Below are 72,089 nucleotides of genomic sequence, written 5' to 3'. Positions count from 1 at the left end.
TGTATGAATGCAGCTCCAACTCATGTGCAGCCCATTGTGATTCACTAGTTTCTACTACTTTGCAGTCTGCTTCTACGTAACACTTCTTCCATGAAAATCTGTGCCACATAGCTTTCCTCTGTGGCTTCCTTCAGCACACTAGTGGCTCAGGAGGTGTTTACAACAACAAAAACCTACATTTATATAGTTTGATTTGATTTGATTTATTATTATTGTCACATGTATTAGTATACAGCGAAAAATATTGCTTCTTGTGCACTATACAGACAAAGCATACCATACACAGAGAAGGAAAGGAGAGAGTGCAGAATATGGTGTTACAGTCACAGCTAAGAGAAAGATCAACTTAATGCGAGGTAGTTCCATTCAAAAGTCTGATGGCAGCAGGGAAGAAGCTGTTTTTGAGTCAGTTGACACGTGATCTCAGACGTTTGTACCTTTTTCCTGATGGAAGAAGGTGGAAGAGATTATGTCTTGGGCGCATGGGGTCCTTAATTATGCTGGTTGCTTTTCTGAGACAGCAGAAAGTGTCAATGGGTGGTAGGCTGGTTTAAATGATGGACTGGACTTCATTCTTCCTCACCAAGCAATATTTGATTTGATTTGATTTGATTTGATTTATTGTTATTGTCGCGTGTATTAGTGTACAGTGAAAAGTATTGTTGCGCGCTATACAGACAAAGCACACTATACATGTAGAAGGAAAGGAGAGGGTGCAGAATGTTACATAGGCAGAGTTTAAGAGTTAGAGCAGAGTTTTAAAAGAGTAGAATGAGAGTAGAAGATAGAGTTAGAGGGTATGCTGGAGACATCTTGCAAGAAGCTGCCACGCTCTGGCAACATCTTGGAATTGAAAGTGTTTTTCACATAACAGAATGTCCCAAGACATTTCACAGGAGCACTATCAAACAACACTTGACACCAAGCCAAATGAGGGGATATTAGGGTAGATGACCCTCAAAGTCATGTGCTTTAACATATGTCTTAAAGAAAGACAAAGAGGATTAGGGAGGGAATTCTCGGATTTAAGTCTTTGGCAGCTAAAGGCATAGTAAGTAGAGCTGTGCGATTTCAAGTTATATCATATGTTTACCAACATGCCCAGAGAAAACAAAATGCATGGTTCTTTTTAATACGCAATGATTTTTCTACTGTGGTGCATTTAACCCTGCCCTGAGGAGTACTCTTAAATTCCTGGAGACTCTTGGAGACCATCCTATCCACTTACCGGGGTGCTTAGCTTCTTCCTGGCCTGTCAAGTTCACTGGGCCCATTGAACCAAACTACTTTCCAGTGGCCAGTGCAGTAGAGGGGTGTGGCCTCGCTGAGTTCACTGGAGTTGCACTGTCCTGGAACTTTCAGGGATTATCTCGCTGCAGACTCCAATTAGCTCCAGGCAGCAGAGCTTTAAACAAGACGTTGTAGAGAGGCTTAGCGTGTGTTTTAAATTCCAGGGGGAGATCACTTTACATTGCTGAGTGGGAATTATGGCCCAATGTTGGGAGAGATTCTCCCAGTCTGCTGTGCTGCCAGAGCAGTGCAGAGGGTTGGGAGACAGAAGCGGAGTCCATTTAGCGGGCTTGTTGCTGGGCGCCATGGCCTCTGTGCATCATCGGCCACTGGATTTCCGATGTTATCAGCTCCACGCGAAATATCAGTGCGAAACTGATTAAAATATTTAAATTCTAATTTAAATCCTATTAACAGTCCAGGGACTGAAATCTCCAGGCCTTTCTAGCCTCTGACCCCCTACCCCACTGCCCCCCCACCGCCAGGAGTATTTTACTCCTCTTTATCGTTTACGACAACTCCCCGCTAATTGGGAGCTGGTAGCCCCACCCCATCAGAGTGAAGCAGGGCCATGGAAGCCTCCCAGGAAGTCAGGGGTCAGGGGAAGTTGGGGACACTTTCTTTATTATGAAAGAAACAATGGCCTGTAACTTACAGTGCATCGGTTTTGGGCCGTACCGCTGAGATGCACTGGGGAATCGATCTTGGATGTTCCAAGGTAAGTCCAGAGGAGGTGGGGCATAGTGGGGTGGGACTTACAGAGGGCCAGTCAGTGGAGAGCGGGTGGGGTGGGGATCTCGCTGCCACTCTGCACTTTGGATCAGTGACAGAAAGAGGCAAGGGTTAATCGAGGCTGGACATCGGGAAGGGGGGTGAGGGGCATTGGCCCACCAGGAGTTGGAGAGATCAGGACTGCCAAGGGTGGGATGGGGTACAGAGATCGAGACGGCCTGTGATCAGGAGGCCGGCAGTGTGGGCTACTGCGCATGCGCCGATCTCCACACTGAGAGATAAGTGCATGTGCAGTGGCCCGCTCAGTGTTATGATGCCGACCTCTCTAGTGGGAATAAGCCCTGTCCCCTAATATTCAGCATGATTCACACTAGGGAACAGAGTGTGGGAGATTCATTTTGAAAATCCTGCTGAGAAAAGCAGTGGGATTTGCTCTGGTGTTTACGTGAATTTGGCAATTAGAATTTTTTTGGGAGAATCCCAGCTCCCCTGTTTGTTCCTTTGTTCACTCTTTATTGAATTTTCATATCAGAGTCCATTGTTTGACTCACTGCTCTGTGGGACATGGCTAAATTTTGCAAGCTGAGCTAATTCAGGAATATCCTGGGGGTTGATTAGTTAGGGGGGTTGAAATGTCAGTGCTGTCCTACACAATACCCACTCTGGGTGTTTACCAGAAATAATTTTATTTCTTCTAAATCTTTCAGAATAACACTGGCATAACACTGGCAGACCCATCTGTGGTTAATGATTTAAATCACTTTGTCAAATGGTTACCAGAGCAACTGGTATTGCCTATGGGAAGTGTAGACTGTGTCAATGGATGGGAGACTAGTTTGAGTGATGGACTGAGCATTGTTCATGACGCTTTGTTGTTTCTTTCAGTTTTGTACAATGCAGGAGCCATACCAAGCTGTGATACAACAGGAAAGAATGCTTTCTATGTTGCATCTATAAAAGTTGGTGAGAGTTGTAGTGGACATGCCAAATTTCCTTAATCTCCTGACAAAGTAGAGACGTTAGTGGACTTTCTTAACTATACTGTCAGCATGGGCAAGTGGACAAGTTCACATTTTTCCACATTATATTCCACCTATTAATTTGTTTATCCACTCACTTAACCTATCTACATGCATCATCGACTTTACAGTGTTAGAGTTACAATCAACGTTATGATGTTTATAAATTGACATCCTGTTTCAACCTTACAATGTGGAGATGCCGGCGTTGGACCTGTTGGACTTTAATCTGGTGTTGTGAGACTTCTTACTCAACTTTACAATGCCAGTTTTGACTTGAAAGTGACACATTTATCCTGACTCTCTGTTCCATGTAAATTAACCAATCCCATCTCTCCCAACACCACGAACTCCTACCACGCATTTGGCACCTTATCAAATGTCTGAGTTCTGATTGAGCTCAAATTAAAAAAAAAGCACTTTAATCACTGGAGATTAAGGGATGGCATAACCCTTGATTGCTGAGTTTCATATTCTTGTTGAGTAACAGTGAGGAGCAGAGCCTGGTAAAATTGACCCCTGTGGCGCAGCGATTGTTGAATTGCCAGCCACTGTGATTATTAGGTCTGCCTTTGCTTTGCTGAATAGTAGATTCATATTCACTGAGTAAGGCAGCCAGAAAGTAAATTGTAATTTGTGGCCAACATGTTATCAGACAACCAGGGGCGTGTGCTATTCTGTATTACTTCCAAGTTCCCAGCAGATGCAAATTATCAACTGTGGTGAAAATGTGATTATAGGGGCTGTTTATCAAAACTGCCATTGATCTGGAACCAGGAAACTGAATTGACCACAGCAGGAATGGGGTTAGTTTCTTTAAAAAGAAAACAATGGGAGTTATTTTCCAAGATTTGCAACGCCAGTAGGGAGTTGGTTCCCTCACTGATTGGGAAATCGTGGCAGTTTCCTGGTATATGTGATGAGTAGGCAAAACTGTTCTCATCAGCTCAAAAGATCCAACTACGTTTCAATTCTGTCAACGTGAGCCACAATGGATTGGAAAAACAGCATGTGAAGCTAGTATTGTAAAGCTCTAACGAAATAGTATTTACAAATATTCGCAGTAATTTTAAAATGACAGCCGTGGCAAGACGTTTTACCTCTGAGCACCACGCATCAGGAACTTGGGTGGAACTTTCACTCTGAGGCAGTCGACACTCTGGCCTCGTGGCATGCTGCTTTCCCATTCTAGTCTCATCACCCAACGATTTGGTGGTGGCAGCTGATCAGAGACTCAGTAACCCACCTGAAAGTGGTGGGTCATAATTGAAGAACTAATGCCCCACTTGTGTGTCCATTACAGGAATGTTTGAGATTTTCCAGGCAATGAAGAGGAAACCAGCACATCCAAGGAGAAGGGATGGCTGCTTGACTAGGAGCCAGTCATAGGAGCAATTCCTTGTGCTGCATCAATGGTGGAAGGAGCAAAGAGGAACTCATGCATTGGTATATAGTGGTCATTATTTGAGTAAGGCCTGCAGAGAGATTAGGTGGAGGTCATGGGGCGTTGCAGGGGAATGCACTTTGAAGGATCAGTGAGGTACTGTAGGGAGGTTTAGGGAGCCTTTCTATGCAGCTGATGGCAAGTGAAGCCATCCCAGAGTGTGGAGCTATTCTGACGAGTAGTGAGGAAGAGCAATAGCAGCAACAACAAACTCAACCTGCAGGGCGATTGTGTGGTGATACCCAAGGGTAGGAAGGTCACAAAGGTGCTTCTCTCATAATCAGATTGATACCTAAGTATCAACTTCCTGAGGCTGCACCAATGAGAGAGCTAGTTGCTGACTTTTTGCCTTCGTGAAGGAAGGCCTCAGCCCTAACCAGTCACATAGGAATGCCCTCCTAGTAGTCATGAAAGTGACAGCGATGCTGAACATCTTTACCTCTGGGTTATTTTTAGGGGTGGCGGGTGATCTGTATGGGCACATCACAAACAGCCACCCATTATAACATCAGGCAGGAGAAGGAAGCCTCCCTCTGGGAGGGCATTGGATTACAGCAGGTTCCAAACTCATAGGCTCACAGAGGTTTCCTGATGGTCATCATGACACCTTCATCCTGAAGCAATTGCAGATGTCGCATCTCTTCATGCCACCAGAGAGATGGTTTTGATGATTGCTAGGGGACAAGAACTATTCATTGAAGAATGAGGTGGCACAGTGGCACAGCGGTTAGCTCTGCTGCCTTGGAGCGCCAGGGACCTGGGTTCAATTCTGGCCTTGGGTGACTGTGTGGAGTTTGCACATTCTCCCCGGGTCTGCGTAGGTTTCCTTCGGGTGCTCTGCTTTCCTCCCACAATCCAAAATGAGCGGGTTAGGTTGATTGGCCATATTAAATTATCCCTTAGGGCCCAACTTTACCATTTTGATTCTAAGTGCTGGGCGGACTTGAAACTGGGAGTGTTTCAGAGCTGAATTCTAGACCTGTTCTGAGGCGCCCCCATACGCACTCTGCCTGAAAAAGTATCAGCGATTCCGAATCACATTGCACAAGCCTGTGGGCAGGGCTTATCGCATCCAAAACCCTGCAGTTCTGATCGGCGCCTCCAATTGCTCATGCACAGGAAAAAGTGATAGAATGCTGCTCCCCTGCTACATCGTTTCCTGGCCGGGTAATGCACAGACACCCCCAACAACATTACTGACCCCTTTCGCCCCCACCCACCACCCATACCGATCATGGGCCCCTCTCCTCCCTTCACCCCACTGATCTCAGGCAGAGTGGCAGTGGATTCTACTTCCTCCCACTGATCTCAAGCAGAGAGCTGTCAGGTGCTAAGTACTTATCTTCTCTCTAACCCTCACTGATGGAGCGCCTGAATCGGACTTGTGTGGAGGGAGTCTGTTTCGCACCGATTCTGGATGGGCAAACACAGTGGTAAAGGAGGAAGTGCTGGTAAAATTGTGCTTGCAGCCAATTAAGTCGATTTAAATGTATGCAAATGCATTTAAATAGCCATCATGCCTGTTTCGGGAGCAGTCCCGATCGTGGCCATTTTCGGGCCTTGGTAAAGGGGGAACTGGCACGGAGGTGGGAGCGAATCGCATTACTTGCCTCAATCCTGACTTTACCAAGTTTTTGCACCCAAAAATGGGTGCAACATGGTGGTAAAATTGGGCCCTTGGTGTCAGGAGGATTAGTAGCATAAATATGTGGGGATACAGGAATAAGGCCTGGATGGGATTGTGGTCTTTACAGGCTCAATGGACTGAATGGCCTCCTTTTTCACTGTAGGGCAGGGCTTATCACATCACTCCTTTTACATGATCCCTACGGATGTCCATTCTGTGCCATAACAATTCTGTGATCTCAGTGTAAGGGCTGCCATATGGCTGGAGTCCTGAGGATGTGGCTGGGGTCCCTTCACCAGTCCCAGGTACCCTCCAGCACATTCCCTCAAGGGTTTCCTGCATGATGGTGGGCTATACTCCATGTTGCTCCCAAGGGATGTCAACCTTGAGAATGGAGGTATGGAGGAGTGACATCCATTTTCTGAGAAGAAGGAGCAAGGTGATTCTGCGCTGCAAGGTCTTCTGAGGATCCATCTGAAGTACCAAGCCATTGACCAGCAAGACAGAGAAGCTCAGGCCATACTAATCCGGGCATGCTTTTCCAAGGAAGCCTCATCCTGGGTCAGATTTGATCCAATACTGTACCTTTCCCACAAGGAATTGTTGCATCCAAAATGGTTGAATGCAGAATCATCTCCTATTCCACCACAGTGCCTGGAGGACATGCCAACAATGTCCCCAACCAGCCACCTTTGTGTTACACATAGACTACACTGTACTGGTGCCTTCAAAACAGTGGGATTACAAATCAGGGTGTGAACATTAACAGTTTCATAAATCAATGGTGTTAACAAAAACATGACAAAATTCACCCAGGAAGGAAACCTATTGACAAAGAATCATCAGCACATGCTTCCTTGTGTGAAAGTGGAAGCAGACTGCTCACTCTGCTTGTCTCTGAGATACTCAAAGCTCTGATTTTTGACATTGCTTTGCCAGCCTTGATCACAGGAAGCTTCAGCCAGCGCGACTAATGATCAATGATGAAGGTGGGGGATGGTCCCTATGATATCATCCTTGCCTGTCCCAGTCTTTTCACAGCCCGCATAAACATCCATGGGAAACAGCAGCTACATGCTTCTGGTTGCTTGGTAGATTCAGTAAAGATATTTCTGCTGGCTCAGGGGTTGGGATGGGTTGAGAACCAGAGGACACAGTCAGAGAACAAGATTTAAGTCTGAGGTGAGGAAATCTTAAGACCATAAGACCAAGAGCAGAAGTAGGTCATTCAGCCCATTGAGTCTGTTCTGCTATTCAATGTGATCATGGCTGACCTCAACTCTTACCTTACTGTTTAAAAATCTGTCTACCTCAGCCTTGAAAATACTTAACAACCCAACCTCTATAACCCTCTATGATAAAGAATTCCTCAGATTCATAGAATTCCTACAATACAGAAGGAGACCATTTAGTCCATTGAGTCTGCATTGACCACAATCCCATTCAGGCCCTATTCCCATAACCCTCATTTATTCTGCTAATCCCCTGACACCAGGTTCAATTTAACATGGCCAATCCAACTCGCTGCACATCTTTGGACTGTGGGAGGAAACTGGAGCACACAGAGGAAACCCACACAGACATGGGGAGAAAGTGCAAACTCCACATAGACAGTGACCCAAGGATAGGATTGAAGCTGGGTCCCTGGCACTGTGAAGCAGCAGCGATAACAACTGTGCCACCATTCTGCCTTCACTAGATTAGATTTACTACCCTTAGAGGAAATTCTTCCTCATCTCTGTCTTAAAGGGCTGACTTCTTACTCGGAAATTATATCTTTTTGTCCTAGACACTCCAACAAGGGGGTGGGGGGGAACAGCCTCTCAGCATCTACCGTGTCCAACACCTTGAGAATCCTATATGTTTCAATAAGATCCTGTCTCATTCTTCTAAACTCCAATGAGACCCTCTCCTCAAAAGAAAATCCCTCCATACCTGGGGTCAACGAAGCAAACCTTCTCTTGACTGCCTCTAATGCCAGTATGTCTTTCCTTAGATAAGGGGAACAAACTGTTCACAGATTTCCAGGTGTGCTTTAACTAGTGCCTTTAATAGTTTTAGAAAGATTTCCCTACTTTTATACTCCTTTCTCTTTGAATTAAGACCAACATTTCATTTGCCTTCCTGATTACATCTAACATGCTGAACTTGCAGGTTGTATTTTTGTGATTTATGCATGAGGATTCCGAAAATCCTCTGTGCTCCAACTTTCTACAGTCTTCCTACCTTTAATTCTCAACTCATCTTCTCTTCCAATTAAAGTGCAAAACTTCACATTTTCTTACACTATATTCCATCTACCAAGTTCTTGCCCACTCCTTTAACCTGTTTGTATCCTTCTGTAGACTGTGTCATCCTCACCATTTGCCTTCCCACCTATTTTTGTATAATTTGGCACAAGTACATTAATTTCCCCCGTTCAAGTCATTAATGTATATTGTAAATAATTGTGGCCCCAGCGCTGACCCCTGTGGTACTCCACTAGTTATAGGTTGCCATCCTGAAAATACCCTCCTTACCCCAACTACAGAATGTGGAATTCTGAGCAAGCTAGTGTGATGTTCCTGCATCCACTCATGTGATGCAGTGTGTCGCTCTCCAAGGGGTTGGTCATTCTTTCAGGAGTGCACTCAACTGACTGAGACATGTCACAACACATCTCATGGATGGACTCCTCCATGGCTTCTCACTGCCTCAGGGAACTCCAACATCTCCCATTGTTTCTCCAGAAAGATCTGCCTTGTATGCGACCTCTGGGGTTCTGCAACGTTACTGAGCTGAGTTTGGCTGTGTCTGTCCTACATGCTGAGAGTGACTGCCCAGAGCTGCCTCCGTCACTCTTTCTGTTCACATGGGAAGTGCAAGTGATTGTGTGCTACCAATTGTCAACTCGTGTGCTGAGGTATCTGCGCTAGTGGAAGGTGATCTTGACTGCTGTAATGATGCTGCCTCAGATGCATAGCAATACATCTGTTATAACTGGCCCTGCTGGAAACGAATGACTCTGATTAGGTCAATAGCTGCTTATGCAGAACTGCCTATAACAGCTTTTGGAGGCTTGGAGTCAGCAAATGAGGACAGAGCCTCAATGCCCAAGACTTGGCAATGGCATGATCCTTTCTAAAAGAAAAAAATGCTGGAAAACCTCAGCAAGTCTGGTAGCATTTGTAAGGAGAGTAAAGAGCTGACATTTTGAATCCAGATGACCCTTTGCAAAGCTCTTTTTATCTTTCTTGGACAGATAATAATCTCACCTTCACCGACTTGTGTGTGGCGACTCGGCGGATTCTCAAGTAACTTCATTGCAGTGTTAATGTAAGCCTGCTTCTGACACTAATAAATAAATAAGTTGCCATCCTGGCAATTTTGAGGGCCTTCTCCTCCATTCTCAAACACCATTTGCACTACTTTCCTGCAAAGTCAAGAGCAGCAGAAAAAATATCATAGAGCTCTCTGTCACCTAATCCAGCAAGTCACTCACACATGAGGCCCATGACTCCATTGTTGCCTCCTTCACGACTGTCTGTGTTGTGAATGTTGCCCATGACTTACAGAGTGCATATCATAGAATCATAGAATCCTACAGTGCAGAAGGAGGCCATTCAGCCCATTGAACCTGCACTGACCACAATCCCACCCAAGCCCTATCCCCATGCATTTACCCTAGCTAGTCCCCTGACACTAAGGGGCAAATTAGCATGGCCGATCCACGTAACCCACATATCTTTAGTCTGTGGGAGGAAATCAGTGCACCCAGAGGAAACCTGCGCAGGCACAGGGAGAATGTCCAGACAGACTGTCATCCAAACTGAGAATTGAACCCGGGTCCCTGGCGATGTGAGACAGCTGTGCTAACCACTGTGCCACCCATTCTTGCAGTTCCCTCAGGCTGCTCTGCTCATAGCTGTGCTGGTGACTCCAGAACTGGAGGCCTGTTGCATTGGTACATGTCACCACCTCAGAAGGCCATTGAAGCACTTCATGCATCGTATCCACCTTCTGGTGCTATGCTGTTGATGCACGTGTCCTGTGAGCCTCTCATCTGTGTCCGATTTGTCCTTCTGCTGCTCTCTGGAAACTGAATGCTCCTCCAGGTTGCCCATGGCCTCCACCACCTCTGGGGAGGGTATGGCAAATCGAGGGGCTGCCTACCCCTGGGTGAAAGCTATGCTGCCACTTTGTTGCGTTCCAGCCTCTGCCATCTCCCTGGCTGCTTCTTTTCACAATCGTGGCTGACAAGTATCTTTTAAATCAGGCTCACTGCCTCTAAATGCTGCTTCCTCGACCCATCAGCCATCTGCACAGTCTAAAAGACGTGCTGGTTAGCTGGCATTGGCCATGCTGAATTCTCACTCAGTGTACCCAAACAGCAACCAGTGTGGCGACTCGGCGGATTCTCACAGTAACTTCATTGCAGTGTTAATGTAAGCCTACTTCTGACACTAATAAATAAATGAGTAAATAAACAAACTCCAGTCAGGTCAGCAATATGCTCAAAATTGCATTCAAGGCTATCAAGCAGGCGTATCTCTCCAGCACAGCACCCATTTAGTGTCCATTTCCATCCTTTCACCAAAATAATCCCACGTATTTCAAGACAAAATAAATTGGCAAGGGTAAAAATATAGATAACTCGTTGACATTGAAAAAAACAATTGAAAAGGTAACAGTGTAATAAGAAGAGTTTATGATTTTTCAACTCTGCAAACTTAAAAGGCCTCCTTCATTTTTCTCCAGACGGAACATTTGGCCACTGTGTGTAAACTGAACGCTTGATGCTCTTAAGATCATAAAACGACATGTGTATGGATTGTATGCAAATTTCAACTGTCTGCAAATTTCAACTGAAATGCAAAATCTCCGGGGAGACAGGTTCCTTGGATTCCCTGTGGTGGTATGATTTGGCTGTGATGTGTAGTTTAATTAGATTAGGATAGTTGTTGATGGCACTACATTAATTTGGTTATCACAGAGTCGACAGTTGCTGTCAGGAGTGGCAACAGGTGAATTGTTTTGAATTCCTCAGCTGATTATGTCAACTGTCAACAGCTCTTTCTGGTTAAGTGCCCAGTGAGAGTAAAGAAATGTTCGTTGATCAGAGTTGTAGAATTTTAACCTTTTAAATTGCACATTGTCTCACCGCAATACATTTGTGCGATTTTAATCAGCAAAGGATTGTTCCCTAAAATTTACTTCTGGATTGTTAGTAAGTAATATTCAATCGCTTCTTCAGGAGGGCTTTTTTTTTGCTAATTTGGTTACATCTTATGTACTGTGTTCAAAGAACATCAGTAAAGACTCATTGCCATGCAAAAAATATCATGCATCTCATACCGGGCCACAATGAACAACACAAGAATAATTTGCAAATCGAATAATCACTGCATACAGCTGCTGTGTTGGAAATTCAGGCTCGACTTTCCAGCATTTCACACTGGAAATGCTGGAATGCACGGACACAAAGGGCTGAATTTTCATTCAGGGATCGGGACCCCAATGCCAGGACTATTTTTGGGTCCCGATTCCGCAGCCAAAAGCTGTGGGGAGAAACAGAGTTAACATTTCAAGTTGATAAACCTTCATCAGAACCCTTGCACAACCTCACTGCCTTTCTGCTGCTTTTTAGAATTCCTGGGGTTGTTGCGATGATTAGTCACTAACATTAAAAATAACTTCGTTGGGTGACTTTGCTTGCAATTCATAGCACTAATTGATTGTACGCTTAACTCTGAAAGTTGTGTAACTTTACTATGTTGTTGCATAATTGTAGAGAAATTGGGGCTCAAAGCGTTACAGATGTGGATCAGTATTTGAGCAGCAATAGAAAGAGGTGGGGGGTGGATTTTGGCAATGTTGTGGGGAAGGAAATTATTACATGGAAGTGTAATAAGTCTCCAGAGTTAGAAGTCTCTTCACCAAAATCCCTTTATTCACAATTCTAACAGCATTGCACAGAATGCTATCAGTCAGCAGTCTACCTTTCGGAGTGCCAGAGGAATTGACACTCACGGTTAAATACAAGGAAAAGACTCCCTGATGGGTTCATCAATTGACTCCTTATTCAGGGAGTTCCTATTCCTGATTGAAGTCATTATGGGAAGGCAGATCACTCAGCTTTGAGTTGAATGCTATACTTAGCTGCCACACCCCTGGACTTTGTTAAAAGTGGTAGACAGGAAAATCTAAGAAGTCAAAGCCAGAAACAATTGCATATTGGCAGAACCAAGAGAATGTTGCTTTGGTTTTAACATCACTAAACAAGAGAGAAAGTTTATAAAAACAGAAAATACTGGAAAATCTCAACTGGTCTGACAGCATCTGTGGACAGAGAATAGAGGCAGCATTTTGAGTCAGGACCCCCACCCCCTCCCCACCTCCCTCCACCTCCTGAAAAAAATGTCCTTGCCTCATCCTATTCCTTCAATTATAATACATGGGGTATTATATCAAGGGATAAGTTTTTCACTCAGAGAGTGGTGGGTGCATGGAATGGGCTTCCGGCAAAGGTGGTGGTGGTGGATTCGATAGGGTCTTTTAAGAGACTTTTAGATAAGTACATGGAACTTAGTAAAATAGAGGGTTATAGGTAAGCCTAATAATCTCTAAGGTAAGGACATGTTCGGCACAACTTTGTGGGCCAAAGAGCCTGTATTGTGCTGTAGTTTTTCTATGTTTCTATACTATTTTTCCTTGTTACCTGTCACTGTTATGCATCCACTACAAGACTTTGTTATACCTTCCTTTACGTGAGAAGGTCTACAAAAATGGGATTCGAACAGTGCAAAATGACAAGGAAACTCTAACTTATGCATAGGGACATTAATTAGTTTTAAGAAGTTTCTAAAGGAAGCAATGTAAAAGGTAGAGAGGTGTAGGGAGGGTATTTCAGAACTTAGGCCAATATAGGCAATGGAAGGTATGGTCACCAATATTGGAATGATTGACATCAGGAAATTAGAAGAGCACTGATCCAACATTTAAAGCTGTGCCCATTGGCATTTCCAGCATTGCCACCAGCCATCAAAGGTGTCTTTGTCTATAAGGAATTGCTGACTGGAGTCCAACAGTCTCCTTCCATTCCTTTCTTGTTTTGTCAAGAGTGAAGTTTCCATTTTAAATACTTAAAAATAAGTAAAGCTGAGGGCAGATGTTTACTGCTGCCTCTGGGATGAGGTGGGAGTGTTGGGGTGAGGGCTTTTGGGCTTAACCAGCTGGGTATTAAATGCCAGCTAGATGCAATGCAGGGAGAAAATTTGGCAGGAGAGAGGCACTTTCCTCTTACTGCCAACATTGTGTTCCATTAGTCTCTACGCATTTTCACTATTACTGCAGTGTGATTCTCCCCAGCCAGAATTCCATTTTCATCCAAGGAATGCTTAATGCTCAGAGGAAGGATGAAAATCTGTTTCATTTTACTGTCATTTTTCAGTACTTGTAGTATTTGATTCTTCTCGTGGATTCTGATGCATCAGGTGAAACAGTACTGTATCAATGAATCTACGTGATGTACTGACACGGCTTATGCTGTGTTGTAATATAATGTACTAGTGTTGTAAGTAGAAGAAGCCTACTTGATTGGCAAGTCTGTCTCGACGGCACCTCTGGAGAATAGTAACGTCAGTGTCAGATATACCATTTAAATGATGCAACATTAGATACAAATTAGAATACGTTTGTGCTTCTCCTCCTGATGGGTTTCTAGAGTGAGACAAGTAGCAATGTTGCTACATCAAACAAAAGGACATTTCCTTAGCCTGTGGCCAAAGCTGCTCTATGACCAGCCGGTAGAGAGCGCTGGAGTGCCACACAAGGTGAAACCCACTTTCCCTCGCTCTTATCTGCTCAGCACGTTGGCTTTATTATGCTGTGTTTGGCAAACCCGCTCAGGTTGGCACTTTGCCATCTGGACAAAACCCAAGTCGGAATGGCAACCAAGCCTCTGGGATTTGAAACAGGGTCTTCCAGTCCATGGTGTCACGCCACAGGACCATTCAATCATTCCTTTTTACAAAATTGTTTCCGCCTCACTGTATTTATCAAAGTTTGCAGATTAAAATATGGGAGAACTCAAGTGCATACAAAGAAAATCAAATGGAGCAACATGTTATAGACAGCCACAGAGGGGACAGCAGAGGGTTCAAACCTAATGTGCATTAGGTTTGTGATTTTGGTGAATATGTTTCTGGTCCTTTTGTAACATAAATTTACTCTTGCTCCAAACATGAGGTCTTATACTTTGAGCCTCCTTTACTCTCATTTTTTCTGTCCCTTTTTATTCCTGTAAGGAACAAAACTATTTGTTTAATACCTTTTGAGAATTTATTTAATGTTTTTTTAATTCTCTCAATGCCTGCTTTCCTCCAATTCTCTTGCTGTTACACAATGTTATTCCATGTTATTCATACTGTCCTGTTTCTATTCCTGGGGCCTATGCTGGTTCACCAGAACAAGAGATCACAACACTATAATTTAACTTTGGACTTTACGTATCTCTCTTTATGCAACAATGTTGGAAATGTTCTAGATACCAGTGCAATGCTTGTAATACAGATGCCGAATTGCTTACTAAGTTGAGGGCATAGTGGCCCTAATATTTATGAGAGAATGCTAGGGGTACTGGAATGGCTAAAGTACGGTGCGGACCCGGAGATCCTGCTGAACTTGTACATTACCCGAATATTTTTGAAACGTTTCCAACTCAACACTTGGCCAAATAGATAGCCTGGCCATATAAAAACAGCAAATGCTGGAAAATCTCGGCGGGTCTGACAGCATCGATAGAGAGAGATTAGAGCCAATGTTTTGAGTCTTGATGACCCTTCATTAGAGCCTGGCGAGAGCCTGGTCAGTAACTGGGAGGGAGAACTGTAGACAGGGACCCTTGGTACAGTCCCCTGCAATCAAGAGTGGGGGACCAAGGAAGTCAGTGGTCATTGGGAGAGAGAAAAGAAAATCTCATTGGCTGGGTGAGGCGAAATTATAGAGTCATAGAATCCCTACAGTGCAGAAGGAGGCAACTCGACCCATTAAGTCTGCACTGACAACAATCCCGCCCAGGCCTTATTCCAGTAAACCCACATATTTACCCTGCTAATCCCCCTGACACTAATGGACAATTTAGCATTTCCAATCCACTTAATCTTTGGACTATGGGAGGAAACCAGAGCAGATGGAGGGAACTCACACAGACATGGGGAGAACATACAAACTTCACACAGACAGTGACCCAAGCCTGGAATTGAACCTGGGTCCTTGGCACTGTGAGGCAACAGTGCTATCCACTGTGCCACCGTGCTGCCCCATGGTGGGGGGAAGATATTGTGTCCGGAGAGTGGAGGCTGGGTTTAGGGTGGGTGGCAAGGGAGGAGAATATCATGTTTCATGGAGGAAACTGAAAGGCTTTCTTCGGGTGCGTGGTGGGGAGTTGTTACAGGAAGTACCATTATTAATGCCAGCCAACCAGGAGTGCCATGGAAGGCTTATGGCGCAGCCGCTCCTGTCTTCCAATCACTGCGTGGTTTCTTGTTCTGCATAGCAGGGTGAGTTTTAAACGAATGCCAATTGAAGTCTGACAGCTCATTTTAAATAAGTTTTTGAGGTGCTTCTTCCCACCTCTGCCCTCTCCCTCAAGAGGGGGCATTCAGACATCATGAAACCAGCTATAATAAAAATATCAATGGACAGGGATGTAGTTGACTGAAAACACATTTCTGCCCAATTTTGGTGTGATCCAATTTTCTATTAATTAGTCCACAGCAAACTCGCGATAGGTTAAGCTCAAAGGGTTAGTTTATTTGCACAAACTCAAAACGTGGGAGGAAGATGGCAACATTTTCTTCTTTACATTCATACAGTAAAAGAAGGATAGAGAGAAGAAATATTTACAGTGCAGACAGCCAAGAGAAAATAAAGATTTTCCGCAATTCTCCCATTGCGATCTGCAGCTTTTCTGTAGGGTCGCGGTGGGAGACGCGCATCTGCGGCCTTGAACTAGGATTTGCGCATGTGCTGGGAATCGGCGAACAGTCGCCAGTCAGACCATGCTGGAAACCGACGGGAAGGCAGGTAAGTAATTTAAATTTGTTTTTAATCTGTTTTAAATATACATATTCGGTAATTTCAGATCCCAATCGAATTTCCCATTTTGCCAGGGGTACTCCATTCTGGCAAGGTTCAAACTAACTCTCCATGTTCGAGGAACTAGCGGGAGACCCTGCCGGAATGATGGGGGGCAAACAGGTGTTCAGGCAGTGGGGGGTTGGGGGGGTAGGAGTGATGTGCCCCAGGCATGGGTATCCTGGCACTGGCCAAGGGACAAAGTGCCCAAGTCCAGGGGTACTTTGGCACTGTCCACTGGATATCGGGCAGCGCCAAGGGGGTGAGGCCTATTGTGGGCAGGGCCTAGGGGCAATTGGTGTGGGCTCCAGCTGCCGCTCTGCAGACAAGTTCAATCTGGGATGGAGGGAGGGCAGTGATTGTGTTTGTCTGGGGGGAGATCTGCCTCCGTTGGGGGGGGGGGGTGGGGTGGGGGAGGGGTCTGACCCCCAGGAGGGTCAGTGGGAGGAGGTCTGCTGTGGGGTGTGTGGGGGGAATCGCCACTGTGGGGCCTGGACATTAGGGCACTCAGGGACAGGGGGTTCAAGGCTGGCCTGGGAATTGCTGTGGGGGCCACAATTGGGTCATTGGAGGTACTTGAGGCGTAGCACTGCGGTGGTCCCAGGCTGGCCACAATTGGGCTGGCCAGGAAACAGGAGGTTGGGAATTTGGGGCCACTGCACATGTGCAAAGTTCCAGAATTGTCAAACTCTGGCATGAATAGGCCCCGCCCTGCTGTTTTGTAATGAGATTTACTCCTGGGACCTCTTCAGTGCACAGAGTGCAGAGATTCAGGTAAGAAGCTGAACTGACATAACAGTTGGGATTTAGAACAGTTTTCCCACCAATTCAGCACTTTTGGGAGAATTACCCCCATTGTTTTACGTGGGTTCCAAAGTTCAGAACCAAATTTCCCTCAGATACTTCTTCATGGAGATTGATGGGTGGATAATTCACTTTTCCGGTGGTGTTGGCTTCACACAATAAAATAGGCACTCCGGGATGAATCAGTCTTGTAGGCGATGTTGTAGAATTTTTAGCAAAAGCGGTGTTGATGGAACCAGTTGTCCAACCTGGGCCAGAGTTCCTTTGCTGTGAGGCTGCTACTTAGATGGTAAATCGCAGCTTGAGATTTTGCAGTTCAGAAAGCTGACATTACTAATTCCACAAGCCAGAAGCCTATGTCACATGACTCCCACCCCTCCACATTATCTTTGCAAACAATGTATCCCTTATCTGGATCCTAAAGATTGTTAGACGCCTTAATCATTAAGAATTGTAAGGAAAATTGTGAAGTCCCTTGTCTCAGCAGACGAGCAGGCTTCTCTCGGCCAGCTGGGCACATAATGCATGCGATGATGGGAACTCTGTTAATTCACCAATGGGGGGTGGCTACGACCACACCACAAGATTGCGCCCATGAGAACCTCATTTCTCAGCTCCAGTAAGATTTTGCATCCCCATCACTATTTGTGCTCATGGCAAAGAGGGGGCGCAACATCCAGGTCTATGTTTGTACATTACTTCACTGGCTGTAAAATACTTTGAGAGAAAACATATAAACATTTTTGTTCTTTTATTTTAGTTTTAATATTATGATTTCAACATGTTGGGCAGGGCAATTTTGGTAACGCTGATTCAGCATTTAGATTATTAAAAAACAAAAGGTACACCTTCTAAGTATATCTTGGAACATAAAGCTGGCACAAGTACAGAAGTGTTTGCCTTACTTGTCCTTGGCGGTGCAGGTTACTCTGCTTACTAGCTTCACTTGTAGTGCACTTGATTACAAAAGTGTCTGTAGGCCTGACTTTCAAGTTCTGCTGGATAGAAATATGTCAAAGTGCAGCTTGCACTGGTTAAAAAAATTCATACCTTGAGAAGGGCGACAGAGTTTATTTCTCGCTCCTGCACACTGCAGAATAATGCCAAGTACGCAATGTCTGAATGCACAAACGTTAATCTGAGGGCACAGAATGGAGGAGTTGTCCTCCCATGAAATGTAATATTTATTCCATAACTCCATGATAAGACATTCATAGAAAAAATACTTGTTTGGAGGAAGTGCTGTACATGCACATAATATCAAGTCCCTGTAGCTCCTCAATGCAACCTTTCCAGGATAGAATCCCAAATCTACTCTAGTAATTTGGGAAACAAATAGTTTACAAAAAAAATGGTGAAAAGTGACCCTATGTCTTTTAACCCCTTCATTACTGAGTTTCCTCTTTATCATTGAAGTATGCATAATTAATTAAGGAATTTCTTATTCCAAAATTTTCTGTCGTTATAATTTTCAAGGAGTTTCAACAAAATACACACTAGTAAGGTGAACACAAGATAATTTGTTTTGTCATGTGCAAATGTGAACGGTGTGGAATCAATGAAATGTTTTCAGAAAGTGCTACTTGAAGTGTCCTCTTAATAATTTGAGATATTCTTGAGTCTGACTACTTGTCATAATGAACTCTCGGCATTCAGCAATTCCGTTCACACTCTCATTGCTAGCGTGCAATGAAGAAACTGTGAGTGACAAAGAAGCTCACTATACTCAGTTTGCCAAACTGTCAGTCAAACCGTGGCTGTTCTTTTATTTTTAAGCCTTATTAACCTACATGCTGAATTTGACTGATGACAGGCCATCACCAACAAAGGAAATCCACACTTGGGTTTCAAATCCTGTCATCTGCGTTCTTGGGGTCTTGGAAGCTCTCTTGAAGAGATAAAAAGATCAGTCGAATGCATGCTCCAGTGGCGTAAAACCCAATGAGCGCTAGCGGAGAAAATCTGCATCATCTCCCGCTGATTGAGATGTCTTTCACACACCTCAGATTCAAGCACGGCACAAAGCTCGTGGCACCTCCTGCTTTGGGTCTCATTGGGTGGTGTCTCAGGCACGCTGGGCACATGGTGTGCAAGCACTATATATGACATGCACTTGGCACTGGTGTTTGGATTCGAGCTATTATCTGCCAAGGTTACCCAGTTACCAGTTGAAAGGAAACATGTTGCTGTTACTGAAACTTTCAAAGAGCAAGCAGCAGTGACAGCTGTACAGGTCCCACAGCAGCTTCTGAATTGACTGCTTTGGCTCAGGTCCATTGCAAGGAATAGTATTTGAGTTGGACGATATTCAAATCAAACTAAAATAAAAACAGAAAATGCTGGAAAAACTCAATGGGTCTGGCAGCATCTGTGGAGAGAGAATTAACGTTTCGAGTCTGGGTGAACCTTCCTCAGAACTTTTATTCGAATGAAACTATTTTAAAACTTTTAAAATAGTTCAATGAAGGTGACCATTATTATTCACCAGCATCTTTTAAATTTGTTGGCATTTGTTGTTTACTTCCCTTCCCTCCACATTTAGTGATTTTTTTCCATCTCTGCATATCATTATTTTGCAGGTAGGACTGAACATTGATAACCTACCCACTGTGCCTCCCCCTGTTCCTGACTCAGCTGCTGTAAGATTGAAAGAAAATGCCATATTTACCTTCTGAATTTCTTTCCCTCTCTTGTGGCTTAGCCGCCCTAAGGAACCAGCTGATATTGTGCTCCACTATTTCAGAGGTCCATTTATCAACCTTGTAATCATCTTACCGAGGTCAGTCTTCTGTCAAATCACCCTTTATTTACAACGCGCTCAAAGTGTCGGTCTGCAACTACAGAGTGCAGGTCAGCCCTGAAATCTTTTGACTGCCGTCTTGAGTGGAGCCAGCTGGTTTTAAAGCCCCTGCTGCTCCTTCCCTGTTGGGCGAGTCTCCACTTGACCAATAGAGGAGTTTCTATGAGGCTTATGGGGTATCTACTGACAAATTCCCTGTGGCCATAATAAAATCCCTCTCAACTCAAGTCCATTTCTTCTACAACAGCCCCGCCATGGGACAGCTTTTTGCCCTGATTAACAATTGACCTGGGGCCATTTGGAGGCAGGACTGGATTGGGGGTGTTAAGCCGATTGAAGACCTTTGATTTTGGAGGGAGCACCATAAAGCCACCTCTTCTTGAGGTCTTGCTTCAGGTGGGGCACCAGTCCCTTCCACCTCTATCTCAGAGTCTGTGTCCTCATCAGGCAGAGGGGCAGCATGAGGTCAACTTCTAGACCCAACTGAGGCTGTCTCCGAAGTTCCTCATATAGACTGGGTCATCGGTTTTGAATGTTCCTTCTGTTCTTGCAGAATCATAGTTCTGCTGATTCTCTTGTCGGGTCTCCACCCTTCCCATCAGGTTTGGGAAATTGTCCAAAGCCTCCATCTTTTTAGCAAGTCCACTGGGTCGATTCCTATTGTTGTGTGAGGGTTAGTCCTGTGGTCAAATAAAAATCTTGTCAGCTTGGTCTCTATTGCATTGCAGATTGCTTCTTTGTGCTGAGCTTAAAAGTCTGCACTGCCCATTCAGCCAACCCATTGATGATGGGTGATAGGGTGCTGTCCTGATATGTTTGATTTCACCTGAATGCATGAAGGTCTGAAACTTGGTGCTTGTAAAGGCAGTGCCATTGTCAGAAACAAAGACTTCAGGCATCCCGTGCAGCAAAAACTTTGTCATAGTTTCTCATTGGTAGCAGGGGAAGTGGTGGAGCTCATGAGATGTATCATGCCCCATTTTGCAAACATTTGTGCCTATTGCATGCCCGCTGGGCAACTGGAAATTCTGGCCCATGTCCTTGTCTGCTTTTTTTGATCCTCCTTCTGCATTTGTTGCTGTGCAGATACTGGTAAAGGCATGTCCTCATAATGATAAAGTTGTGCAGCATGTAACAGATGGTGACATATTGGGATACCCATTCAGAATGTACTGTACTCTCCCCTGCACTAGTCAAATGTGTTGCTAGTTTGCTTGATGATGTTTCACGTGGCAATGTGGATTTTGCGCTAAGTCTGTTCTTCAGCTCTACACTGATTCCGAACAGTAGTTATCAGCTGTTAAATACCACTGGTGAGGGGTTCTTTCTGCCAGTCAATACCACACTGTACTGTTTGAGTTCAGAACGCAGTGAGTGGTGCACACTCAAACTTGCAAGCCACAATAGGAACCTCATCTGATTAAGATGTTTGCGCTTTAAATCTTCCTAATGTGTGCTCCTTGCACCACTTTCATAATATGGCCAGCAGTAAACATCTGGTTGAAAATGCACGCCTGCTTCCTCCCTGTCTTATCACAGAATCATAGAATCCCTATGCTGCAGAAGGAGGCCATTCAGCCCATCGAGTCGGTACCAATCACAGTCCCATGCAGCCCCTATCCCCATAGCCCCATGTATTTACCCTACTAATTCCTCTGACATTAAGGGACAATTTAGCATGGCCAATCAACCTGACCTGCACAGCTTTGGAGTATGGGAGGAAACTGGAACATCTGGAGGAAACCCATGCAGACACGGGGAGAATGTGCAAACTCCACACAGACAGTGACCCAAGCTGAAAATCGAACCTACGTCCCTGCGCTGTGAGACCGCAGCGCTAACCACTGTGCCACTGTGCTGCTCCCTGTGCCACCGCGCAGACCTGAGACTGTTTAGCACCTGGAGGATGGATGCTGCAGGGGCAAATTCCAGGTCAATCACTTCTTCTCTGACTTTGAATAGAGGGTAATGAAGTTTATTTTCATAAACATGTGCCTTTGGTAACAAAAATGCCAATTGATGGGAGCAAGGCTGCACCTTCCAAATGTAGAGCAGAATTTTACAGCCCTGTTGATGAAGGGGTGGGGTCATAAAATGCGACAAGCTCTTCAAAGATCCATTGACTTCGACAAGACCAGGAAATCAAGTCGACATAAAATTCCACAATCTAATGTGAATAAAGATAGGAAATACTTTACAACCAAATTGAAGAGACAAGCTTAAAGTTTACCCACCATGAGTTCACTATGAGAAGCTCACTATAAGCTGGGCTTTGAGCTATAAACATGCTTAAATATGAGAGCTACAAAAGCTTAGATGAGCTCACAGAGAGATTGTACTCATTCCTTCTCTCCAACCAACCACCAAAAGAAAAGGGGCTTTCCAGAATACTGCAAATAGTATTTGTTTGGTAAGATGTCTCCAAGGATCTCACTAATCAGAAGCAATATTCAAAGAAACATTTTGGTCCGAGTGATTCTGCCCTATCTCTGAGCCTGGCAATTATTATGATTGATTGAACGCAGTTGAATCAAATTCCTCTGTTTTGTTTTAACTGAGAAGTATAATTCAGGTTTGCATGATGATAGAGCTTGGATAATTTCTTAGCCTTTATAATTCCCTTTATTTTAAATGTATCTGTTGAAGAATATATGTCAAAGTAAGCTAAACCTTAGCTGAAACTAAGATAAAGGCGAAATACTGTGGATGCTTGAATCTGAAATAAAAATTCTGCAGAAACTCAGCAGGTCTGACAGCATCTGTGGAGAGAGAATAGAGCCAACGTTTCAAGACAGGATGAGCCTTGAAGGTTGGTTTTATTCTATCTACACAGATGCTGTCAGACTTGCTGATTTTCTATAGCATTTTCTGTTTTTGCTCCTGAAATTAAACTTGTCGGTGGATTCAACAACAAAGTTTACAGTGATAGTGTGAAATGGTGATATCACATTGGTAGCTATTTGTACACATGGCCCAATTTACCTTTCTATTCACTTCGATGGGAACAAAAATGGAGAGAGATGCACAACAAATGACCACTCATATTATTCATTTTATAGTACTATCGCTGAAAGATAACTTGGCCATCATTAAAAGGTAAACCTTTAAGTTTAAATAACATGAACATTGACTTGTGATTCAGCTGGATGTGAGTTATGACAGAAGCAAGTGAGTTGGAGCAGTACAGTAAGTCCTGTGAATTTTTACAATCATCAAGTGTGATTTGCAGCTCAGATATCATAATTTTGCAATAAAACATTTTAGGTGGCTGTATCAGAAGTGGGAATGTTCACAGATGATTGCACAATGTTCAGCACCATTCATGACTCCTTGGATACTGAAATAGCCCATATCCAAATGCAACAAGACCTGAACAATATTCAGGCTTGGGCTGACAAGTGGCAAGAAACATTTGTACTACACAGGTGTCAGGCAATGACTATCTCCAACAAGAGAGAATCTAACCATCACCCTTTGGCATTCATTGGTATTACCATTGTTGAATGCACCACTATTAACACCTTGGAGGTTAACACTGACCAGAAATTGAACTGGACTCACCATTTAAATATTGTGGCTACGAGGGCAGAATCCTGTGGGGAGTGAAAAAAACAACTGACTGCATCATCTACAAAGCATAAATCAGGAGTGTAAAGCCGATTGCCTGCAACAACATCCAAGAAACTTTAGATCATCGAGGACAAAGCAGCCCATTTGATTGGTACCCCATCCACCATTTCAACTATTCACTCCCTCCACCACCAGTAGCAGCAGTGTGCACCATCTACAATGTTGGGAAAACCTAATAGGTCTGTGACCTCTGTGGAGAGAGAAACAGTTCATACTGTGAATCTGTAAGACTTCGGAAGAGGGCACTCACCATCCTCATTTGGAACTATATTGACGTTCCTTCACTGTTGCTGGGTTAAAATCCTAACAGCACTATGGGTGTCCCCACGATAAATGGGCTGAAGTGGTTCAAGAAGGCAGCTCACCACCACCTTCTTGAGGGCAATTTGGGGTGGGCAATAAATGTCAGCCTAGCCAGCAAAGCCCACATCCCATGAACAAATGTAAAACAAACTTGACTGATGGCAAATCGCTTGCCTTTGTTAGAGAATGAAGACTCTATATTGCCCTTTCCTGTGGTGTGTGCTGATCAGAGACATTAGGAGGGATAGTGCACTAACACATTATGACCTGTTTTGGATAGTGAGAGGAATTTAATGTTTATTTCCTTTTCTGGGTGCAAGGAATCTTCCACGAAAATTGATCATTCCAAAGGATTTTAATGAACTATGACTTATTCCCCACCTCAAAAGTTAGCCACCAAAGCCATTTCTGGTTTAACTGCTGCAAGTTGTTGGGACTATTTAAGGTGCCCTTTCTCAATCCCAGGAACATGACACCATGTTCCCTTACAAAACTCCATAAATCATACTACAAGGGCAGTGAGAATCAAACTGCTGTTGAAAGAAGTTCCATGTAATCAACTGAAGAAAGGAGGCCAAAGTGAGTGCAAGAGCAGCTCACACTGAAACCTCAAAGCGCTTGTTCTCAGGCACAATGCAGTTCCCACATTCTTATTCGATAAAAGGAGCAACCAGGGGAACTGATTAGCTTAAAACTTAATTACAGGGAGGAAAGCTGAAAAAAAAGTGCATTTCCAGATAGGTTTCACCTTTGGCCACAAGACATTTGTGTAAACACTGCTTCTCTGCATGCCTGCACAGAAAGAACTAGTTTCCAGTTACTTTCAATTAGGTGATAATGAACTTTTCATAAAGCTGTCGGAAGGTGTGTGATTTGTGATCGAAGATGGGAAGTTAAATGTTAACCATTTCCACCGATATGCGCTTTGTGTTAACATCAATGATTAGTAAATTCATTGGCTGACAGCCAGGCCCTATCGCCATCTGTCACAATTTTCCATGGTTTGTTTCCAAAATGCTCACTGCATTTGCAGTTTCCCTTTAAACATCATTAGTGTCACAAGCCTGAATTTTTCACTAAAGATAACTTGAACAGGATAACGGACGGATGAAGCTTTCGCCTGTCTAAATTCAAGTGGGACGACCTTGTCTCAGTTTTTGAGAGCAACCCAGTCTTATTGCAGGTGAACACCCACTGATATGATCACATTTAATAAGGAGCGCGCCACCATGGGAGGTGAAAGAACTTGTGTGTGTGTGTGCGCGCTACAGATTCCAAGGCCTGCATCTGAGAGAAATGAACTGGACAATTTATCAGCAGTGTCCTTCACTGGAGCTCAGAGAACGTCCAGGTTCTCTGATATGGCACAGTTTATGGAAAGTTGAACACAGATTTGATCCAAAAAGGGCAGCCCAGGCCCTAAAGAAGAGTTATAAAATAGCATTAGGAGTGGGTGGCCAGGGCAATGAGTGTCTATGCAATGACCCAGTCAAAGGTGTAATAACCTTACCAGCTCTGCCAAGGTAAAACAAAAGCCAATTATACGTGGACAGCACGACGGCACAGTGGTTAGCACTGCGGCCTCACAGCGCCAGGGACCTCAGTTCAACTCTGGTCACTGTCTATGTGAGTTTGCACTTTCTCCCCGTATCTGCGTGGGTTTCATCCGGGTGCTCTTGTTTCCTGTCATAGTCCAAAGGTGTATGGGTTAGTTTGATTGGCCATGTTAAATTGATCCTAGTTTCTGGGGGATAGGCAGGGTAAATGTGTGGGGTTATAGGGATTGGGTCTGAATGGGATTGTGATTGGTGCAGACTCAATGGGCCAAATGGCCTTCTGTACTGTAAGGATTCTATGATCCTATACCTTCTAAGTACCAAGTACATTGGCCATTTTCAGTAACCTCCTCTATTACTGTATCAAAGTTCTTGTGTGCCTTGTCTCAGTGCCTTAGAGGCTACTCCAGTTCCCTTTGTAATTCCCGTCCCCTAAGTTTCATTTAGAAGAATTATTTCACTCATAGCAATGTATACATATTTTTACTCCACTAAAAGTCTCACACAATACAGAATATCATGGCACCAGTCAATCCAGATGTATGATCCTCCTGGCACCTGGATTGAGCTGGAACTCCTGGTATGGAAAGGCCTTTTTTAGTCTGTATTCTTTTGCAAAACCAGAAGACAGCTCACTTCAGTAGAGACAGATTGATAACCAATGATCACATCTCTGCCCTCTGACTGATTCAGCACCCTGAGAAAGAAACATTTGGGTCACAAGCTCTGTTCCCCAACAACTCATTCTAACTTCTGTATTGTTCTCTCCAGCTGTGCTAAACCAAGCCGAAGCAGGCGAGGAAGAAAATCCACTAGATCTCTGAAAACAGTTCATTACAGAGACATGTACCCAGAGATATCCATGGTGGGGGTAGAGGACAGGAAATCCCCATGGTGACGTATAAAGCATGAGTGCAGAAGCAGATTAATAATCATTTTGGACTAAACTGAGGAGAAATTTCTTCACTCAACAGGATGTAAATCTTTTGAATTCTCTATCCCACAAAGTTGTGAATGCACCATAATTGATTGTATTGAAGGCTGGGATAGATTTTTGGTATCTTAGGGAATTTGGGGATATAGGGAGCAGATGGAAAGGTGGAGTTGAACCCAAGGGTCATGGTGACTGATGGAGCAGGCATGAAGGGTCATTTGGCCTTCTCTTGCCCCTCTTTCCTATGTTGATAGGAAGCACTCAGGTTTCCGGTTCAGCCACCTTACTGAGATCACCTGAATCAAAGTCACAAATAACACCTTCTGAGTCTATAATTGTGGTGGACTATATCTCTCCTTTCTTCTTATTCTCTCAGTATCCTTTGACATGGGCACCCACACCATCCCCCTCCAACGTCACTTGTCACTGAGCTTAGTGGGACTGCTCTCACTTGGTTCCATTCATGTGTCTGGTTGTATCCAGAGCATCTCAAACAATGGCTTCCCTTTCTTCGAATTGATTTGATTTATTTTTGCCACATGTATTAGTATGCAGTGAAAAGTATTGTTTCTTGCACACCATAAAGAAAAAGTACACTGTATATAGAGAAGAAAGAGGGAGGTGCAGAATGTAGTGTTGCGGTCACAGCTAGGGGTATAGAGAAAGGTCAACTTAATGCAAGATAGATCCATTCAAAAGTCCGACAGCAGCAGGGAAGAAGCATTTCTTGAGTCAGTTGGTATGTGGTCTCAGACTTTTGTATCTTTTTCCTGACAGAAGAAGGTGGAAGAGAGAATGACTGTGGTGCATGGGGTCCTTGATTATGCTGGCTGCTTTTCCAAGGCAGCGGGAAGTGTAGGCAGAGTCAGTGAATGGGAGGCTGGTTTGCTTAATGGACTGGGCTTCATTCATGACCCTTTGTAGTTTCTTGTGGTCTTGGACAGAGCAGGAGCCATACCAAGCTGCGATACATTCAACAAGGATTCTTTCTTTGATGCATCTGTAAAATTTGGTAGGAGTCATAGCAGACATGCCAGATTTCCTTAGCCTCCTGACAAAGTAGAGGTGTTTGTGGGCTTTCTTAAATATAGCTTTGACATGAAGGGACCAGGACAGGTTCTGTTACCTCTCCCTAGAAGCTACCATTGACTCCAACCCTCTTCTTCATCTGCAAATTACCACTTGGAGACATAATCCAAAGATGAGGCATCAGTTTCCACATGCATGTTGATGGCATGGTGCTCCAACTCTTGTTATGGTTCAACTCAGAATCTCCAAAATGTTTTGTGGAGCCTGCCTGAACCTTAAATTTTGCATCTTGAATTTGTCTAGGATAAGCATGAAATGTTTATCTTCAGGGATAATTTAAGTGACCCAGTAGGGAGCTTTTTAATCAAATAAAGTTTGTTTAAGAATATAGTTGACGTGTATAATAAGAAAATTAGCATCAACTTTTATCAATTAGAAACAAGGAACAAAACAACCACTATAATGCATAACACTTAATGAATATCTATAATGCATTCCAATTAAAAACAAAATCCAATAGATAAATCCCGTTAAACAGATTTATCACTGCATAGGCTGGATTCTCTTGATGCTGGAGTCCAGTTCTCTGGGTTGAGTGCTGATTTCAAATGACCTTGAAGACTCAGAGCAGCTTGTAGCCTTCAGCTACCCAAAACCCCCAAAACACATATTCTTTACTGCAGGATGGCAATAAGTTGTGCTTTCAGCTCACTGGTAAAACTTTCAAAATAAAAGCAGAGAGAAATCTCTTTCAGCTATGCTTCTAACACTTAAGAAAAATACCTAAAAATAACACTTGTCATCTTAGCTGCACATTGTTTTTGTTTGCTCCTCCCAACAAGGATATCACATAAAGCTCTGGGCTAAGAAATACTGACTGGATGACATGGTGGCACAGTGGTTAGCACTGCTGCCTCACAATACCATGGACCCAGGTTCAATTCCCAGCCTCACATCACTGTCTGCATGGCATTTGCACATTGTCTACATGTGTTTCCTCTGGGCGCTCCGGTTATCTTCCACAGTCCAAAGGCGTGCGGATTAGGTTGATTGGTCACACTAAATTTCCCCTTAGTGTTTGGGGGATTAGCAGGGTAAATATGAAGGGTTAAACGAATAGGGGTTGGATGGGATTGTGGTCAGTGCAGACTCAATGGGCTCAATGGCCTCTTTCTGTACAGTAGGGATTCTATAATTTTATAGCTGGAGTTTTACCGGCATACCTGCCCTGGCCCTGGGGGCGGGCGAGACTCAGAGAATGGCATTCTCCATTGGCCTTGGACAGGATTGTACGAAACTCGGGCAGACATGCTGGTAAAATTCTGCCCTATGATTCAAAAGACTGTGAGAGCTATTTAAAAAAATGTCACACCCTCCACCATCTGTTTCAAACATTCCACCATCTCTGTATTGTCAGATGCATGCTGAATATCCAGTTAATGTCCAGTGAATATGTTGCAAGTATTATATTCTGCCATAAATTCTATCTGCTTCCTCAGGCATTGTCTCATGGCCATATCATTCCCAACTTCAATACACAAACTGAGCTCAGGTGGAAAATCTGAACCCATAACTTTAAAGACTGTCCACTTTCACCTTGGTAACATTGCTCTCCTTAGCTGATCTACTGCTAAAGAGAGTAAAATTAGAAATTGGACACAATTTGTTTGATTACCTCCCTCCTAATTGGTGGAAATGGAAATAAATGAAATATTGGGTATGTTTTTCCAAATAATCTCACTGAGGTGTAAATTTATCTTTAAGAGGGAAACGCCGTTTGTTTCACACTCTGACCAGTTTCATTGAGGCTTCCATTAATTTCACTGGCACATGTGTTCACTATGGCTCAGTGCTACTCACAGATGTCCTGCTGTTGCGGCCATTTTCTTTCTCAGGTCAGTGGCAGCTCTGTGAATGTTGGGTGGGGGCGTGGGGGAGGGGGAAGTGGCTGTTGCTCTGCTGGGTCTCCGATGTCTGACTTGCAGCACTGACCCGGGTCTTAGCACTGACCTCAAGTCTTGCGGTGCTGCTGGGTCCTGGTGCACTCAGCTCACTTTCAGCTGAAGGATGTGCATAAAGCCCTTGCAAATTCCCTGCTGCAGCCTCTCAACTTTGCAGGGAGCTGTGATTGTGGGGAGCATGTGGCTGGGAGAATTGGGGGGCTGTGATTGTGGAGAGTGTGTGGCTGGGGGAATGGGGGGATGGACAGTGACTGTTGATATGCTAGGGACAAGCAATTTTCCATAACCTCTACATGCGCTCCTCTCCATCTCCTCTCCGCCCTCCCCCACTTCAGAGTGACGAGATGACATTTGTGATGCAACCGATCGATCTTGGGTTGCTGCTGGACCTGAGGAGGAAGAGCTGGAAGAAGAATTGCAGGCACAGGAAGCCCAGACCTAACCACTTGCAGAGTAGAAGAGGGAGATGACCATTATAGGCAAGAGGTAGCTGCCATTCACCCGGGGGTTGGGGGGCGGTGGTGAGGAGTTCACAGAGGAAGGAGGGAACAGAAACCCCGCAGTTCCGTGCATAAGTATTATTTTGAACAGATATCCTCTGGAGGCCCTGGACCTTGAATGCCCTGGCCTGCTTCCAGGTGTCTAGGATTTTTCCATGACACCATCTCTCCCTGAGATCAGTTGGGGGAAGGGGAGGGGCCTGTGATCAGTCTGGATGGTGAGTGGTGGGGGAGTGGGGGATAGGGGATAAGGGGTTCATTAATGTTGTAGGGGTGGGACAATGTCTGTGGGGGGTCAGGGGAGGCATTATTTGGCCCAGGAAGGATGTGGGAGGAAGGATGTGGGAATAACATTCTATTTTTTTTTCTGAGCATGCGCAGTTGGAGCTGATCAGAGCTGCAGTGTTTCGGGTGCATTCAGCTCCACCCACAGGTTTGTGCAACATGATTCAGAATCGGTGATATTTTTGCAGGCAGAATGAGCATGGGGGCACCCGAGAAAGGGTCTAAAAGTCAGATCTGAAATACTCCCAGTTTCAAGACCACCCAGCGCTTAGAATCAAAATGGTAAAATAGAGCCCCTTGTGTGCAGTTCTGAGGGAACGCTGTGCTGAAGTATTAAACACAAGTCCTATCTGCCATCCTGGGTGTACTTAAAAGATCCCATGAACCAATTTTGCAGAGGAGTTATCCCCAGTGTCCAGGCAAATGCCTATCCTTCAGTCAACATCAGAAAATCAAATTATTTGGTCACTTTCACGTTGCTTTTTGTGGGAGCTTGCTGTGCACACGTTGGCTCCTGGGTTTCCTAAATTTGATTTGATTCACTGTTGTTGCATGTATCAATCTACAGTACAAGGTATTGTTTCTTGTGTGCTATGCAGACAAAGCATACCATGCATAAGGAAGGAAAGGAAAAAGTACAGAATGTAGTGTTACAGTCATAGCTAGGATGTAGAGAATGATCAACTTACATTGTTAGAGAGTTAGAGTTTTAGAAGCATAGAAGGAGTAAAAAATTGAATTAGAGGGTATGCTGGGCACAACTCACAAGAAGTTGACACGCTCCGATGCCATCTTGACTCTTTTGAAATCACAACAGTGCCTACATTTCAACAGTGCCTGAGGTCGAGAGACATTTCCATTGTCTGCCCCTCACCTGTTCAGATTCCATGGTGACCAAGGTGATAGAATTGCAGCGAAAGTGTGTGGGACATTTGGTTGTTGTGAAAGTTTCTATATTGATGCAAGTCTATTTTCCAATGAACAAAATTGTGCAAAGTGTGAAATAGGCTGCCTGTTCAGTATCACGTGAATTTCCACCCGATTATTTCTCCAGCCACCTGAAACAGTTAACAGCACTGAATGTTTATTCAGCATGGTGTCAAATCAAACTGTGCATGACCTGCAGCTAATGTTGGATGGTCAATTAGGAGATCCACTATCAAATCTCACTCAGCTGATATTCACACAGACAGGTGATGAGCTTTCCTGTTTGAATTACTTGCCTAGAGGTGTGAGAGAAAACTATCTGGGAACATTGCCTCTCTCATGCTGTTCAACAGTATCCATTGTCAATCTGAAAAAGAAATGACATTGATGGCACTATGGGTCATCCGGCTAATCAAACTAGCTTATGCTCCTGATTGGAAAGACAATATAAATACAGGGAAAGGAAATCATAACTTTTTTATGAACAAGGAGGATTCTTAATCTTTTAGAGGATAACCTTCACAATTAGAATTATCAATAAGTTGTTACTCATACGCAGCAGAATGCAATATGGAGGGTCATGACAAATTGACTGCAGACTAATTGTCAGTGTTGTCTTGAAATAACTCATCAATTTGTACATTATAGCTTTTTATGCAATGCTAAAGTGACATATCATTGCAAATATAAAACAATGCTTTTCCAAATAACATTTGCTCCATATGGAATTTCCATCAGTGAAAATTGTGGAACTTTTTTTTAATTCATTCTCAGTGGGCAATATTGGATAGGTGATCATTTATTGTCCTTTTCTATTTGCCCTTAGGAGGGTATTACTTTTTGAATGTCTACAGCTCAAGCCGTCAAGGTACTCTGACAATGCTTTAGGTAGGGAGTTCCATGACTGTGAGCCAGCCATGATGAAGGGATAGTGATATATTTCCAAGTCAAAGTAACATATGCCTTGGAGGTGATGGTGTTCCCCTGGACATGCTGCACCTCTCCTTGTTGAAAATGAACAGTCTGTGAGATTATGAATGAAAGTATCTCTAGAAAACACAATGGTTAGTTTAAGATCCAACTATTTTATCCTGTGTGTTCCCTTTCTCCTGCATCTCCAGTGTGTTTAAATTAAAATATATTGCACCTTTGGCTCATTCATTCACAACACTTCAGAACAAGACTCTAAAATGCTTAATCTCCTTCAGTCTTACCTTCTTCCAACAATCTTCAGATTATTGAAATGTAAATTTGGTGTCACCTTATCACAGTTTCATGATTTGGTGTCTTTCACATCTGATGATTCCCTGCCTGCATTATTGGCCTATGGTTAGGCCTCTGAAGCCATCAAAGCTTGTCTGCTATTTCTTATGGACTGCTGCCTAGCACTTGTAGAAATAATTTCTACCTTTTGGTAAAAAGACTTGAAAAATAAAAATTCCTTTTTTAAACAATGTATTAAAACAATGATATCTTATTTGTCAGATACAATCTTTTGATTCAAAAAAAGATAATTAAGAACATAAATCATGACATTTTTTAGGGCTTTGTTTAGTGCGACAATGTTTCTTCTGATGACCCTTAATAAAGTCACCACTGTCTAATCAACAGAATTACCTCAGGGAATTTCGAAATGCCCTTTATAGACTTAAGTCTTCAATGATTCAAAAAGTCCTCTCTGTATTGGAATGCTAGTAGGACACAGTTCAGGAGTATATCATATTGCATCCAAGCCTGAGGAAGTAATACAAGAACAGTGAAACCATTAACAGATGAACCCATACAATGACAAGTAGTGTTGGAATGGTGAGTTCGTATGTGTCAGATCTTGGGGTAGATAGGCAGCTGCACTTATTTGTACCATCTCAGAGTGGATGTTGTCAACAGAAAGGCTAAGGTTTGAATCTGGCTGCTATATGTTTGTCCCTTTTGGCTCACTGTAGACCCCTGCTGTACTATTGTATGCAAGGAAATGATGCAATGCGATGGGGCGATGTCTTGCGAGCTGTGCCCAGCACACCCTCTAATTCTACCTTTTACTCTCGTTCTATGCTTACCTCGTATTAAGTTGATCTTCCTCTACACCCGAACTATGAGTGTAACACAACATTCTGCACTCTCTCCTTTCCTTCTTTCTATATGGCATGCTCGGTCTGTACAGCATGCAAGAAACAATACTTTTCACTTATATTAGTACAGGTGACAATAAATCAAATCAAAATCAGAGAAATAGCAGGTATGAGAAAGAACACACCATAGTAAAGTTATGCTTATTTATCAAATGTTTGGGCCCATATCTAAGGAATGATGTGCTAGCCTTAGAAAAAATCCAGGGGAGGTTCACAAGAATGATCCCAGGAATGAAGAGCTTGTCGTATGAGGAACAGTTGAGGACCTGGGTCTGTACTCATTGGAGTTTAGAAGGATGAGGGGGGATCTTATTGAAACTTACAGGATACTGCGAGGCCTGGATTGAGTGGATGTGGAGAGGATGTTTCCACTAGTAGGAAAAGCAAGAACCAGAGGGCACAACCTCAGGCTAAGGAGACGGTCCTTTAAAACAGAGATGAGGAGGAATTTCTTCAGCTAGAGAGTGGAGAATCTGTGGAAGTCATTGCCGCAGAAGGCTGTGGAGACCAGGTCATTGAGTGTCTTTAAGACAGAGGTAGATAGGTTCTTGATTAATGAGGGGATCAGGAGTTATGGGGAAAAGGCAGGAGAATGCTGATGAGAAAAATATCAGCCATGATTGAATGGTGGAGCAGACTCGATGGGCTGAGTGGTCTAATTCTGCTCCTATGTCTTATGGTCTTATGGTTTTCCTGAGAATTATTTTCCAAATACACAATAAAACTGGTGGCAAGGATAACAAACGTGTACTTGCTAAGCTACTTAGAAGAAGAAGTTTAGAAAAGTCAGATAAAAGGAAAACCTTTCAGCATTGCTGTCTATGGGGAGAATCAGTTGTTGTGAATGTGAGTAAAAGATGCTCTGAAAATGGATTCTAGAGCTGGCTGTATTAAATAACAGACTGAAGCTCAAATTAATGTCTGGTGAAAATTAAAAAACTGAGGTAGCTTCTGGAAACATGGTGTCAAAATACGTCTGTGAGAAATCTGCATGATTAAAAATGGCTGGAGTTTTCAGTGTCATTGGAGCTTTTGATGAGAATGTGAATCAGTGGAGCTCTTATGCTGAACATTTTGATTATTTTGCACTGGTGAACAAAATAGGTGAAGATATTATGGTGTCCACTTTCCTGAGTATGATGGGAGGTAAAACTTTTAATCTCCTCCAGTCTTATGCAACCTGATAAGTCAGGCACTAAAACATACAAGCAATTTGTGGAAATATTGCAAGTACATTTCACCTAAATCCTGGGTGTCCTTGTGCATGAATCACAAAAAGTTGGTTTACAGATGCAGCAGATAATTAAGAAGACAAATGGAATTTTGTCTTTCATCACTAGAGGGACAGAGTTTAAAAACAGAGAAGTTATGTTGCAGGTGCTGCTGAGGCCACACCTGGAGTACTGTGTACAGTTTTGGTCTCCTTACTTGAGAAAGGATATACTGGCACTGGAGAGGGTATAGAGGAGATTCACAAAGTTGATTCCAGAGTTGAGAGACTGAGTAGACTGGATTATACTCATTGGAATTCAGAAGAATAAGGAGAGATCTTATAGAAACATATAAGATTATGAAGGTAATTGATAAGATTGAAGCAGGGAGTGCTTTTTTTCATTGGTAGGTGAAACTAAAACAAGGGGACATGGCCTCAAAATAAGGGGAGCAGATTTAGGACTGAGTTGAGGAGGAACTTCTTCACACAAAGGGTTGTGAATCTGTGGAATTCACTCCCAGTGAAGCAGCTGAGGCTACCTCATTGAATGTTTTTAAGGGAAAGATAAATTTTTGAACAGTAAAGGAATTAAGGGTTATGGTGAGTGGGCGGGTAAGTGAAGCTAAGTCCACGAAAAGATCAGCCATGATCTTATTGAATAGCGGAGCAGGCACGAGGGGCCAGATGGCCCACTCCTGCTCTTAGTTCTTACGTTTTTATAACGGGTCCAATGCGAGGAGGACTGCCAATAAGAATGGAAGTTGACACTGGACAGCAGTCTTACTGGTGCAGAGACCATCTACAATGAGAAATTCCAGCACACCCCCTTAAAGCCATCAAGGATAGTGCTGAAAAACATATACAGGAGTATATAGTTCTATTGACAGGTTGCATTGAAGTAGTTGTGCAGCTCAATGAACAAACAGCAGATTTGCCTCTACACATGATCAAGGGAAATAAGCCAGTATTGATGGGTTATACATGGCTGGAGAAGGTTCAACTGAATGGGGCTGAAGCCCACATGATGGCCAATGGCGAATCAGGTCTCATGAAAAATTTTAAAGGTACACTGCCGTTTTTTGTGGAGAATGAATGACATTACAGTCAAACTAAAAATAAAAGACGGAAGCCAAGCAAAATATTTGAAGGCACGGTCTGTACCATATCCTGAAGGTGGAGGCTGACTTGGAGTGACTTGTGAAGACTGGAGTTTTGGAACCGGTCAGCGTCAATGAATGGGCCACACCTATTGTTCCATTCATCAAGAAAGATGGCTCTGTGACAATTTATGGAGACTTTGAGATCACCATAAATTCAGTGTTACGTGCTGAACAGTACCCATTACCTCACATTGAGGACCTGTTTGCACGATTGGCAAGAGGCCAAAATTTATCTCAGCCAAGCCTTGGAATATGGGTAAGAAGTCACAGGAACTTATGACAATCATGGCATACAAGGGCTTATTCCTGCACTGAAGATTGCCTTTTAGGGCAATAGATCAGATCCTGAGTGACTGAATGGAGTCTAATACGAAGTGGATGACATCCTAGTGACTGGAAGAGGTGAAGGCTTGGATGCCATTGTCCAGAGATTGGAAGATTATGGTCTGGGAGTCCATAAGGACAAGTGTGAGTTCTTCCAATCCTACATTGAGTACCTGAGACATGTAATTGATGCTGTTGGCCTTCACAAATCTCCTTCCAACGTTAAGGTCATCACGGTGATATTTATACCTCAGAATATAAGCGAGCTACATCCCTTCCTGGGATTGCTGAATTATTATGGAAGATTTGTCCCAAACTTGGTAACAATTCTGAAACCATTACATAACCTATTGTGTCAGAACAAGACGTGGAAGTGGTTGGATCAGTGCAATAATGCCCTCATGCAGGCAAAAGATGCGTTACTTAATCTGAAGCTCTCATGCACTTTGATTGTACTTTACCCCAGTTAGCTTCTGATGTATTTTCTTATGGTGCAGGAGCAGTAGTCCCCCACATCATGCCACCAGGTAAAGAAAAACACATTGCTTTTTCTTCTCAAACTTTAAGCAAAGCTGAAACTATTCCCAGGTTGAATGGAAATTCCTGGGGATCATCTTCTCTATCAAGAAATTCCATCAGTTCCTCTATGGAAGAGACCTTACATTGTTAACAGACCATTGTTCTCTCACTTCCATTTCTGGACCACATACAGGAATTCTATCACTCACTGCAAGTAGGATACAAAGATTGGCATTGCTCCTGTCTGCGTGCACTTACAGCATTAAACACCACCAGTCTAGTTTACATTGCAATACCTCCTCCTCTTTTACCTCCTTCTTTGTCTTACCTGAAGATTCTATATTGCAGAATGTTGAGTTGCCAATCCAGTCTCTCCCTCAACCCTGATGGCTATCACAATTCCACATGTCAATCTCCACCCTTAATTCATTTATTTTACCTGGCATTAAAGTAGAAGCCTCCAGCCTTGCCTTGCTCCCTTTAAATTTAATACAGTTACACTCCCTCTGACTAGATTGTTTCATCCTATTATGCTGTATCCCTATTCTGCTGACAGCCGGTATTTCCTCCCCTTTCTTAATTAGTTTAAACTCCCGCCAACAGAACTAGCAAATTGTGGTTCAATATAGACTATCCTGCTTGTACAGGTCCCACCTTCCCCAGAAATGGCCCCAGTGATCCAGGAATCTAAAATCCTCCATCGTGCACCAACTTTTAAGCCATGCATTCATCTGCACTATTCTCCTACTTCTGTGCTCGCTAGCCTGAGGCACTGGGAATAATCCAGAAACTATAGCCTGAGAGGTCCTGATTTTTAGTTTACTTCCTAACACTCTGAATTACTGATGCATGATCTCAGATCTCTTTCTACCTATGTCACTGGTACCAACATATACCATAACCTCTGCCTTATCACCCTCCCCCTTCAGAATGTCCTGCAGCTGTTTAGTGACATCCTGGACCCTAGCACCAGGAAGGCAATACACCATCCTGGAATCAATTGACAGCCACAGTAGCATCTATCTGTTCCCCTGAATATAGCATCCTCTATACTATTGCCCTTCCTCTCCTCCTGTACAGACAGGCTGCTTGTAGTATCAGAAGCTTGAATCTGTCTGCACTAAGTGCCCTTATCTACCTCGAAAATGGAATACTGATTTCTGAGCAGGACGTCAGGGGATTCCTGAACTACATGCCTGTTTCTCTTGGACTACTTGGTGGCCACCCATTCCCTTCTTTTCTCAAGTCCCTGTAGCTGGGGTGTGACCACTTCTCTAAACGTGCTATCCATGATGCTCTCAGATTTATGGATGCTGCACAGTGTTCCCAGCTGCCATTCCACTCTGAAACCTAAGCTTCCAGCAGCTGCTTCTGGACACTTCTTACACACATGCTGGAAATGTGTCTTGCTTCCCACATAGAGCAGGAGGAGCAAACCACAGTTTTGACTAAACCCTTTAAATTTAAGACTTTAGAAGACTTTTCTTCATAAAATAAATAATATAAATCCCGATCCTTGCTTAAACAATGATCTACAATTTAATATAGTTTGAAAATACCCACCAGGACTTATTAACATGAAATGTGATGTAACCTCAGAACTTTGCTGCCTGTCCTTGTACTACTGTTGATTTACGCTGCTGCCTTCACTGCTGAAAAGGTATGTCTATACCTAGTAACAATTATTCAGCCTTACCCACTATTCACCAAATCAGTTCCCTCACTTTCGGTGTTCATGAAGCCCTGCTGCGCTCCAGTCCTGCCTGATCTGAGCTCTGCACGCAGTCTCTCAGCTTCACCTTAGTCCCTGTTTTCACCCAATTCCAAATCCCTCTCATTTCACCCAGTAGCACTGAGGGTGCCTTCTCTTTTATCAGCTGCAAAAACAATGCTTTTGAAACTGGATCAAACCAGTTGTTCAGTTAACCAGCTTTAGCTAAGTGTGACTCAGCTGACTTCTGAGCAATCTAATTTATTTTGGGAGATCCCTGAGGAGTATTCATGTTTCTTCAAATCCCATGATAATTATTTGCAAGACTTCTAAGGTTGTATTGACTGTGGAACAGTCAGAGCATGCAAGGTAAATTAAAATGACAATTAGGCTCCTATTTAAGGCGTAGGACCTGGATGTGCATATTAAAAGTGGATACTGTCTGAAAGAGGCAGGTACATCAGACATCCAGTGATGGATCCCTTTCAAAATGGCACTGTCACATTGTAAATGAGGCAGTACATCCATTGATCATATTTTCTGCATTTTAAGCCAATTTCTGTGAGTTAAAATGAGCCCCCAGTTGAGGATGTGTAATTTTTTAAATGTATCATGGCAGTAACATCCAGGCTTTGAAGGAAGTGCAGAAAGGATTATCCAAGATTAAACTTTGCTGCACTATGCTCAACCAAAGTGTTATACGTCTCAATGTACTCAAAATCTCTCAGATACAGCCCCACACAAGCTCTATAACTAAACATCTGGAATGGTTTATCCAGTGGGAATATTGCTACTTAGCTCAATAATAAAAGAGGAAAAAAAAAGTAGAGTGAAGAGGCTTTGAGAGTGAGTGTAGTTGTAGTCCACTCCCTACCTCTCCAATGGTGGCACTGCAATTGGGCCTCTTCTCTGCCTGTTTTTACTTTGCTGAATATGAGTTCCACAGGAAATTTCAGCATATGTTCTCATTGGCACAGAAGCTACCATGAATTTTGATGTGATGGCTGATTAAGTACAATCCAGGAAACTCAAGGGCAAAGGGTGAACATGTAGAATGGACTGCTTGGAAAGAGACTGATGGCAAATCATGTGGAAAAATTGAATGTAAAAATTTGACTAGATCCTTGGTGGGGTGGCTCTAGTTTTAGTTTTTGAGACTAGCCAAATTGACAGAGGAATCTTTCCCATGCTGGTTTCTCCAGTTTTTTTTAAAAAAGCAAACACTCACTGATAGGTTTAAATTGTCCCAGATATATTCATAATGGACAGAAATTGTAATTCATGTTGAGTTTATTGTAATATCATTTTGTTCCAGTTAATCCAACCTGAAACTTACTGTACACTGTGTGCATGTCAGAAGAACACTGCTATCCTCTTAAAATTGACATAGAATTACTGATTTTAAAATAAGGCATAATTACAGGCAAAGGTTCAGGCAGAGGTTCAGAACAAAGTTGAACATTATTTTGAAAGTTATTTATTTCAAGTGAAAGACACAACTGCTTGGGAGAGGCAGACAAGGCAAGTTCTGAAGGTGCATGTGTTGGTATAACATGAATCTCCAATATACTTTTATAATTTAACTTGACAGTTAAAATTAGATCATAGTTTTGCTGTAGCTACTGAGTAACGCTATTGAACATTTTGCATCCACTCTGTCCAAAAATAAATCATTAAAATTGAAGGCATTCATTGAAGGTAGTTTTGAATCTGAAAGCCCAATGTGCATTTTGGAATGATGTGGAAAACAGACCCTCCACAATGTTCATTTATCACCAGTAATTCATTTTGCAGTGCGCCTGACACAATTTTTAAAAAAGTAGCATATTCAAAAGGGTTCCTTAAACCGAGCCACTTTGAAGTGCTTCAAATTTAAATTAAATCACAGGAGTTATAAGTTTGCTATTTGTAATGTGGTAACACAAATAGTTTTAGGAAGTATAAAATAGAGTCAAAACCATTCTCTGGGTGCCATTGCGCATTAACATGTACAGCAAATTCTAGTCTGAACTGCATCCACCTTTAAACAGAATCTTCCATTCTGAGGTTAGTTTAGTGACACGAATGGAGTTAAGTGAGAGTGTTAGAGTGTTTTCCTTGGCTTGGGTTGGCGGGGGGGGGGGGGGGGGGGGGGGGGAGAGGGAGGAGGAGCAATGGAGTGGGGGTTGGAGACAGCTGACATACAAGATCTTATGCTATTTACATCATTATATATGCATTGGCAGGAAGTCATCCCCACCATTACCTTGTGGGGGGGCTCAAAGATCCTGTCACCATATTTAAAGGCAAGCCAGGAACTCCAGATTCTCCATCTCACAGGCAAAGTGCAGCCCGTGGTTTAGCAAAGCCTCTTTACAGATTCTCCCCCCCACCATCCAAGTATGGCGGCAGGGGCCCCTCGGTCTGACCATTTTGGCTTGGGGAAAGGTTGCAGCAGATGTTAAAGCCTGTGGGAGCCATAGGAGAACTTCCCAACTGTGTAGAAAAAGGACGAATGATCTGCTACTCTCTGACAGGGTAAGTGTCAATATCCACACACTTTGGTTCTGTCTTCACAAAGGAGAAAAACAAATAAGTTACCAGAAACATTGGGGAACACAAGGTTTAGTCAGAGGGAGGAACTGAGGAGATCAGTATTAGGAGAGAAATGGTGTTAGGGAAACTGATGGCATGAATCCCCCATGGGCTGATAATTTACATTTCAAAGAACATAAGGCAGTGGCCCAAGAAATAGTGAATGTATTGGTGATTATCTTTCAAAATTCTATAGACTCTGGAGCAGTTCCTACAGATTGAAAGATAGCTAATGTAACCCCACTATTTAAAAAGGGAGGTAGAGAGAAAACAGGGGATTATAGACCTGTAAACCAGATGTCAGTAGCGGGGAATAATTTGAATCCATTATCAAAGATTTTACAGCAAAGCACTTAGAAAGATTGGATAGAGTCAGCATGGATTTATGAAATGGAAATCATGCTTGACAAATTACTGGGATTCTTCGAGAATGTGACTAGTAGAGTTAATGTAGGGGAGCCAATGGATGTGGTTTATTTGGACTTTCAGAGGGCTTTCAACAAAGTCCCATATCAGAGGTTAGTGTGTAAAATTAAAGCACGTGGGATTGGGGTTAGTGTATTGTGATGGATAGAAAACTGGTTGGAAGACAGAAAACAAAGAGTGGGGGAATAAACTGATTTTTTTCAAATGGCAGGCAGTGATTAGTGGATATCGCAGGAATCAGTGGTAGGACCCCACCTATTCACAAAATATATAAATGATTTAGATGAGGCAACTAAATGTAATTGCTCCAAATGTGTAGATGATACAAAGCTGGGCAGGGGGGTGGGGGAGCGGGGGATGTTGTTGGGGTGGTGGGGGGTGTGGTGGGGGGTGTGCTGTGAGGAGGCTGCAGAGATGCTGTAGTGCGATTTCTACAAGCTGAGTGAGTGAGCAACTGATTGGCAGGTGCAGAGTAATTGGGATAAATGTCAGATTATCCTTTCTGGTAGCAAAAATGGAAAGGCAGATTGGAGGGGAATGTGCAACAAAACCTGGGTATCCTCATATACCAATCACTAAAGGTAAGCATGCAGGCACAATAGGTAGTAAAAATGGCAAATTGTATGTTGGCCTTCATAGTAAGAGGATTCGAGTGCAGGAGCAGGAATATCTTGATGTAATTATATGGGAATATTTTTAAAGTTTGAAGGTTATTAGTGTCACAAGTAGACTTACATTAACACTGCAATAAAGATGCTGTGAAATTCCCCTAGTCCCCACACTCGCTTGTTCAGGTACATTGAGGGCGAATTTAGCATGGCCAATGCACCTAACTAGCACATTTTTCAGACTGTGGGAAAAAAACCAGAACATGCAGAGGAAACCCACACAGGCATGGGGTGATCATGCAGACTCTGTACAGACTGTGACCCAAGTCGGGAATCAAACCCAGGTCCCTGGTGCTGTGAGGCAGCAGTGCTAACCATTGTGCCACCGTGTTGCCCCATTTTGATTTCCTTACCTGATGAAGGATGTTCTTGCTCTAGAGGGAGTGCAGAGAAGGTTAACCTGACTGATTCCTGGGATGGTAAGACTGATGTATGAGGAGAGATTGATTTGATTAGGGTTGCATTCCCTGGAGTTTAGAAGAATGAGGAAGATCTCATAGAAGCATATAAAAGTTTAAAATGACTAGACAGGGTAGATGCAGGAAGGATGTTCCTGATGGTGGGAGTGTCCAGAACCAGGGATCACGGTTTGAGGATACAGAGTAAATCATTTAGGACTGGAACAGTCAGTCTATGGAATTTGCTACCACAAGAAGTAGTTGAGGTCAAAACATCAAAGGTTTACAAGAAGCAGTTAGATATAGCTCTTGAAGCGAAGGGGATCAAAGGATATGGAGAGAAGGCAAGATTAGGCTATCGAGTGGGATGATGGAGCAGGCTCGATGGGTCAAGTGGTCTCCTCCTACTCCTATTTTCAATATTATGGCTGGAGCCAATTCTAAAATGCAAAATTAAAACCACGGATTTTGAGCAAATGGGTCAGTGTTTGCAATGGGCTTGTACGGTACTATGCTAGTCCTCTCCAGGATAGCATTTGCTTTGTGATTGATAGGTGGAATTTTACCACCACGGGAATCGGAGCGGGCGAGGGGTGGACAATAGGAAGGCCCATTGGCCTCGGGCAGGATTTAACGTTTTCGGAATGAGCGAGGCCATAAAATCCCGCCCATGATGTTAGTGGGCCTTTAGAACAATCATTTCAATGTGTTCTTCCGATGACATTGCAGTCAAAGGTTGTCCCTGAGTTCCTGTGCTTCCCCCAAGCTCTAATCTGCCATAGATAGCTGTGCATATCCGAACAAAAGGAGACTTATCCTGAATGGTAGGCCTAAAATAATCAAGACAAGAGGTTACCACTTATTTTTCTGAAAGACACATTGTCTCCAGAAATTACCTTTGATGTGGCTATACGAAAGAAGGAAGTACTAGTCAACTTTGAACACTGTAATGGAGACATCATCATTTCAAACAATTTAGCCACTAACAACTTTCGAGGAAGCATACAATACCTCTTTTGAGTGGTCTGACTGACATTAATGAGCAGAGGAGTGGAAGGAAAAAATTTCTTTACAGCAAAAGATTTTAATATCTGCTGATGCATCTCACAATTTGCTTGTACTGGTGACAATGTGGTTGCTGTCATCCAGGTACTTAATATGGAGATTTTAAAAATACATAATATTAAATTATTGCCTCAACAATGTGAGTTAAGCATTTAAAGCTCATCTCATTCACTGCTGATTGTTCTGAATGTGGTTGGACCATTTGATAAGGTGACGTGACTGGAGAGTACAATCAGCATGATGATGGTGTGTAGCCTTTAGCATATTGCTTGAATCTTAAAAGATGCATTGTTCCTGAAAGTAAGCAGAATGCCCTGTGACAGTAGCAGGTTTACATCCTGCGGCACACTAAACAGCATCTTGAACATCTTGCATGAACTCTTTGAGGATTCATATTGTCATATTTTGTCATCACTTTGTCCAGCACAAATAAAGCTTGAGGTTAAAGTCTTCTGTGCCAAGTAAAGCAGTCAAGTAATGAGTTTGATCTTTGGCCTACGTTAGTTGATCTCAGTTCAGATAATGATATGGCTAGTATAACTGAGCGCAGCTTCTTGAAGGTAAAGAGAGAAAGAAACTGGCCAGAGTTCCTGCCTGCCCATAATCTCTGCACAACAATTCCCTACTCGGTCTCAGCCACAATTTCCTCCACATTTGGGTAGCTTGCTGTCTCACATTGTCACAGTTCACACATCAGTAATGCTGTCTTGGTTGATGTACTGTTGGGTGAACACTCCCACGGAGCCATAACACAGTAAGGGAGCCAATGTTATTACGTGAGGGGAGACAGTTGGAAAAACTGTAGATCAAACCTTGGGAAAAAAAGAAGAGGAGATTTTCACGACCATTGGATTTCTCCAGAAGTTAAATGTGACGCAACCAAATCCTCATAAATTGAATATTCGAAATGCATTTAATTGCTATTTGAGTTTGGCAGTGCCCTTGTTTTAATTAATGATGATGAACAGTTTTAGTTACATTTGGCACGGCAACAATGGATAATTTGCTGTAAAAACTGCACATTAAGCCAGATTTTGCTGGAGTGGGGCATTTCACTGTTGTTAGTTATGTTGCATTTCATCCTTCAGCTCAAAGTTTTTTGTGCCCCCATTTGCCAGCAGTATGAGTTGATAATGGCATGGTGAGTGCAACAAGTCATTTGGGACTTCAATGAATGGCATTTCAACAGGGCGGGGGCGATCTTACCAAAAACATTCTAAGTGGCAACCGAGCATGAAAACGAAAGAGAATCATGCCCGTTTTTTGGACGAGTTAAGAATGAATCTTACCTAACTCTGTCAAAAATATAAAGTGGATCTATTTTCTGTAGGGTAAAGGGGCAGGGCCAAGTTCACCAAAAGCCGGCGGATGGCAATAGAGGGCACCATTGCACATATACAAATCTCTATGTTCTGTGAACACAGATATCTGTCAATGACTGCCTCCCCCCGGTATAGCTAACCTTTGTGGTTGATCACCCACCCCCCCTACCTCGGCTGATCCTCCCCCCACCCGGACCATTTGTTCCCCTGCTATTGCAGGGCTCCGTGGCTGAAATCCACCCCCCTCCCCCACAGCCTGACCCCCCCCCCAGTTGCCCCCACCCCCTCATGTCATGCCCTCCCTTGGCACTGACCAGTGGGCACCGGCACTGACCAGTGTGCCAGGCTGGCAGTGCTAGGGTGCCTGGTGGGCAGTGCCCAGGTGCCAGGCAGGTAATGCCAGGCTGGTACTGCCCAAAAGACATCCCCGTCTTCCCTGACCTCCTGGGAGCTTCAGTGGCCTCTGGTTGTACCAGCGAGGCCATCACTCCTGGCCCCCATTGAGGAGGAAACTATATGTAATCCTTGTTGGAGAGAACCTTCACCGGCGAGGCTGCAGAGGCAAGTAAACCCGGACAATAGCAGCCAGCAGGGCGTAGAGTAAGATTGCATCTGTCTGCCTTTAACTAATAGTAACCATTGTCTTAGAAATTGACAAGGACCAGCGATATAAATACTGGATTTGGATTTGGTAAATTGTTAAGAAAAAATATTATTCAGAGATTTTTAAAAAAAAATGTTGCAGCAGATTTCCCATGGTTATGTGTGTGGAACTGCATTTGAACAAACTGTTGGGTCAATCAACATTTAATTGTTGTTTGGCAAGAGAAGTTTACTGATGGAAAATTTACTTGTGAAGTTCTGCCTCCAGATTTGAAAAAGTATGGAATGTCTCCCTTTGCCTTTTATCAAATACTTTAAGCATTTTGAAGTGTGATGCCTGGAATGTGACAAACATCTTTGAATGTTTATTAATGTTTTGGGCTCTGATTCTCTCCAGTTCAAGCTCTGGTTGGACTGTGGCAAAATGATAGAAAATGTGGGGAGCGAAATCACTTTGTGTTTTCATCCCCTCCCGCCACCGTCCCCACCCCCGCCCCACAACCCATTGCCTCCACCACATCAAGACCGCTCGATCCTTACCTACCGCATGAAACTAGTAGCAGTGTGTGTGCTGGTCTATATAGTCGTGATTTTCTGGTCTTTGAAGTGCTTTCAGTTTTTGATGGCCAGAGGAATTACCTGAGACTGAATTCTGTGGCCTCCAGGTTAAGATGGCACGCGATGGCAAGGGGGTGGGGGGTGTTGGTTAAAATTAGACACCGTGAGAGTGGCACTGTGCTGGAAGCCTATCTGCCCCTATCCACTCATGTGGGTATTTTAGCCACAGACAGGGAAATGGAATGGCCACTCACCCTTAGGCCAATATGAGGCCCTTAACTGGCCAAATATCCACACTGCCCAGTTAAAGCTGGTGGCTGGCCTGGAGTGCAGTTGTTTGAGATTCCTGTGACTATTGGAGTGAAGTCACTTCATGTTTGCTAATACACTACTTCCATCCCTACCCCCACCATCCCCGCCCCAGAACCCAGCCCAACTCCCAGGTTCTCCTTGCATTTTCCCTGCCACCCACCCCTCTGCCTCCCCCCACCACCACCCAATCCATATCAGCCCACTCAAGCTAATTTAAGGCTGATTGCTATTATATGGCTGTGGGTCAACAGAACAAGCATCTACTGGCTTGCCCCAGACGTTAACACTGGGAGGCAGTGACCCTGCCCCTTGCATTGAATGGAGCCCCAGGCCTGGGTTCCCTTTCCTTGGCTGTGCTCCCTCTGGTGTACACAGGCATGTTCTTGATTTGATTTGATTTATTATTGTCACGTGTACGCAGTATGAAGTATTGTTTCTTGCGCGCTATACAGACAAAGCATACCATTCACAGATCACATATGGTAGAACTAAAAAAAAGATACAGAACGTAGTGTTACAGTCGTAGTTAGAGGGTGTAGAGAAAGATCAATTTAATAAAAGGTAGGTCCATTCAAACATCTGAAGCAGGGAAGAAGCTGTTCTTGAGTCATTTGGTACGTGATCTCAGTTTTTGCATCTTTTTCCCGATAGAAGAAGGTGGAAGAATGTCTGGAGTGTGTGGGGTCCTTGATTATGTTGGCTACTTTTGCGAGTCAGGGGGAAATGTAGACAGAGTCAATGGATGGGAGGCTGGTTTGCATGATGGACTGGCTTTGTTCACAACCATTTGCAGTTTCTTATGGTCTTATTCAGAGTCATACTAAGCTGTGATACATCCAGAAAGGATGTTTGGGAGAGGGCTCTATATTTGGAACAGAGGTTGAACCTGGCTTAACCAGGTTCCAGCCTAATTCATAGGAACCCTTTCAATCTCCAATATTCCAGGAAATACAAGCCAAATTTATGTAGTGTCTCCTCACAGCTTTCATTGCACTTCCGCCTGACTTATGGCATGATTTCTCCACATTCACAGTGAATGTTTGAGACCAGTATCTCCTCTCATGGTCTCTGGATACTCTTTGGTCTGAGTGCAGTAGCGACATTGTCAGTCGCCACAGCACGCACTCCGTGTTTTTAATGAGGGATAAAGATCCTTGCTTTGGAAAAGTAGCTCCTGATTTATGTCATTTTAAATTATAAAACCTTAAATTTAAGCACAGGCAAGCAAATGGGTAATATGATCTTTACTGGCACAGGAAGCTATTAAAGTTCTACCAAGAGAGCAGGATCTGAGTGGAGAGAACAGAAGTCTCCAAGCAATTTTATTTAACTGCTTAATCCTCCCACACACTGACACAAAGTCGACAAAAGAAACCAAATTACCCGGCTCCACACTGATAGATTTACCTATTGTGAACAGAGCCAGCATCTAATTCCCTAATATTCTTGGTTTATCACCAGCTAGAACATGGGCTTGCAGTAAACCAGAGTTTCGGAGTAAATCTGCCAAATTTAAATGAAGCATGCCGTGATAAAAAGAATAAAATAAAGATGATTTGGAGGGGTGAGAGGGAGGTGAAAATGGATTTTGGACAGGACAAGCAGCAAAAACATTATATTCTATCCTGGACCAAAGTGACTGGTAGGATGACTTGTGTTCAAAGGGCAGATGAAGATATATTGGAAAGGTAAAGCAGATGACTAAATACTGAAGAAATCTGAGAGGTTATCAAACCAAGGCTTCACACACATAAAATTCTTTTCAAATCATGTGTCTTGCAGTAACAATTCTGAACTGGCTGTTATCATTTGTTAACCAAGCTTTGAGTGGAACCTTTAGTTTTATTAAGTATGATGTGCAAAAGTGAAAAAATGTTCATTTATTCCAGAAAAACAAAAAGATACTTTTGGTTGTTTTATTTTATTAATAGGAAGCAAGGTTAGATCACAATCCTCATGTACAGTGTTTCAAAATTTTATTTTGCTTGAGCTTAAAAATAAACCCAAAGACAGAGATGTAAGTAACGCAATGTAAAAAGATCATTACTGTCCCAGTTATTACAGCACAGCGGTCAACAAAATGAAACAGAGGCACCGTTCTCAAAGGGATTGTCTCCGGACATAGTGGAATTGAGGATGTACCTTTGCAGTTCATCAAGAAGACATTAAATTCTTCCTCAAAAGACATTATGGCAAAAGCAATGTCAGATAAATTATTCTAGAAAGCAACAGTTTTGGAACACCCTGGCACTTGGCTGATTGGCTTTCAGGGTGAGGAGGAATTTTTGATAGAACATTCTTAAAGGGACAGTGGGTTTCACTGTCTGGCCTAGAAGGTGTGGGGCTAGGGTGGAGATGCTATGCATACAGGACTGAATTTCACCTATGAGAAATAAGCTGGAAGCATCCTGTTTGCTACCATTACCGTGTCATGATAATGTTCAATGGTATTTACCACTAACTGGATCTCCGGCAGGTAGGGGTTCCAGCATCAGCTTGCAGCTGAGCTGAAGAAGACCTGAGATAAATCCCTCTTCATAGTTCAGATTGTTTCTGAATCCAGCATGATTAAATTTAAGCTTCAAAAAAAACTATTAAAATCTGTATCTTGAAACAATTTGAACCTTTAAATAATATTGGTGAGCAGCAAATACATTATTTTGTCTTCACTTCCCTCTTTGTATCTGATTGAGACAAGTGAATAAAAACTTTCCCCCAGTACCCAGAAACCTAATCTGGCTCACACCTGCCAGATTCCCCCCGACTCTTCCACAGCACCAGCCCCCCTCCCAAACCATCATAAATCAAAGCCATTTTGAAACCTACCTTCCTGTAGCCCAGAGATCTGGTGGAAGGTTGGAGGTGATTAGCTGTTCCAAGGATAGATTCATGTTGCAGTCTGCTTGTCCAAAGCAAATGAATAGAATGGTCCATGCTGTTCCATGGGGCACCAGGTGATCTTTTGGGGAGAATAATCTACCCCATGGAATTAAGTCCAGCAAAAAAAATAGGTGGGAGGATCTTTTCTGGTTCTAGAACATAAGAACATAAGAAATAGGAGCAGGAGTAGGCCATCTAGCCCTTCGAGCCTGCCCCGCCATTCAATAAGATCATGGCTGATCTGTCGTGGCTCAGTTCCACTTTCCGGCCCTCTCCCCATAACCCTTAATCCCCTCCCTTATCAAAAACCCATCAACCCGCGTCTTAAAAATATTTAGCGAGGCAGCCTCCACCACTTCAACGGGCAGAGAATTCCAGAGATTCACCACCCTTTGAGTGAAGAAGTTCCTCCTCAACTCCGTTCTAAACCGCCCCCCTTTATCTTGAGGCTGTGCCCCCTAGTCCTACTGTCTTTTTTGAGCGGGAAGAGTCTCTCCACCTCTAACCTATCCATCTCATTCATCATCTTATACATCTCAATGAGATCTCCCCTCATTCTTCTAAACTCTAACGAGTACAAGCCTAGTTTATTCAGCCTCTCCTCATAGTTCAACCCCCTCAACTCTGGTATCAGCCTAGTAAACCTCCTCTGCACTCCCTCCAAGGCCAAAATATCTTTGCGCAGGTGTGGCGCCCAAAACTGCACACAGTACTCCAGCTGCGGCCTCACCAATGCCCTATACAGCTGCAGCAAGACCTCCCTACTTTTATATTCAATCCCCCTCGCTATGAAGGCCAGCATCCCATTAGCCTTCCTGACCACCTGCTGCACCTGCAGGCTGGGTTTTTGCGACTCATGCACAAGGACCCCGAGGTCCCTCTGCACCGTCGCCTGCTGCAGTTTTTCGCCACGTAAGTAATAGTCCTTCCTACCATTATTCCTACCAAAGTGGACCACCTCACACTTGCCAACATTAAATTCCATTTGCCATTTCCTGGCCCATTCGCCCAGCCTATCTAGATCCTTCTGTAGACTCTCCGCACCCTCCGCACAATTTGCCGTTCCCCCAATCTTGATGTCATCAGCAAATTTCGACACCCTACACTCGGTTCCCTCCTCCAGATCATCTATATAAATGGTAAATAGCTGAGGCCCCAGCACCGACCCCTGGGGCACTCCACTAGTCACCATCCGCCAATCCGAATAGCACCCATTGACCCCCACTCTCTGCCTCCTATTTGACAACCAATCCTCTATCCACGCTAACACCCTACCCCCAACTCCAAGTCCCCTGACCTTCTGCAATAACCTCTTGTGAGGCACTTTGTCAAACGCCTTCTGAAAATCCAGAAAGACCACATCCACCGGCTCTCCTCTATCCACCGCCCTAGACACATCCTCATAGAACTCCAGTAAATTTGTCAGACACGACTTCCCTTTAACGAAACCGTGCTGCGTCTGCTCTATCAAGCAATTGCCTTCAAGATGCCTCGCAATTTCCTCCTTAATGACGGATTCTAACATTTTACCTACCACAGACGTTAAACTAACCGGCCTATAATTCCCCGCTTTTTGCCTGGCACCCTTCTTAAACAACGGCGTAACATTAGCCGTTTTCCAATCCTCCGGCACTTCCCCGGAATCCAGCGACGTCTGGAAAATAACCACCAAGGCATCCACTATCACCTCCGCCATTTCTTTCTTTCTAATTTAGTAATGTCTCCATTTTAAAATTCTCAGCCTTAATTTCACATCCTTACATGACCTTACCTCTCCCTATCTTTGTAAACACTTCCAGCCTCTGACAATGGGGGCAGCACAATGACACAGTGGTGTCATACTGCTGCCTCACAGCACCAGCTTGGGTCAGTGCCTTTGTGGACATTCTCCCCGTGTCTGGATGGGCTTTCTCCAGGTGGTCCCGTTTCCACCCACAATCCAAAGATGTGCGGGTTAGGCTCGATGGGCCAAATGGCCTCATTCTGTATTATAGAGATTCTATGATCCTATGATCTCGATGCCCTTTCGGTGCCTTTTGTGTATGCCAATTTCCCTCATTCCATCATTTGTGGCCAGGCTTTCAGCTGGCGAGGCCCCAAACTCTGGAATACTAATTGTAATTTCTCGATCACACTCCCTTTCTTTGTGACAATCCTTAAACCCTATCTCATTGACCAAGCCCATTGTTGCCTGTCCTAATGTCTTTTTCATGGCTCAGTGTCAAATCTGGTTTGATAATGCTCCTGTGAACCACCTCAGAATGTTTTACTATGTTGAAAGCCTGACAGAAATTCAGGTTATGTTTGCACATATTTTGTAACACAGCGTGATGATGTGCACTGGATATTAGAATTATAGAATCCCTACAGTGCAGAAGGACGTCATTCGGCCCATCGAGCCTGCACCGACAACAATCCTACCCAGGGCCCCATCCCCATAACCTTATGTATTCACCCCGATAATCCCCCTGACACTAAGGGGTAGCTTATCATGGCAATACAGCTAACTTGCACATCTTTGGACTGTGGGAGGAAACCAGAGCACCCAGAGGAAACCCCCATCAAAATAATACAAAGCTGCAAACACTCAGCAAGGTAGGCAGCATCCGTAGTGAGAGAAACAAATTTCTCTCACTACATGGAGGAAAGTCTCCAATTTCCCTCTTCTCTGTCCACAGATTCTGCCTGACCTGTTGCGTATTGTCCAACATTTTCGGTTTCTGTTCCTGTTGAGTGATTCTCGCTGAGACAGGATTCCTGTGCAACTCCTGCTTTTTCCTTCAGAAATTGGTAACAGCTCTGCTGAAATAGATGTTTTCAAGCATTATGTTTTTTCTTATCATTTTCCCCTCTCTCCAACTTCAGAAGACAGTGGGGGTAAACGATAAAAGAATTTCATAACACCACTGGAGGGAGATGTAAAAAAATTACTTCAATGGCTTTAATTGGGGAACAGCATTGACTGACTTTCTCCACCTCCCTCTTTGTGGCCCTTTTCATTTGTGAGCCAATATGGAATGTCAGTGAAACATCAGATAATCATCACCGTGCTTCTGTTTGCACCCAATGTCCATGCTTGCACTCTTTATCTTACACATTAATGTTCATAAATCAGTAATGTCTAATCTAACTAACTTTTCCAGGCCCTAGCTAGGATGCTGAGGCCAGAATTTTTTTTAAAACTTTATTCTGATCCAATCAAGTCAAATTAAAGCCAATTCAGAGTCCCAACAAGTTGGGACATTCCCGATCCAAGCTGAAAAGACAGGGCTCTCACCTCCTGCCTTGGGCTTGACGTATATGATCCAAGCTGATTGGAGTAGGTGTAGTTCCACCTCCAAGGCTTGATCTAATTTGCATCTTAGCCAAAAGGCCAAGATGCCGCTTTAAAAAATTGCTTCAAATGAAACCGAAATGTAATCTAATGACTTCAATGAAGTGCAGCATTTCAATACTACACTTGATCTGAGCCAAAAGGCTCCTGCTGCAGGCCTACTGCATAAGCAAGCAGTCTGGAGAAACACGGCGGTGGGGGTGGGGAGGTGGCGATCTTACTTTCTTGTCCTGCTGATCGATGGGTAGGGAAAGCTGGTAAGATCACAAAATAAATGAAAAATTGGATTCGTGCCTGATTTCTCACCTATCGTGATCTTGTGGGTCCTGGATATCCGGTGAGATTAGGCAATCGCCTGAAATGGGCTCGGGGCTGATCTCAATATTTAAATCTATTTAAATAGAGATTTAAATATCACAAGTAAACCCATTACATAATCATCCAGTTTCAGTTGCCTTAATGGCCTCACTGGCGTGTGTCCTCACTGGCAAGGATTGTGTACGGTTGCCATTAACAGGGACCTGTCATAATGACCTCACCGGTAAGACTGGAGACCATTGAGGCCCCACAGGGCTTGGGGGCAAGGGTCGCAGTGCTACTTGGGCAGGCCAGTCTGCACTTTGCACTGCCCACCGGGCACCCTGGTACTGCTAGCCTGGCACATTGACAGTGCTCACTGGGTACTTGGCAGTGCCAAGGAGTGGCTTTGGGGGAACAGGATGTGGTCTGGATATGGGTGGGGAATAAGACTGTGTGCATGCTCTGCAACCGGAATCAGACTGAGGGGGGTGGTGATCGACTGGGTCAGAAATATGACGGGTGATTGATTGGGCCAGCAATAGTGGCCAGTGATAGTAGGGTTGGATGCCTGACAGATCACTCTTTGTGCTGTTATATGGAATAGAGAGAGATCTGCGCATTCACAATGGCACCCTCTGGTGTAATCTGCTGGCTTTCCAGCGAGTTTAGACCCTGTCCCCTTCCCCTGCTGGCAGGAAACAAATCTTACTTCATTTTCTGCTCAGAGTGTCATAAGATTGGATTTTTAACTCGCCTAAAAAATGGATCTGAAACTCTCCTCTTTTCACACTCATTCAGGACTTCAAATTTAGTTCAGTCTTGATGAACCAGGATTCTCATGCACTGTAATTGGCAAAAGTGCATAAAAAGGGAGAAATGACGCCTTCCTATTTGAAGACGGGGATCCTATTTTACCTTTTTGATCCTGAGTGCTGTGCAGACTTGTAACTGGGAGTGTTTCAGATCCGACTTTTAGACCTGTTCTCAGCTGCCTCTATACGCCCTCTGCCTGAAAAGATATCAGCGATTCCAAATCACGCTGCACAAGCCTGTGGGCGAGGCTTAACACACCCGAAATCCTGCAGCTCTGATCAGCGGCTCCAACTGCGCATGTGCAGAAAAAAAAAAGATAGAATAAAGCTCCCCTGCCTCATCCCTCTTGGTCCAGATAATGCCTCCTTTTGGTCCCCACAGGCATTACCCCACCTCCCCAGCATTACTGACCCCCTTATCCCCCCACCTCCTCCGCCACCCAGACTGATCGCGGGCACCTCCCCCACTTCCTCCCCCACCGATCTCAGGCAGTGTGGCAGCAGACACCCCCTTCCACCCCACTGATCACAGGCAGAATGGCAGTGGACTCCCCTTCCCCCCCCACTGATCAGAGGCAGAGTGGCAGCAGACTCCCCTTTCTACCCACTGATCTCAGGTAGAGTGGCAACGGATTCCCCCTGCCCCCCTCACTGATCATAACCAGATTCCCCCTCCCCAGCCAATCTCAAACAGGGTGGCAGCAGACCCACCTCTTCCCCGCCATCTCCCAACCGATCTCAAGCAGAGATCAGTTGGACCCACCTCATTCCACCCCCGCCTCCCCCCCGACTCCCCACCTCCTCCTTCACCATCATTGATCTTAAGCAGAGAGACCAACCCCTCACTGACGGAGTGTCCGAATCGGACCTATATGGAGCATATCTGTTTTGCGCCGATTCAGGATGGGCAAACACGGTGCTAAAGGGAGAAGTGCTGGTAAGGTTGACTGTGCAGCCCTTAAATTAAATTTAAATGCATGCAAATGCACTTAAATGGCCATCATGTCCATTTTGGGCAGTGTCCCGATCGTGGCCATTTTCTGGCCTTGGTAAAAGGGGAGCTGGTGCAGAGATGGGCGCAAATCACACTACCCACTTCACACCCAACTTTACCAAATTCTTGTGTCCGAAGATGGGCGCAATGCAATGGTAAAATTGGCCCAAAATGTCCTATCTTTTGTTTTGCATTTAAAGTAAATAAATCACTTTTTTAACAAATAATGAAAGGAAAGGACGAGTCACTTTGTTAGTCGGTGATGACAAAGCTTCTATATCATGAGGTTCTAAGGTTTAGGTGTCTTTTTTGAAGGTCTTGGCGTGGACAATGCCTGTAATTGAGAAGGGTCTTTCCTTCTTGTAGCATGAGGATTAACAGGGGAACATTTAGTTGCACATTGGTCCAGAGAATGTGTTGGCAGCATCTTCAGTCTTTCCATCCTTGCCTATGCCAAGGAGTGCATCCTTTATCAGCAGGTGTTGCTGGCGCACGTGGGAGTGAGTGAATTACTTTTAACAAGTTGTGAGGGTGGTGGTGGGTAGAAACCTCTCAGCTAGAATGAAAGCACTGTGTGTTACTCATCCAGAGCACTACTGGGCCAATGGTCACACGGTCTTCTGGGCAGAAAATGTAATGGAGAACATGCCCCTGTCTCCATCAATGGGGATGAAGTAGAAATGTTTGAGAGCTTCAAGTTTTTAGATGTCCAGATCACCAACAACCTGTCCTGGTCCCTCCATGCGGATGCTATCATTCAGAAAACCCATCAATGCCTCTACTTTCTCAGGAGACTAAGGAAATTTGGCATGTCCACTGCAACTCTCAACAACGTCTCCAGATGCACCATTGAAAGCATTCTTTCTGGTTGTATCACAGCTTGGTATGGCTCCAGCTCTGTCAAATACCACAAAAAACTATAAAGGGTCATGAATGTAGCCCAATCCATCACTGAAACCAGCCTCCCACCCAGTGACTCTGTCTACACTTCCCACTGCCTCGGAAAAGCAGCCAGCATAATTAAGCACCCCACGTTCCCCGGACATTCTCTCTTCCATCCTCCTCCATCGGGGAAAGATACAAAACTCTGAGATTACGTACCAACTGACGCAAGAACAGTTCCTTCCCTGCTTCTGTCAGATTTTTGAATGGACGTACCTCGCATTAAGTTGTTCCTTCTCTACACCCTAGCTATAACTGTAACATTACATGCTGCACTCTTTCCTTTCCTTCTCTATGAGCGGTATGCTTTGTCTGTATAGCGTGCAAGAAACAAATACTTTTCACTGGAGACCAATATATGTGACAATAATAAATCAAATCAAATCAAAAGAAACCCAGTACGGTGCAGTTTGCGAGAATCCTGCTGCCTCCAGATTCCGAGTTAGCTTCATCAAGGGGCAAACTTTACTTATGTTGGGCCCTTTGAGTTTGAGGGAAGCCCGTTCCTTTTTGGAATCTGATTACCCGGCTGCTTCTCTGTTTCTGTTCCAGAATACAGGATCAATGCTTCAGAAATAAGCTCATCCATCAGTCCCAATGCTGGGCTGCAGCTAAATCTCCCATGCTGGCTGTGCAGCAGCACTCCACTGCATCGCTGACTGAAATACTTGCACTGTTCCCTTGACAACTGAGCGATCTCAAGGCACTATTGAAGATAGCAAGAGTTGCGCTGTCCCTATGCTTGAACAATGGTGCTGACTGCTGACCTGAGCAAAAGGCCAGCTAATGCAGCACAGAGTCACCATCGTACCTGAGGCTTTTAGGATGGCTTTGTGATTCAGGCAGTGGCCTTACTCAATGGGGATTGTTTTTTCAAAGCACATCTAAATATTTTCTCTGCCAGCAGGGTTCAGTGCCTCATGAACCCCTTTTGCTTTATTTGTAGATTTTTGTAAAAATTTCCTGTTTCAGCAAAATAAACGGTTGTAAAAGAACAGCAGAAATATATCAACAGTACTGAGTCAAAGGAAAAGCAAGTGATGGTTAGGTTTATTTAACCCTCTGAGTACTAGAAGACATAATTTCTTAAACTGTTTTCAGTGGCAAATGCTGTGAAATATTTACCCCCAAAAAGATGCTGCTCAGGTGAAGGTAAGAGAATCAATAAAATAATCATTGAATTCATGCAGTGTAGAAGGAGGCCATTTGGCCCGTTGAGCCTGCACCAACAACAATCCCACCCCGGCCATATTCCTGTAACCCCAAATATTTACCCTGCTAATCCCAATGACACTAAGGGACAATTTTACATGGCCAATCAACCGAACCTGCACATCTTTGGACCGTGGGAGGAAACCAAAGCACCCACAGGAAACCCACACAGACATGGGGGATAACATGCAAACTCCACACAGACAGTCACAGAAGGTCAGAATTGAACACGATTCCCTGACACTGTAAGGCAGCAGTGCTAACCACTGTGCTATCGTGTCACCCATAAATTTGGTGTGGCCATTCATCTAACAAATTATAAACTAGCAATGTGATAAGGACATGCCTGTTTGTGCTTCACAGTTTTCAGAAGTGAAAGAATGTTACTATATGTACCAAAACACAAAAGACACTTCCACCTCGGACTTCCCTGATGTGAGCCTCTTTATTCCGACACATTGGCCTCTCAGTTATTAGAGTGGTTCTATTTTGACTTCTGACAACAGTTATTGAAGCTATCACTTTATTAACCCCTGTCTTGTATTTGTGTTGTATCAAACCTTTTGCCCAGTCAATCAGGAAGGATGTGGGAACAAGAGGAGTGATAATTCCATGTCACAGAGGCCCCCTGGTTAAAGCTTCCTTATACACGGATGTTGTTACCATCTTCTGCTTAGTTCTGCGGTTAATATGTAGACTGATGAGCTGCTGAGACGAGTTCAAACTAAGTTTAAGTTTATTTATTAGTGTCACAAGAAGGCTTACATTAACGCTGCAATGAGGTTCCTGTGACAATCCCGAAGTTGCCACATTCCGGAGCCTGTTCAGGTACACTGAGGGAGAGTTTAACACATGAACCAGCACATTTTTCAGATTAGCCCCAGCAGCCAAAGTGAACCAGGATAAGTGTTAGATCACATTCTTGAGAACTAGGCCAAATGATCCTTTATTTCCTTCACCATCAGAAGAGACGACCTGAAGGCACTTCGGATATGGTTCTGAGTGGTTGGGGAATGTGTCAAAAACTGGAAAGAGCAGGTAGCCATGGTGAAACAAAAATTGGGAATGTGGGAACCCATTGTGGGTAAGAACCTGATGATCAGGATGAGATGCTTTTGATGTTGCTGTATGTAGTCATAGAATTTCTGCAGTGTAGAAAGAGGCTGTTTGGCCCAATGAGTCTGCACTGACCACAATCCCACCCAGCCCCTATCCCTGTAACCTCACTTATTTACCCTGCTAGTCCTCCTGACAATAAAGGGCAATTTACTGGGCCAATCAACCTAACCCACACATCTTGGTGGTGTAGGTCTGGCTCTGCCCTGGTGATCACCCAAATCATCTGCTTTTTCTGGAGATTAACTGGACCCCAGGCAAATTAGGTACAAGACTCTTGGCAAGGCAGGAGGGGGAAATGTACCCAATATTATCTTCTTCCTGATGGCCAACTTTGTGAACAGTCGCATCAAAATACGTAGACTCTTGGTAGTCAAACACCAAGGGCAGCATTTTACGGCCTCCCACCCAAGTGGAAATTCCCGTTCTGGGAACATCACCTGCCCTGATTCCGGCGCTGGTGAGGTGGGAGAGTTTCGGCCCAAATGTCACTCTGTGCTGAGGTTTGACATGATCCTGGTGTTATGAAGGATGAGTCTGGCCCATTGCCGTGGAAAAGTCCAAGCAGTTGGTTCATGTCATATCACCATTTCTCATGGGGAAGTTTATGCAGAAAATCAACTTTAACCACAATTCCCTCAGGCAGTGGTTTACCATAATGTCTGAGAGGCCCTGTAGGACAAGGCGATGGCGGATCCTGTCGGGTGGTTCTCTGAGCAGATCGTCAAATTCAATTGGCAGAATGCCTTCTTGACAGAACTTTCAAACAAGCACTAAGAAGTAGCTTGGCTGGTGGTGAGAAGTGCCCTCCCATCAGATCTTTCCTATACGCTCAGTCTCAACTTATATAAACTTTGAGCTGTCATGTAATGTACTTTCATAAATTTTATGAATAAAGTATATTTTTGGTAAAAAAGGTCACTTTGCTCACTAACGTGCTAGTCAATTGATTTTCTATCCTTTTGTGTCCCTTTTCTTGATGTGTTTCAGATAAAGCTGGCATTCTCTAATCTAGATACTGAATTAATGACTAAAGAAAATGATACATTTAGAAACAACTTTGCATAGAATGCACAGCACAGAAACAGGCCACCCAGCCCTCTGGTCTTATAAGCTTCCTTCCACTTTAATCACCTACTGTCACCCTGCCCCCAATATTTCCCTGGTCCTTTCTCCCTGAGCTCACATCAAACCTCCCCTTAAGTGTATCAATGTTATCTGCTTCAACCACTTCTTGCAGCAGTGATGTGGAATATTTCTCAGCTTGACCTTTCAACTCAGAATTTACAACTTTTTAGTGGACAGAGGGTCATGGAATTTCACAAAGAAAGTCCCATTGAAGGAAACCCTGTAAGCAAAAATAAGCTTCGAGGCAGAATTTTTGGTACTATATTCAGAGTAAAGTTATTGATTATCTGTAAATTATGCTAGATATAAGACTAAGGACCAGGGATCATGCATATGGTAACAGAAAGCTTTACACGCTAATATTACTGTTACAATATATATGCACTCAGGTTAAGGTACATGTGTTAACTGTAATGTATTAGGTGTATTTAAATATTAGCAATAAGAGTTTGATGATCTTGATTGAGACCAATAACTTTTTTTGTAAAGAAGAATAAATCTGAAATCCCAGTTATTCATTGAAAGATTGAAGCCACAAGATTCCATGGTTTAATCCCCCAAAAATTACTATATAAGAGTCAAACAAATTAAGGACTAATTACTACATTGAGTAACTGTCTATACTCTAAAACCTAGAATCAGCATAAGTTAGACATGAATTAACATGGAAATTGTGGCCAATTATAAACTATAAAAATCTCAATAAACGGCAGCTACAGTTTAGATCTTACAAATTGGCTTAACAATTCACTCAGCATATGGAGCCATCAATCTCAGTCACAAAGTTCTTCAGAACACTGTCTTTCTCATTAAGAATTTTAGGCCCTCTTTTAGGATTTAACCTTAGCCTGAGCCAACAGCACTTCTCAATTCTACGACACAGTCTTCACCAGAAATGATAGACGTTTGTAGAACCTCCTCAACTCTACATACTCCGGTTTGGATAGTATAGATCCACCACAGGTATTTTCAAGCAACAAGAACAGCTGCAACAACTGTATGTTTGCCTATTCTCAGCTCCTAGATCCAGCCTCTGTCTTCTTCAACCTGCCTGTACTGCACTATTGGTATCATGGTCTGATCTCTGATGGCCAGTTTTAGTCGCCCCAGAAATTTTGGTTTCCACTTTCGGTTCCAAGCCTGAGTTTCCTTTAAATCTGTGAGTCAATTTCCTTCTCCACTTTCCCTTTACAGCTTCTCTTTTCAATTAGCGTTTGTCCCAAAAATACAAGTCATGGATTCATTTTAATTTAAGTAGAACAAAACACATCTAATTTGATGTAGGGAGCCACAACAGCCATTACTCTAAATCTCAAAACATTTCATACACAAAAGTACATAATTTGAATTGATGAAGACACAAATCATTTTGAAATGCAAAATGCAATGCTATAATAAAATGATTATTTAGCAATTTTTGCCACACTGAAATTTTAAACCATTCATTAATTGAAAAAGACATATAGCACACTTGCCTTTAACAACTGGGGTATGGATTACAAAAGCAGGGAGGTCATGTTGAAATTGTATAGAACTTTGCTGAGGTGACACTGTGTGCAGCTCTGGTCACCACATTATGGGAAGGGTGTAATTGCACCGGAGGGGGTACAGAGGAGATTCACCAGGAATACTGCCCGGGATGGAAGATTTAAGTTATAAAGAGAGGTTGGATAGGCTTTAGCAGAGAAGACTGAGGGGTGATCTGATTGAGCTAATGAGGGGCATGGACAGGGTGGATAGAGAACAGCTGCTCGCCTTAGTTGAAGGATCAGTTATAAGAACATAAGAAAATAAGAAATAGGAGCAGGAGTAGACCATCTGGCCCTTCGAGCCTGCCCCACCATTCAATAAGATCATGGCTGATCTGTCGTGGCTCAGTTCCACTTTCCGGCCCTCTCCCCATAACCCTTAATCCCCTCTCTTATCAAAAACCCATCAACCCGCTTCTTGAAAATATTTAGCGAGGCAGCCTCCACCACTTCAATGGGTAGAGAATTCCAGAGATTCACCACCCTTTGAGTGAAGAAGTTCCTCCTCAACTCCGTTCTAAAACGCCCCCCCTTTATCTTGAGGCTGTGCCCCCTAGTCCTACTGTCTTTTTTCAGTGGGAAGAGTCTCTCCACCTCTATCCTATCCATCCCATTCATCATCTTATACGTCTCAATGAGATCTCCCCTCATTCTTCTAAACTCTAACGAGTACAAGCCTAGTTTATTCAGCCTCTCCTCATAGTTCAACCCCCTCAACTCCGGTATCAGCCTAGTAAACCTCCTCTGCACTCCCTCCAAGGCCAAAATATCTTTGCGCAGGTGCGGCGCCCAAAACTGCACACAGTACTCCAGCTGCGGCCTCACCAATGCCCTATACAGCTGCAGCAAGACCTCCCTACTTTTATATTCAATCCCCTTCGCTATGAAGGCCAGCATCCCATTTGCCTTCCTGACCACCTGCTGCACCTGCAAGCTGGGTTTTTGTGACTCATGCACAAGGACCCCGAGGTCCCTCTGCACCGTCGCCTGCTGCAGTTTTTCGCCCCGTAAGTAATAGTCCTTCCTACCATTATTCCTACCAAAGTGGACCACCTCACACTTGCCAACATTAAATTCCATTTGCCATTTCCTGGCCCATTCGCCCAGCCTATCTAGATCCTTCTGCAGACTCTCCACACCCTCCACACAATTTGCCATTCCCCTAATCTTGGTGTCATCCGCAAATTTCGACACCCTACACTCGGTTCCCTCCTCCAGATCATCTATATAAATGGTAAATAGCTGAGGCCCCAGCACCGACCCCTGGGGCACTCCACTAGTCACCATCCGCCAATCCGAATAGCACCCGTTGACCCCCACTCTCTGCCTCCTATTTGACAACCAATCCTCTATCCACGCTAACACCCTACCCCCAACTCCAAGTCCCCTGACCTTCTGCAATAACCTCTTATGAGGTTCTTTGTCAAACGCCTTCTGAAAATCCAGAAAGACCACATCCACCGGCTCTCCTCTATCCACCGCCCTAGACACATCCTCATAGAACTCCAGTAAATTTGTCAGACACGACTTCCCTTTAATGAAACCGTGCTGCGTCTGCTCTATCAAGCAATTCCCCTCAAGATGCCTCGCAATTTCCTCCTTAATGACGGATTCTAACATTTTACCTACCACAGACGTTAAACTAACCGGCCTATAATTCCCTGCCTTTTGCCTGGCACCCTTCTTAAACAACGGCGTAACATTAGCCGTTTTCCAATCTTCCGGCACTTCCCCGGAATCCAGTGACGTCTGGAAACACAAGTCAAAAGTGAGGTGTGGGAGGCTCAGGGGAGATTTGAGGAAAAACTTTTTTACCCAGAGAGTGATGACAGTCTAGAATGCATTGCCCGGAAAGGTGGTGGAGGTGAGATAGCTCACCTCCTTTAAAAACTGCCTGAATGAGTACTTAGCATGCCATAACATTCAAGGCAATGAGCCAAGTGCTGGCAAGTGGGATTTGGTGGGCAAGTCAGGGCTATTCATGCATCAGTACAGACTCGGTGGGCTGAAGAGTCTCTTCTGCACTGTATAGTATTCCGTGATTCTGCGAAACAAACTGGAAAAGATGAGTGACAGGGAACAACTGTGAAGTGATGGTGGTTTAAAAATTTGATTGCCTTGGAAAATGAGTATGGCAAACACAATGTGCATTTAACCAGGTTCAGAGTAATACATGCAGCAAACAATCTTGGTGCTACCTGATAATTATGGTGATAGAGGCATGTAGTTCAGTGCTTAACACACTGCTGAGTGGCTGCACGAATCAGCAGGTTGTCCATTTTGTAGCAAGACTAGCTATAGAAACATTGTGGAAGACTTATGAGTGGAACGAAGAATAAAAAATGGTGCAACTGGCCAGTCACCATGTCCCAGTGCTCCCTGAGACAGCACTGGTGCCTTGATGCAGAAGAGGATAAGGAGGCTTTTCAGATGGACACTTGGAAGGCAATGGGAGCAGATAGCCATCATGGTCACTGCCAGTAGTTTAGCATCTGGATGCTGTACCGCAGAAAGTATAATGATTTTACATAAACGTTCAAGGTCGGTGAAGGCATCTTCACATGCCATGTCCTTGTAAATGAACCATTAGCCTCACCCACTACTCAATCCCCCTTCTGAGAGTCAGGGAGACCAGCCGGTCTCACATGATGCAGTGAGAGAGTTGAACTTTCCTTCCTAGAGTTGGCGAGACAACAGGGCTTAAGTTGTGTGGTCAGAGAGCAAGACTTTCCTTTCAAGAGTCAGCAAAAGCCGTGGGGTTTTAATCATGCAGTGGGAGAGTAGAAAGTCTGGACATTAAAGAGAGCAGCATGGTAAACTGCCACTGCCTGTAACCAGGGAGCACAATTTAAAAAATAAGGGGTCTCCCACTTAAGATGGGAATGAGCAGAATTACTTTCTCTTAGAGGAATTCCCTTCTCCAGAGAACGGTGGAGGCAGGTCATTAAATGTTTTTAAGGCAGATAGATTCTTTACTATCAAGGGAGTCAAAGGTGGTTGGCAGGAGCTTGGAGTTGACTCATGTAAATTTTAACTTTTACTCCTCATGTGTACCCCATCTCTGAGAAACTTACTGATACATACATAAGAGCTCTTGGAAAACCCCAGCTGTGAAGTTGAATATTTCCAGCCAATTCAACATGGTTTGTTTCGGCCAGTCTCACCCCACAAGGCCAGGTCTCTCTCCTTTCCCTACCACCAAGCTGAGCAGACTGGTGATGGTAAGTCACCAGTTTTGATGTCGGGGGCAATTCTCCTGGTCCACTGCACTGCTCAAGACATCAGCAGAGGGGAGGAGGGAGCTGTAGTGGGACTCACGACTGGCATCCGGCCGATCGCGAGAATCCCAGGCCCTACTTTTCAATGTATTCAGCCTCGTGTCAGAAATCAGCTGTTTTCTGTTTACCATATTGAAATTCCAATTTCAATATCATTAGCGAGCCCGGGACGGCCTAATATCTAATAGGGACCATGACAGTATTTAATAGATTGGATATGCATTCAGAAAAAAGGGGCATAAGAGACATCGGAACAGGAGAGGACTATTCCTACTACGGCGTATCAGCATTTGGGAAGTGGTGAGGTCAAAAGGCCTGTTACCATGCTACAAATTTCAATGTGAGTCGAATATGTGTTTACCAAAAAATCAAATAAGAAGCTCCAATTTTACCTTTTAAATCAGAAGACATACCATAGTGGAACCTGTTGCCCCCATAGAGCACTGGAGTCTGAATCATCAAATGGTTTCAAGAAGGAGTTAGATATATTTCTGATTTTAAAAAACAGGCTGAAGAGACATGGAGAACAGGTAGGGAAGTGGATTTGAGACCAGATCAGCCACGAACTGATTGAATGGCAGAGCAGGCTCTAAGGGCAGAATTACAGCCTTCTACTCCTAATTCTGTTCCTATGTCTTACGATGTTTTGTTTTACTGCAGACTGAGCATAATTAACATTCATCACATTCTTGGGTGACTGGGAACATCATAGGTAATTTTAATAAGATCAGACTATGAAGAATCAGCAAAAGAAAAGTGAATACCGGAACAAAACAATGTTAAACATCACTGTGAAAAATATGAAAATCTGAGGGCTATGGTTGAAGACTTTTGTATGATGGGGTAAATTATGATTATATGGTGCATTGAATTACTTTCAATGTCTTGACACACTTGTTTTGAAATAATCACAGTGTCAGATTAGTTTATTGCTTCTAACTGCTATGCTGTGATCCACTGTGTAAATGTCACTGGTTAAAAAAAAATGCCCTTCCTGCAAAAGCCCATCAAAATCAGTTTATCAGGATAGAGGTCCTGAAAATCGAATACACAAGGGACTGGTCTCTTTTAGTAGATGAAATCTGACTGCATATCAAAAGCGGAGGACAAATTATTCATTTTTCTAGCAGCATAAAAGAGGTGCAAGTTAGATCTGAAAGGACGCTATCTTCAGGACCAAACTGTCAAAGAACGTGGGAAAGCAGCCCTCCTGCATTCTTGTTTCAGGTCCGTTGATCAGAAGATTGAAAGGCCCACTCTACCTACAGGGGTTCTCTGTTCAAGTCTCGTGGTACAATTATAATCTATCCTCACCTCCTCCAGAATGAGAGCCCCAAAAACAAAGCTCACAACCTCTGTGCAGCTTAACATTCCGAATGCACCAAACCTCCTTTACATTTTTTTGTTCCGCTGGGATCCAGGACTGCATTATCCAATGTTGACAGACAAAAAAAAACCCTTTAAATTATCTAATGCTTTAGGGTGAATTTCCTACAGGAATTCCGTCGGAATGGCCACTAATTGCAATGAGAGAAACACAGAGGAATTTGTCAGGTCAATAAGTTGTGACAAAAATTATCCCAAGGTTTCTCAGAGCTTGTCCGTAGGGCAACAGGATGAGAGAGAACACTGTATGATATTGGGCTTCAGAAGCCAGAGCAACAATATTTTCCCGCAACACTTCGAGCCATATCAGGCTGAACCTGTCCCGTGTTCAGCTAACGTATGCCAAGGTTTTACATTTAAAATATTAGAATCAGAAATGCCAGCTTTCTGACAGTGATATTTGCTTCTCCTTCCTCCTCCTTAACTTGGTCAAAATACAAGCAAATTACTCATTTTAAAATAGCTTTTTCCTTTAGCAGCAGCCAGCAAGTGGTCTTACAGCATCTAATGTGTAGGAGGACTGTAATTCACCTGTCAAACAATGAAGGCTGTCTGAAGCAAGGCACTGTTCAAGATTTTTCCCAGTAATTCATTGATGCGGTCTGTGCACAAAATTAACCAAACAAATCATTTTGTTGAAAATCATTTAAGCCTGTTAGAGACCATGGCAGAGCACTGGGAAGCAGGTATGGTATATCAGATTGATGAACTTCTAGACTGTATAATTAAAGGGAGAAACCAGGCTGAAGTAAAGGCACTTTCCCAGATAGAAGGGAAGTCCAAGAGAGAGTTAACACTGGACTGCCCTTATATGTGTCCTAGGACAGAACAGAGCTAATGAAGATTAAGCAGCTGGGATACCAGGAATGGTGAGGAACTACTCCAAAACTTCCTAATTGAGCACATCTCAGCATAAGTGCCAAGATGGGAACCACCACTATCGACCTCAACAAACTTTCTGGACTGAAGGGGAGATTCCCAAACTTGGCCAGCCTATGTACCATGAAAGCCATGGTTGGACATGCCCATAAAGCATCTGATGAAATTGCCCCTAGGTTCATTTGAAAGAAGATTGTGTTTAATTGGAAAATAAGCATTTAAGTCCTAATCGATGGTCCAGTCCTTCATATGGGTACCGACAGATTCTACTTCCCTGCTCAGCCGGCATCCTCTGTATAAGTCGATGTACCTCCATCAAATATAGATTGAAGACATGGAATCTCAGATGTGTGGAATTCCTGCTGTATCCCAAATTGATTGCCATTTCTATTATAGGTGGAAGCTCCATCTGAAGCGAGTTATCTTTTATCAATAAAAGATTGTTATCCAAAGTAACCAGGCCAAGAAAAAAACAATAAAACTTGAAACTGAAGGATATCAGTAAAACTTGTCTGAACAGGTCATATATACCTTAAAATGAAACCCCAGTATTAACAGTGCCAGTATTACTGATTTTTAGTGAAACTTAATGTTTTTGAATTAGTTTTTCCTTCTGGTGAATGTACAGCAGGTTTTTTGGGGACCTGGTGAGAACCCTACTGTCAAATAAATAATTCATATATTTCCCAATTAAAAGTAAAAAACAAAGTGGCAGCATTAATGTTAAATCATTGACCGACACCATTCAGAGTCACTCTTCACTGCTGACTGACCCTCTCGTTGCAATGTTATGAAGAGTTATAGTTACCATTAGAACAAAGAGGAGGTATATTTTAACAAATAAAAACAGAATACCAAGGAAGATGAATTTGATAAAGCCAAAACTAATAATAAAAAAACACTAATTTGTTAAAGGATAAATGCCCACATTTGAAAAAAAATCCACTTCTACTTTCTTAATCCTTCAGCATTATTAAGTAACAGTGGGTAATATTTGTACCACACAAGTGTCAGGAAATGATCATCTCCAAAAAGAGAGATTCTAATCATCTCCCCTTAACATCACCATTACTGAATCACCCATAATCCACATCTTAGAGCTTACTGATAATCAGAAACTTAACTGGACTAGCCATATAAATACTGTGTTTATAAGAGCAGGTCAGGAGCTGGGAGTTCTTCAGCAAGTAACTCATCTCCTGACTCCCCAAAGTCTGTCCACCATTTACAAAGGTGGATATGGTATTGGAGTGTGATAAACACTTCCTACTTGCATGGATGTATGCAGCTCACAAAAACATTCAACAAGCTCAACACCATTCGGGTCAAAGCAACTATTTGATTGGCAGCTTATCAACCACCTTAAACATTCATTCTCTCCACCATCATTTATAGAATCATAGAATCATAGAACCCTACAGTGCACAAAGAGGCCCTTCAGCCCATCAAGTCTGCGCCGACCATAATCGCACCCAGACCCTACCCCCAAATCCCTACACATTTATCCACTGATCCCTCTAACCTACCCTTCCCAGGACACTAAGGGTCAATTTTAGCATGGCCAATCAACCTAACCCGCAGATCTTTGGACTTATGTACAGTAGCAGGGTGCACCATACAAAGGATGCACTGCAGCAACTCACATGCTTCCTTCAGCAACACCTGGAAGGAAAGGCGTAACAAATGCATGGGAACACCATGACTTTCAAGTTCCTCTCCAAGCCGCACAACATCCTGACTTGGAAACAATAGCAGGGCACCAGAGACGAGAGAATTCTGCCCTCTGCCACCATTCCTTCACAGTCACTGTGCCATAAACCTGGAATATTCATCCTAATAGCACTGTGGATGCACTGAAGCCGGATGGACTACAGCAGTTCAAAATGGCAGCTCATCACTATATCTTAAAGGCAATTAGAGATGGGCAATAAATGCTGGTCTTTCCACCAATGCTCACAAAAATCAAAGTATAAAAAAAATTATAAGACAGAAGGTGTTGAATTTCCATATTTCTGAACTGCCTGCCAAAAAATCCAGGTTTAACTCTTCTGTGGATTTCCCTCCCTCTATATGAATGAATCAGTCAGCATCTCAGTGATGTTAATAGTGAGACTGTTTGAAATGTTCTTCAGAGCCAAGATGCAATGGCATACATGCAATCACTAGCTCAGCAAGGAGGACCATGCATATGTGTCTGTAATATGGCATTTGCAATACGCCATTCACTTGGTTAGAGGGCAGACAGACAGGATACTCCCATTTCTCTGCCAACTATCATAAAACATGAAAAGAGGAAGATCTAGTTGGTCCATTGAATCTGCTGTTTCCACAGGCCATGTCTAATCTATCCTGCCAATTAAATTCCTGAGGAAGGTTTTGTGTCATGTCTCCAAAATTAATTGAATAAAATTGTAGGTATTTATCCACCCTCAAATATCCACAATTCACTCTTTTCTTGATGCCTTTTGCAGACAGCATTAACCTTCTAAAGCCCAAGTCTTGGTTTAGAATCAAGGCACATAACAAGCCAAAGTGCGTTCTCCACATCCGTTCTCATTCTTCCTAAGGGAAGGAGGCCAAACTTAATTGGTGCTGTGGCAGCATGGTCGCAGTGTGGAACATCTTGCGTGTAAACACTTCCGTTCCACCCCAATAGATACCTGTTGTGTATATCAAGACAGTGGAACTTATGATACATTGAAACGTTAGCAGATGTAATAAGTTTTATAAAATGGGATCCATCATCCATAGGCTGAAATCTTCCCTCCAGCTGGAATTTTCCAGTACCGCTGAGAGTGAATGGAGTTTGGCTGGAATGCCAAATTTTCCATGCCCTCGCAATGCGTCCCACCATGGACAGGTCCAAAGAGTCCCACCCAATGTTTCTAATTAAATAATTTGTTCTGCTCTTACGCAACTCAAATTTGAGTAAACACCGTGGATATTATTGGAGTAGTTTGTGTGATCAGTTTATACGTAGGTTAGACGCTCTGAAGTGAGCAATGTTTAAAACATGAATGTGTATAGTGGAGTGTACTGCCACATTTCAAAACAATATTCAAACAGTTCAATTAGATATTTTAATGTAAATATCCTAAAGACCTTAAATAAAACTGTTTTAATATGGCCTATGCTGAGGGTCAACATAGCTTAGTGGTGTGCAATGTCAAGTCTCCTCCACCACCCACCCTCCCCCCACCGCCCAACATATATTGTCACTGCTCAGTGAACCAAATTCTCCCAAACACTAATACCTCATTTTCATCTCAACTAGGATTCCCCATTCTTTGCTGCGAAGCTGCACTAATCCCTCATTCACAGTGCCCCCTCCCTCTGGTTCCACTCTGGGTTCTCCTTTTCTCCCCCTCATTGTATTCTTTATCAGGCCTTCTGCTTCCAATAGTGCTCCTTGAAAGCTCTTTCACAGACAAGAAAGGACCTGCTCCTTAATGGCCGACCTGGCCCTTTCTTTTTTGCTTCCGACTGAGCTTTGCTATTTAATCTTCTGAGGCTTTCAAGATGTCACTCTCGTCTGATGACTGAGGACAAAAGCGAAATCAAGCGATCCTGAATGCTGCGAACTTTCAAATACAGCAGAACACTTTGAAGAAAGGTCCTTGAAGTCACTAGGCACAGCAGATCATACGCAGTGATGGTGGCCTCATTCAGAACTTTTCCAGACTGCTTTCGGCTTCACACACTCTGCTGTCCCCATTTACCTTCCTTGCCCATTAAAACATGTCAGGCTACATTTCACTTTTATTGGCCTGCTGAGCATTTTGTTTTACGGCTTGGAGCACATGTACCTCACTGCAATTTTACTTTGTGCATTATGAAGAATAAGATTAATCTGCAGCCATCGTAGGTCTATTTTTTTGTTTAACAGTTTAAGAGTTACAGCCTGTAACGCAGTCATTTTCTCAACACTGTTCAGACAGTACTGCCTGCACCGAAATGCTGTATAGCTCCATTCGTATCCTTAATTCTAATTGGTCGGCATGGTATTTAACATAGGGGTGGGCGGGATCGGAGCTTTGTTAACTGACACAATCAGTGAGAACACAAATTAGGACAATCAGAACTGTAAACCCGCAGGCCTTCACTTCTGTAAAGGTGGATGGGTAGAATTTTTTTGAAAACAATCAGGAAAATTCTTAAAGCAGCTATATAAAATTAACTCCATGTGCTACACGAATGGATATTATTATAACTCAATTAGCTGCAGTTGGAATCACGTGCACTTTCGGAGGAGCACTGTTTTTTATGAAGATATGTTTGGGCCTTACAATTTTCTCTTTTGCTTTGTATGGAATGGATTAAAATGCATTGTCAGCGTGCTTTCTGTGTTGTGGTCACCATGAAACAACACATTGATTTCCGCCATTTCTCTCCATCCTCAAAGAAGGAAGAGAATTGGCTGCTTTTGATGTTGGTGGCGAATACTTATTTAAAAATGATTGTCCAGCTCACTGCCTGTGCCACCTGAGCAGGGATATCGGAATCAAAATGTTGAGGATTCCAATTAGCACGTTTCATTATTGAATCATAGTACAGCTATAATTTGCTCAATTGAGGGTTAATTATTCTATTAACTTCGTGCTACACAGCAATCTGTTAGTCCATCAAGTGGGGGGGGGGCAGAGGTGAAGACTGGGAAATGTAATGTGCACTTTCAGTCTGTTAATATGTAACCCTGAGATTGGAAAGGTTGAATTTAACCCCTTTGCCTTTGAAAGTTAACTACGTAGCCTGTCATCTCATTAGAATGCATCTTCCCAGGTGAGGAGCAAAAACCTACCTCATTCGAAAAATAACAAAAAGGTTCTGCTGAATTTGATTTTTTAACCCAATTGCTAAGGTTTTACTTAATTACACATTTAAGACAAAGAGCCTTTAGAATGTGACATAATTGCCACAGCGGAACCAATGAATGAAAAAAGCAGTTGATGCCAAAACTGTGCTTCATTGTTTCTGTCCAACTGTCATGTACCTGCATTGAAAAGGCAGGAAGTTGGCAAGCTGCCATAGTCATTGGGTTCAAGTTTGCTGCGGAGTGATCTAGTCTTAAGCAGCACCAATCCATCATAGTCGCACGTCTACTTTACATGAAAAAGATGAAATCCTCTCAGATTAATGTGATCTTAATGAATAGAAATTATCCTCAGATACCTTCCTGTTTATTATTGTAGTTCAGCCACTAGAAAGACTTGAATGACGACACTCACTGAGGAAAACCATGATATTTAAAATATGGGCATTATTCCCATACTTAGAACCCACGTATTTTATACGTACCACTGGAAACTTAAAGATGGAAGTGTATTGAAAATATATCTTCTCGGTGAATGAGGTCTTACATTCCTTTGACTGTATCGCGAAGACTTTTACTGGGCCGCAATGAAGATAAGAATACAGCGGAAATGCAGTTTATTATGTATAATATCCTTGTTACAAATCCAATTTAAATATTCCCTTTCAATCAGGACCGCTGGTCATGTCCAATATGGATCCTGCATCCCTCATGAGTTGGAAGACTACTACCCAGTCTATTACCCAGCTAAATAGTGGCATGCAACAATTAGACTCATCAGTCTAGAAACCCTATGTATGACACATGATTTTAGGTCACTAGCTGGTGCTCTAATATCCCAACAATGCCAGCAAAAAGCACAAGTCTATCCTAATGCTCTCTACTTGTTAAATGGATGGAAACCCTTAAAACATTTACTGGCTGCTGCATACAAATTCCTGGTTTGTACTCCCAGCTGTCAAAGCCTCAGGCTAGAGTCCACATCTATAAAATCTGCCCTCAATTCCAGGAGGATTTTTTTTGTTATTGGAAAAGCTAGGTTTTCCACAGGGCAAAAGTGCATATGGGGAACTGAAGATTTAAATAGGCAAGAAATTTCTCAGATTTGATGTCCTGTGAAAGAATAAGCTTGAATAAATAGGAGATGGTATTATAAGTTGGAGATGGTATTTAATTCTAAATATTACAAATGTACTTTGTGGTTTAGTCAAAGTTTTATTGGTTGCATTGGTCAAACCACAAATGTGGTTATCATGTTTAACGTATAGCTCTTTTGTATAGTTTTGAATTCTACTCATATCTATGGCTGGGCTCCCAAATGAAAAACAATGTGGTCAGGCCATGATCTGAACCTCATTTTTCTCACAAGTTGTTCAAATGACAGATTTGACTCAATTGCTCTAGATTAATGATGGGATAACATTTTGTATGGAGTCACACACCTCAGCTTGAAAATTTATCAAGAAATCCCCTCCATCAGATTTTTGCTTTTACTGTCTGCTTAGCCAAGTAGTAACTGCAACATAAAAGCAAATTACTGTTGATGCTGG

Source organism: Carcharhinus amblyrhynchos, chromosome 7 (genome assembly GCF_965287045.1).
Source record: "Carcharhinus amblyrhynchos chromosome 7, sCarAmb.v2.hapA, whole genome shotgun sequence".
NCBI classification, from domain to species: domain Eukaryota; kingdom Metazoa; phylum Chordata; class Chondrichthyes; order Carcharhiniformes; family Carcharhinidae; genus Carcharhinus; species Carcharhinus amblyrhynchos.
Note: the sequence above shows the minus strand (reverse complement) of the source record.